Below are 58,379 nucleotides of genomic sequence, written 5' to 3' on the forward strand. Positions count from 1 at the left end.
TATGCTATATATCTCATATCAGCATTCTTTACACAAACATGTGACACATATTTTATTTAAGGCCAAAATTAATTAGGCCGGAGCCCATGCCGTAGGCATGGGATATGCATATTTGTTCTTGCTAGCATGTCAGCGTCAACATTGAGGCAATGGGCGAAGGCAGCAGGAAGCGCTCATGTTGACAAAGGCAGCGCAAAGCGCTCATGTCCCCAAACACACTCCTGGCATCGAGCCCTATCCAAGCACCCATGCCGCAGGCATGGGCCATATTTATTACTGCTAAAATGTATGGAAGTCAGAACACAGTATGAGAACACAGAATGCCAGGGGGGTTATCATAAAGAAAAGAAAGTTAGTTAGTTCCACTGTGACATTTTACAAGACATGCAGCTTTCAAATGTTAAGTTAGCTTGTTTAAGCTTTTGGAAATAGTGGAGATGTAAGATTCTAAATGATTAATTAAAACAGGAAAAAACAAGAATGTATAAGAAAATGTACTTTTATGGATATAAATATACTTTATATACTTTTATGGATTTGCCAAATATAATAATTAAATTAATTGCTACTTTTTTATTTGAGTCTAAGTTCTTATCATGTACACCAAAAATGATATGTTCAATCCATCCATCCATCCATCCATTTTCTTCCGCTTATCCGGAGCCGGGTCGCGGGGGCAGCAGTCTAAGCAGGGACTCCCAGACTTCCCTCACCCCGGACACGTCCTCCAGCTCCTCCGGTGGGACCCCAAGGCGTTCCCAGGCCAGCCGAGAGACATAGTCCCTGTCCTGGGTCTTCCCCAGGGCCTCCTCCCGGTGGGACATGCCCAGAACACCTCCCTAGGGAGGCGTCCAGGAGGCATCCTGAGCAGATGCCCGAGCCACCTCAACTGGTTCCTCTCAACGTGTAGGAGCAGCGGCTCTACTCCGAGCTCCTCCCGTGTGACCGAGCTCCTCACCCTACCCCTAAGGGTGCGCCCGGCCACTCTGCGGAGGAAACCCTTTTCAGCCGCTTGTATCCGCGACCTTGTCCTTTCGGTCATTACCTAGAGCTCATGACCATAGGTAAGGGTAGGAACGTAGATTGACTGGTAAATCAAGAGCTTCGCCTTTGGGCTCAGCTCCTTCTTCACCACAACGGACCGATACAGCCACCGCATCACTGCAGACGCTGCACCGATCCGCCTGTCAATCTCCCGCTCCATCCTTCCCTCACTCGTGAACAAGACCCCGAGATACCTGAACTCCTCCACTTGGGGCAGAGACTCACCACCCACCCGGAGAGAGCAAACCACCTTTTTCCGGTCGAGAACCATGGCCTCGGATTTGGAGGCGCTGATTCTCATCCCAGCTGCTTCACACTCGGCTGCAAACCGCCCCAGTGCCTGTTGCAGGTCCTGGCTCGAAGAAGCCATCAGGACAACATCATCTGCAAACAGCAGAGATGAAATCCTGTGGTTCCCAAACCAGACCCCCTCCGGCCCCTGGCTGCGCCTAGAAATTCTGTCCATAAATATAATGAACAGAACCGGTTACAAAGGGCAGCCCTGGCGGAGTCCAACATGCACCGGGAACAGGTCTGACTTACTGCCCGCAATGCGAACACAGCTCCTGCTCCGGTCATACAGGGACCGGACAGCCCTTAGCAAAGAGCCCCGGACCCCATACTCCCAGAGCACCCCCCAAAGGACACCACAAGGGACACGGTCGAATGCCTTCTCCAGATCCACAAAACACATGTGGACTGGTTGGGCATACTCCCATGAGCCCTCAAGGACCCGATGAAGAGTATAGAGCTGGTCCAGTGTTCCACGACCAGGACGAAAACCACACTGCTCCTCCTGAATTCGAGGTTCGACTATCGGTCGGATTCTCCTCTCCAGTACCCTGGAATAGACCTTACCGGGAAGGCTGAGGAGTGTGATTCCCCTGTAATTGGAACACACCCTCCGGTCCCCCTTCTTATACAGAGGGACCACCACCCCGGTCTGCCATTCCCAAGGAGTTACAGCAAAGTTGTATTTCAAATTGAATTCGTTGTACCTCAGCAAGTGTCCATGTCCGTCAAATAACTGATCCACCAGTAGGATGTCTTTGTTAAACCAGTGAGGATAAAATAATGATTTGTTTTTGTATAGGATTTATTTATTATTCCAAATAAAAAAAGAAGAGAGAAATTATGTTTGTATGCAAGTGCCCATGCTAAGAGAGTCTGCTTGTGAAAGAGAGTTTAATTGGAATTTTGTCCACATTATAATTGCAAAGAAGTAGAAAATTAAGGCCACCCAAGTTTGAAAAGATGTAGTGAGGAAATATATTCCAGATGGAGGTTGGGCTTTTAAGATATGATTTAATCCAATTTAGTTTAAAAGTATTATTTAGGGTTGTGAAATCAAGGAAGTTCAACCCCCATTTTCATAGGAGTTCATTAAGACTGATTTTCTTAAGTATCGTATGTGATTTTTCCAAATAAAATGATGTAGAATTTGGTCAATTGGTTTAAGTGTCTGATTGTCCACATACAGAGATAGTGCGGAGTGAGTCGAGAAATTCCCTCTGCTTTAGATAGTAATACTCTGCCTTTTAAACTTAAGTCTCTTTGGAGCCGTTGTACTAATGTGATGTATTTGTTGTACTCGTTACCTGCCTAGGGACTGCGGATGTAAATTAGCTCTGTAGCTATAATCCGGCATATTTACATTTGTTCACAACAGATGTTCATTAATGTGCATTGTCCCTATCAAATAAATAAATAAATAAATAAATAAATAAATAAATAAATAAATAAATAAATAAATAAATAAATAAATAAATAAATAAATAAATAAATAAATAAATAAATAAATAAATAAATAAATAAATAAATAAATAAATAAATAAATAAATAAATAAAACATTAAACTGCCTTTTAGTCTTATCAATTAATGGATTGAAGTTTAATAAAGTTCTGTCCATTTCATTTTTAGAAATAGTAATACCCAAGTATGTTACACTGTCTTTAACTGGAATTTCACAAATAGATCCTAAAGTACAGTTTTTGACTGGGAGGAGCTCACATTTTTTAACGTTAAGATGAAGTCCTAAAGCTTTAGAGAATGTTTGTATTAGGCTTAGTGCACAAGAAATTTGGCTACTGTTTTTCAAGAAAAGGATCGCGTTATGATCAGTGAGTGGAGTAGGGAAAATATCAATGTTAACATCTTCTGTATATAGACAATCAGACACCAGCCAGTAGTCGATTTGTGACTGCCTGGAACCACTATTGTTACTCCATGTAAACTGTAAATCTGTCTGGAATTTTTCTCTCCAAAAGTCTTTTAGACTGAAACGGTGCATAAATGTAAGTGATTTATTATCAGTACTATTGGTCTGTGGTGGCCATCTATCTAATTGATTATTCAGTACCATATTAAAATCTCCTCCTATTATTATTATTGCATTAGGGTACTGGTTTAATAAGTCAATTAAATCATTTTCTATGGTGGATAGAAGTTCGGAATTTTTATGTTTTGAGTTGTAACCATAAATGTTAATAATAATGAAAGTCTTATTATAATAGTCCAACACCATGACTACAAAATGTCCCTCATTGTCACATTTATGTGAAAGGATTTCACCTTCAAATTTGTGCTTTACCGTGAGAGTGCCAGCCGAATGTTGACTTCCATGTGAAGGAAATATGTTATCACCCCACTGAGTCCTCCAAAAGTTAGTATCATCACATGTAGAGTGGGATTCTTGGAAAAAGAAAAAGTCTGTATTTAAGTTTTTAGCAAACAGAAATAATGCTTTACGGGTTTTTTTTGGGGGGGGGGGGGTTGGCATTTTTTAACCCCCTGGCATTCAAAGAACCTAAAGATAAAGACACATAAACAAGAGCAAGAACCTGAGTACAGAAGTGCGCGCGCTGTTACTTCAATCCAGTGCCATTATTGACAAATAGAGTGGAAAAAAGAAACATGTGAAGAGAGTTAACGCTACCTCAGATTGCAAGTAGTGAAATATGCTAAGATAAAAGATGTGCATAACGACCTTTTAACTGCCAGTAAAATTTGGTATAAGCTCAACGCCATAATATTGAACAAAAAGTTTGCGTCTAGGACTACAAAACAAATATTGGAACAAGTGGTCAGTCTTCTTCAAGTTGTAAACAGTTTGAAAACAAACGTGAGCTTAGTGATTGTAGTGAGTGTAGATCAGACCCACACAAAGTCAGGTTCCTGGAAGGCTGACTTCTTTGCCGTTGATGTATGCGCGAGGACCAACGTAGTAAGCGATCTTTCCCTCTCATCGGGCCGCCTGAACCACTGGCCATAGCGCTGCTCTTCTCTTGTGATCCGCTGGGCAAAGATCCTCCGTGAAGTAAAGATGGCGCTCTTTTAGGAAAGAATTATTTTTTGCGGCTTTCCACACAGCATCTCGCTAGGTTCTGGACGAGAATTGCAGAATGATCCCTCTCAGTCTGCTCTCGTTCTCCTTCAGTTTCCCTAAGCGGGGAGGAAAACACTCTGGCAGATTCGAATGGGTTTTTTTTAACATCTTCTTTGTTCACAGTCTATGGTACCCCGTAAAGTTTCAGATTCCCACGTCTAGAGTAGCGTTCAGATTCAACAAGTTGTTCCTTTAACTGGAGGATAGTGCTACTTTCGATCACATCAACTCTTTGTTTAACGTCTTTAATCTGATCAAAGGCGAAGTCGACTGATTTTTTAAGACCCTCAGTTCTCATTGTGTTCGCACTGATCAGTTTTTCTAAGCCGTCAAAACGGGTGTTAATCAGATTTGACAGAACTCCAATAACATCTTGGTCACAGCCACATTCTTTCTTCCCTTCTCCTCCAGGCATCGCAAACAGTGCTTTTTTGTGTGCTGGTTCTTTAGAAGGGGTTCCTTCGATTGAGAGAGGCAAGGAAGGGAATTCTTCTTCTCCCATCATCATATCTTTGTTGTCAGGTATTTTGATGTAGTCGTGTTCCGCGCTAGCTGTAGTCTTGCTGTTGCTAGCCTTAGCCATGGCCGTGGAAGTAGCTAGATTCTCTTTAGAGGATTTTTTCCTGTCCCTGTCCCGTGGGGCAAGGTGCGACTTCACGCCTTGCCCCACGAGCAGCAGCGCGTCTTCTGCTTCTGCAGCGCCTCTGCTGTGCCTCCCCGCGGTGTCGCTCTTCTCGTGTCTCACAGAGTGTGTCTCGCGTGTCCTCGTGTCTTTGTAGTGAGTGCGTAGAGTACACTGGCCATGTCCCAATTTGCCAAATGCACCTTTTGAAGGTGCTCTTCAAAGTACTCCTCAAAGTCTAGTTTGAAGGTTCCAGACAAGAATGTGCCCTCCTCAGTGTAGTCTTGCTGAAGTGGGACAGGCCCACACCACCGACTGCACTTCCACCGCTGTCTTTGAGCGTACGATACGTACATTACGTACGTTATTTTTGATTATTTATTATTTAATAGAAGAAAAGTCAAGATGTCGTCGTCACAGCCATTTCTTTCTGTTTAGATTGAATATCAATAGGCAAATATAAGTTTCAAGGTGATTTTTTTCTCAATTGTAGCTACTTCATAACTTTAACAATATATACCTTGTGAAAATGTAATAACAGAGACAGAGGTAACAATATAATTTTGACATTCATAGTCTATAAACCAGAGAACGCTGATTAGTTGTACATAAAGTGGGATATTGCAGTTTAACGATTCGATATTTTGGCCAGTGGCTACACCACTTTAATAACAGTAGAGGGCACTGTTTCCCTTCTATGCCATGCCAGTTCTTTTCATCTTATTATTCTAAGGTATTTTCTAGCGGTGCAGAGCTACATCAAGCTAGTATCTTGATTTACTAACATGAAGGTAAATGACACGTGCCCACGAGGGGCGCAGACCTATGGAATGTACTGGAACACATGAAGATTTTGTGCACGTCTCAGGACTCTCTTCTATCCTTTCTGGAGAGTCTGTTGCTTCATTGTTCACATTACCTGTGTGGAACTCATTAAACCCTTCTGACTTTATGTTTCAGTCTCTTGGTCTTTGACGCTTACAATAGAAACAAACATTCTTACATTATTCTTATTGCAGTGATAATTTCTAATGATAATAATGTCTTCTTATTGTGTAGCAATAACTACACATTCCTTTATTCCATATAACTCCCCTCCTTTTAATCATCAAACACACTGTACATATCTTTATTCAGATTTAACAGTTTCATGTCGCACTGTTGTAGATGAGGTAAACCAGTACGAACATTTTAATGTGTATTGTGCAGCGGACTCCATTTTCTTCTCTTTTTTGCGTAGTTGTGGCGCATGATGGAATATAGCAGTGTGTGAAATGTGCATTGATGCACACTTTGGTTACGTCCGATCTCCATGGAAAGGGTGGAAAGGGCAGGGCAGGTTTGTCGGGCGCATTCAGTAGGGTGCATTGAAATGGGACAGCCCTTGTCGCGCCGGAAATGACGTAACTGCCCTTCGACGCACACTTCGAATGGTGATTCTAAGGTCATTTTGGTGAATTGGGACACGGCCACTGTCACGTCAGACACCAACTCACTGGTCTAAAAAGCCACAAGACCGTATGTTGTGAGCGCGTTAACTGGGACGTGTGTCTTGGATAATGCGCTCTTAGTTTTCACTCTAAGCTCGTATGTTTCAGGTGGTTTGTGGTTGTATGTTTCAGGTGATCTGTGGTTGTTTGTTTCCGGTGATTTGTGGTTGCTCTGCCTGCAAGAGTGGAGCTGTGGCACTGATGTGGGCGCGACTGCTGTTAAGACTTTTGCTTTATCAACTATTTCCAAAGTTGCAGTCCCTGCATATAAGTTGTGGATCATGGATTGCTCGGGCAAGGGGGTGGGTCCAGCGTTTTTAAGAATGGAAAGAAGGAAATAATGAATGTACTGGTCTAATGTACTGTATTCTACCCAAATGGTATGAATTTAACTTAAACGTATGTTATGTCTTCACATTGTTAAATAAACCCAGTGCTATACAGTATTGCCTGCTCTGTTCTGTAATAAATGCCTTTAGGAGCCCTTTCTCCATGGCAGTTGTTAGAGTGGCGTTGTTGCTAAAAAATTAACATCTAATATCTGTAACCACTCGTAATGCCACACTAGCCTTATTAGCAGGAAAAAGTCGGGAAAAAATCCGTTAGCATAAGGCCTTAGCTGCTAACATGTCATTTTCTGAAAAAATTGTTAACATTTTTGTAGCCACACTGGTTTTTATCTACACAATTTAACTTGGTATACAATTTATTAACAAATCAATAATGCGCATCATAATATCACACAACCAGATTAGCCGTTGCCACAGCAACCCCAGTCCCCTCTAGCCCCGCCCCCTGCTGTCTTCAGCCGCTGCACTCACGAATCTTTTTGAGACAAATGATGAATGTCGTGAGCGTAATTTTCAGATTTGTACATGTAAAATTACACATTTGTAAGCATAAAACGCAATTTGCATATTATCATATTTTTTTCTTTAATTTGACAGTGTACAAATTAGCATTTATGCATTCAAACTTTTTGGAACAAACGTACTGATAGGTTCACAACCTATATTAGAGTTCAAAAGAGAAGAGAAGACAAGAGAGATTATTTTGTCTCAATATTGAGGAGAAAGAGCGGACAGGCAAAAAACCCCAGTTACAAACCACCACCCTCTCTGGGGCCCAGACCGTCTTTCACCTCTTTTATTAAAGTTAGGGAACCCTAGTTACATACACATCTGAAGGGGGGGGGCGTATACTTTGCAAGCAGTGTAAAAACATATGACGAAATACACAGAGAAATATATTCTGTTTTTGCATTTCCAGAAGGTCACTCTTTCCACAAAACATCCTCCCATGATGTTTAGGTTTTACAGTGACCTTCTTCCCGTGGGATCCTGCACTTTCAAAAGACATTTTCTGCAAGACTCAAGAACAAACATTAGTGCAGATTACATAGTTTACATAATTGAATATAATGACTAAATAAAGTAGTGAACTGACTATAACTAATAGTAATGACTAAATAAAGAGTGAACATTACATTACAGTACCTTTAAAATGAACAGTGAGATAACATAATATAACTTGAATATATATTTTGAATCCATCACGTACCTTCATAAAACTTGGCACAACGAATGTCTTATAACTCTTGAGAGTAATTTTCAGATTTGTATGTGTAAAATTACAAAGTTGTAAGCATAAAACAATATCTGTGAGTGTGAAAGGAAATCCGTAAGTATAAAGATAAAAAAAAAAAAAATGCCAGTGTACAAACCAACATTTACGCATTAAAACTTTTTGGAACAAATGTACCTTCATAAAACTGAGCACAACGAATGATTTAGAACTCTTGAGAGTGTACTTTTCAGATTTGTACGTTGTACTGACAGGAGGGACCAAAGAGACAGAACTCGGAGACAGTTTTAACAGTGTTTATTTACAGATTTTTTAAGTGCAATATGACGGTAGATCGATCGGTGAGTTGAGAGCAGCATGTTTGCCCTGGTCCAGGGATAGAATGTAAGTAGCAGAGTCTGAGACAAGATGAACGGTAATGGTAGAGAACAGCAGGGTCAGAAACTGAAGAGCTGAGCGGATTCAGAGAGCAGGGTCGGTGGAGGTGAGCAGTGTCGGAGACTGAAGAGCTGAGTGGGTCCAGGGAGTGGGATCTGGTGAGGAGCAAAAGTATCCAATTCAACAGGAGTCAAAAAGCATAAACTGAGCCAAGCAAAGTGTACCAGAAAGATACACAGATGATCTGGTGCTGAGTGTCAGGTCCTGGCTTCTCTTCCTCCCCAGGTGCAGCTGATTGCGGATTAGGTCCAGGTGTGAACAGGAGGAGCCCAAATCTCTGCCCAGCTCCAGGCTTAGACACAGAAGGGAGGGGAGAAGGTGCAAAAAAAAGGTCACTGGTATGGACGGGCTTGACTTGGGACATATGGAATGTAGGATGGAGGGAAGGAGGAAGCTGAAGCTGTATTGCGGATGGGTTAATGATTTTTATGATCTTGAAGGGGCCCAGGAAACAAGTAGAGAGTTTCCGGGAGTGAGTTTTAAGAGGGATATTTTTGGATGATGGCCAAACAGACTGACCTGACTGACCACTCCAGACCCTGTGGCAGCGTTGGAGGTGGTGTTGCGACAGGAAGAGTCCTCCCGTACCCACTCATTCTCTCATACCCTGTCATCATCCCAGAGTCACTCATCCTCCCGTACCCTATCATCCTCCCATACCCTCTCATCCTCCCAGAGCCACTCATCCTCCCAGAACCACTAATCCTCCCAGAGCCACTCATTCCCCCATACCCTCTTATCCTCCTGTAGTCTCTCATCCCCCCATACCCTCTCATCTTCCTGTACCCTCTTATACCCTCTCATCCCCCATACCCTCTTATCCTCCCGTACCTTCTCATTCTCCCAGAGCCACTCATCCTCCCAGAGCCACTCATCCCCCCGACCCTCTTATCCTCCCATATCCTTTCATCCTCCCGTACCCTCTTATCCTCCCATACCCTCTGATCCCCCCATACCCTCTCACCCCCCATACCCTCTTATCCCCCTCACCCTCTCATCCTCCTATACCCTCTCATCCTCCCTGAGCCACTCACCCCCCATACCCTCTCATCCTCCCGTATTCTCTCATCCTCCCGTACCCTCTTATCCTCCCATACCGTCTCATCCCCCCATACCCTCTCATCCCCCCGTACCCTCTCATCCTCCCAGAGCCACTCATCCTCCAGAGTCACTCATCCTCCCATATCCTCTCATCCTCCTGTACCCTCTTATCCTCCCGTACCTTCTCATCCTCCCAAAACCTCGGGAAAACCCCATTTTGCTCCTAGTTTGTTTGTGCAATGCAGCATTGTGTAGAATATTATGCACACTGCACATTTATGCTCACAATATAGATCCACGTTACAAAATATTAGATGAAGCAGTGAGCATAAAGTGTGCTGCTTTTTCCAATGTATTTTAGGCTACATTTTATGAAACTAAACCTGTTCGAACATGCAAAGAAATTTAATGAGCAATGACCTCTCATATATGGGTAAATTTACTCAAATCTATTTTGTTTTTTATGAGTAGCTTTTATAGTTGAATATTTTATAATAATAATTGTTCATCAGACAGCCCATTCTGTGCGTAAAACTGGTCAGATGACGTGGCAAACTCCCCTTTCCCTGTGAGTGGCTAACCAGCTTCATGACACTCATTATCTCTGAGTTGAGTTTCAGGCTTTAAGGCGCCAGCTCACTGTCCAGCCAGCTTCATAGTATGCACCTTACTCCAGAAGTTGCCATAGGTGCCACTATCGTCATACAGGTTGTCTTTATTTTGGATCCGGCTGCTGGGGCTGCAGTGAGTCCTACACGGACAGAGCCACTTTAAAGTCTCCCGGATAATCGTACAGTGTTGAACAACCTACTTTATATCATATTTTAGTGGCAAAATTTGTTTTGCAGTTTAGAAGCATTTAGAGGCAAAAGTGGGTGGGGCAGAATAAGGTCAATACAGCTCAGGTGATACACTAAAAACAGTTACACAGGGCACCTTTCTATTATACAGATAAAATTAAACCAAAAATGTAAGTTCTGTGTGATCAAGGGCATTCATAATTTTTGACAATAAAATTTAAATGAGTCACGATACTAAAATTCCAAACTCAGTTTTAATACTATGATATAGACTTGATACTTAATACTGATTCCAATACTACAATGATAATAAAAACATTCTTTCTTTATACAGTATTCAGGGATTTCCAACAATAAATGCTGTACTTTGTGTTCTATCCACATGTGTCTTATATCTGTGTAATCCCTCAGTGTGTGTATGTGTGTGTGTATATCATTATCATTAGTGAGCCTAGCTGCAAATGAGTATCTAGCTTCACTACTCATTTTAGATTCGATTAGTATCTGCTCTTCGATACTTTAGACACTCATGTGCACGTTTACCCTCATTCTTGTCCGGCTCCATGTTCCTGGGCTCGCTCTCCTCTCATGAACAACGTGACATAATGATAATTTTCCTCCAGTTTCACAGAATTCACCACAAAAACAAAAAACTAACTGATTTTAAACAGACTCCTGCCTCCTCCAAAACCTCTCGCTGTGCACATGCCTCCAGGACTCACTGCAAGAAACAACACGTTTACAATTTCAACATGAACAATTACAACACTGTTTTTTTCTGACATGGCAACTGAGAAGATTTGTGTCTAATCAAGATTTAGTTCACAGAGCTTGCTTGATAGACTGAAATGTGATTTAAACACTCCGGCAGAGAATTGACATCTGAGAGAAAACTGAAATCTGAACTTTAAACTAATCCAACAATCTCATGCATTTCAGAATATGTCTGTAGAGTCTAAACTACAGGGAGGGCATCTGACACACAGGACGTTTGTAGAGCCTAACAGGGTCACAAACAGGGTTCGCAGCTTTTACACAGAAGAAGACATGACATAGACATGAGTTTAGTTCATACAGGACATTAATAATAATCTTCAAATAAAATATAAACTAATTCCAGGAGGGTCGTTCAAAATAAAAGCGTAGGAATATAGCATTTTATTTTGGAGGTGTATACCGGATATAATTCTCTGATCACGTGTCTGTGCGCCGCAGAGCTTCACTCAAATGATCAGGTCAAACTGAGAAAGTGCGACTATCCACAGTAAAACGCAAAGAAGTCAAAATATTAGTGGTGAGTCCAGCAACACTGACGCGCCGGCGCATGTGTTGACCTTTTAGAGCGAAGCCCGTATCGATTCGCGTATCACTTTAAGAAAAAGTCACGTGACCGATACAGCTGCTGTTTCGCTCGTCTCTGACGCGCCAAACTGTGTTTAAAAGGTACCGCATCAGCATCTGTCAACGGGATGAATTACTGCGTGAAGAAGAAAATTACCTGTCAAAAGATTACAAACACTTTCTCTTCTACATCAAGAAAATGGAGCCGGAGAGAAAACGAAAACATTCCGCTGTGTGGGATCATTTTGATATTTTAACACCAACTAAGGTAGCAGTATTTCCTAGTTTCCACTTGATCTAAAACCCACACAGCAATGTGACTCTCAGTGTAAATTATTTATTTACCTTTATGCAGGTTAAATGCCGCATCTGCTCGACAGAGCTATCATATATCAATAAATGCACCTCCTCAATGCTCAGGCATTACAGGGCAAAACATGAAAATGAGGCGGTTCCAAATACACCCAGAATGAACTCAGGTATACAGACGTGGGCCGTGTCCCAATTCGCCAAACTGGCCTTAGGATCACCATTCGAAGTGTGAGTCGAAGGGCAGTTACGTAATTTCCGGCGCGACAGGGGCTGTCCCATTTCAACGCACCCTACTGAATGCGCCCGACAAACCTGCCCTTCCCTTTCCACCGTTTGCATGGAGATCGGACGTAACCTAAGGCCGTGTCCCAATTCGCCAAATGCACCCTTTGAAGGGTCCCTTCGAAGTACTCAAAGTGTAGTTTGAAGGTTCCGGTCAAGAATCTGCCCTCCTCAGTGCAGCCGCCATCTTGCTGAAGTGGGACAGGCCCACACCACGGACCGCACTTCCACCGCTGTCTTTGGGCATACGATACGCACATTACGTACATTATTTTTAATGATTTATTATTTAATAGAAGAAAAGTCAACATGTCATCGTCACAGCCATTTCTTTTTTTTTTTAGATTGAATATCAATAGGCAATTATAACATTCAAGGTGATTTTTTTCTCATTTGTAGCTACTTCATAACTTTAAAGGGTTAACAAAATATACCTTGTGAAAATGTAATAACAGAGACAGAGGTAACTATCATTTTCACATTCATAGTCTATAAACCAGAGAACACTTATTAGTTACATAAAGTGGGATATTGCAGTTTAACAATTCGGTATTTTGGCCAGTGGTTGCACCACTTTATTAACAGTAGAGGGCACTGTTTCCCTTCTATGCCGTGCCAGTTCTTTCCATCTTATTATTGTGAGGGATTTTCTAGCAGTGCAGTGCTACATCAAGCTAATATCTTGATTTACTAACACGAAGGTAAATGACATGTGCCACCAGATGGGATATAGAAGTGCGTGAAGTGTGCACAGATGCAAGCTTTGGTTACGTCCGATCTCCATGGAAAACGGTGAAAAGGGAAGGGCAGGTTTTTTGGGCGCATTCAGTAGGGTGCGTTGAAATGGGACAGCCCTTGTCGCACCGGAAATTACGTAACTGCTCTTCGATGCACACTTGGGACACGGCCGAAGCGAACCGTGCACACTTCACGCACTTCTATATCCCATCATGCACCACGACTACGCAAGAAACAGAAGAAAATGGAGTCTGCTGCGCAATATATGTTCAAATGTTCGTACTGGTTTACCTCATCTACAACAGTGTGACATGAAACTGTTAAATCTGAATAAAGATCTGTACAGTGTGTTTGATGAATAAAAGGAAGGGGAGTTATATGGAATAAAGGAATGTGTAGTTATTGCTACACAATAAGAAGATATTATTACCATTAGAAATTATTACTGCAATAAGAATAATGTAAGAATGTTTGTTTCTATTGTAAGCATCAAAGACCAAGGGAAACATAAAGTCAGAAGAGTTTAATGATCCACACAGGTAATGTGAACAATGAAGCAACGGACTCTCAGGAAAGGATAGAAGACAGTCCTGAGACGTGCACAAAATCTTCATGTGTTTCGGTACATTCTATAGGTCTACACCCCTCATGGGCACATGTCATTTACCTTCGTGTTAGTAAATCAAGATATTAGCTTGAAGTAGCGCTGCACTGCTAGAAAATCCCTCACAATAATAAGATGGAAAGAACTGGCACGGCATAGAAGGGAAACAGTGCCCTCTACTGTTAATAAAGTGGTGTAGCCACTGGCCAAAATACCGAATTGTTAAACTGCAATATCCCACTTTATGTACAACTAATCAGTGTTCTCTGGTTTATAGACTGTGAATGTGAAAATGATATTGTTACCTCTGTCTCTGTTATTACGTTTTCACAAGGTATATTTTGTTAACCCTTTAAAGTTATGAAGTAGCTACAAATGAGAAAAAAATCACCTTGAACGTTATAATTGCCTATTGATGTTTAATCTGAAAAAAAGAAACGGCTGTGACAACAACATCTTGACTTTTCTTCTATTAAATAATAAATCATTAAAAATAACGTAGGTAATGTACGTATCGTACGCTCAAAGACAGCAGTGGAAGTGCGGTCCGTGGTGTAGGCCTGTCCCATTTCACCACTGAGGAGGACACACTCTTGACCGGAACCTTCAAACTACACTTTGAGGAGTACTTCGAAGGGAACCTTCAAAAGGTGCATTTGGCGAATTGGGACACGGCCATAGAACAGCGTCCTCATGGTTGCTATATTAATATATGTTTTATTATTTTTGAACATCAAGCATCTAGGAAGACTGCTTTAGACCAGGCAGCCCTGAATTTTACTATAAAGGACTGCCAACCCCTCAGCATTGTGGAAAGTGAGGAGTTCAGGGAGCTGATTCACCTTCTTGATCCATCATACGTTTTGCCAACCAGAAAGGTTTGTCTAGAAAATGTAGTTGATGTTACTCATCATGTTATATTTGATTGAAGTACAGTACTTAGCAAATTTATTAGACCATCACCTGATTCAAGGTTTATGCCACAGCAACCATAGGTAAACAGCACTTGTGATCACATAAATAGTTTTTATGTTACTGAAATGGTTAACCCATTAGTATGTGCATATTACTGAACTTTTTTTTTTTTTTTATAGAAAAGTACAATTATTAACTTCCTAAATAGAAAAAAAAAAGTTTCAATTTTCAAATATCATGCCTGAATAATTTCTGTCCAGTGTGTCAGCTCACATTGGTTATAAAAACTGTGAATTTCAAAATGGTAAAATGCAGAGAACTTCATAATGCTGGATGTTTTCTTGCTCTAATGGCAGGTGGTCTGAAAATGAAACCAAATCAAATCAATATACAGGGCTTAACAAATTTACTAGACTGTCAAAGAAATGGTGAGCAAAAAACATGCAGAGGAACTCGAACGAGTGAAAATGGAAGTACAGCAAGCTGTGGCGGTGAGTATAACAGCTGACATGTGGACCTCTTTGAACATGGAGGCTTACTTGGCTCTTACCTGTCACTACATTAATGCCAATATGCAGTTGTGTACATCTGTGTTGGGAGTGAAACATTTTCCACAAAGTCACACTGCTGGCAGTTTGGCCCAATTCAATGGATGACTGGGCCCTAACAAATAATGTAAGGCATCTTGTGACGGACGCAGCAACAAGAACTCTCCAAATTCGGCATTCAGTTTGCATTGCACACAAACTAAATTTAATAGTTAAGAAATCCTGTGATCAAATCCCTGAACTTCCATCCATCAGACACAAATCTAGACAAATATCATTTTTCAGATCCAGTACTACAGCCAAAGAAAAGCTTGCTGCAACAGATGGGACGGCCTGCCCTGAAACTTATCAACGAGGTACCAACATGTTGGAACAGCACATATCAGATGCTGTCACGGCTACATGATGAGAAAGAACCAGTGTGGGTATCTCTTGCCTCTCTTCAAACAGACTTAACTCCACTTACGGCTGATGAGTTTAACATCTTAAGGGAAGCACTTCTTGTGCTGGCCCCTTTCCATCAGGCCACAGTGGAGTTGTCTGAGGAGAGTTTCAGGATCAAAGGTCATCCCCATGATGAAAATGCTGTGTTGTGCACTTGAGCGCAACTCTTCACATTTACACATACAAGCAGCCACACATCTCAATGACTAATTTAGGCGTCGTGTCACAGACACTGCTTCTAATCTGGAGACATAAAGTGTGTTGGGTCAACAGATTTAAAACACTCGGCTTTCGTAGTTCCTCCAAGTGTAGTGAAGCAGTTAACAGACTGAAAATGGAGTGTGCTGCAATAATTGCCCACAGAACTTCTGAGCCACAGCTTGGACCCTAATCAGAGCAGTCACCCACTTCAGGCATGTTGTTCAGTGTTATCAGCTTATTTGTGCATTTATTTTGTTGCTAATATGTACTAATTTGGAGTAGATGACAAAAACAAAAATTCCAATGTATTTTTATTATTTCAGATAACCTGTGGCAGCAGTTAGATGATGAAGTTGGCAGACAATCTACCAACACAACTGCTGACTCCATCATTGAGATCCAGCGCTACTTAGGAGAGGGAAACCTTGCTAGATCAGAGGATCCATTAAAATATTGGGGAAACCAAAGACAAACATATCCACACCTTTTCAAACTATCATTGAAATTTTTATGTACCCCAGCTTCATCAGTGCCTTGTGAGCGTATCTTTTCAAAGGCTGGGGAAATAACCTAAAAAAAACGCAATAGACTGAAAGCAAAAACACTGGAACAACTTATTTTTTTGAATAAAAATCTTTAATTTTTTAATTTTTTATTTTTTTTAACTCCCGGAGCGAATGACATTTAAATTGGTAAATTACATTCACAACATTTTCACATAAGATATAAAATAATACAGTAAAGAAATACAATAACTTACATAATATTCTGTATACAAGTATGAGTAGGTCATTGAATCAGCGTGTCTTACGAGTCTCAACTAAGTTGTCTGCAATGATGTACACCTTAAGATCCAACAGGTGTCAGTATAGAGCAATACCGCAACACTGTACCAGCACAGTATCAATACAGTTTGGGGAATGTGCCGAAACGCTTCACGAGGCCTCATCTACCCATCACTACAAAATATAAATAAAATAAAGTTGAATCGCGAACCTGAACTCCAGATGCCCTCCCGGAAGCAGGTATTTCCCATGGCCCGTGGAGTTTTTTCGTTTTCCAAATAAAACGCAAGTAAAATGCAGCAGCAGTCAGTGAGCAGAACTCCCACTCCCACACCGGTCCCAGTCACCGAGGCCTCAGAGCACATGGGGCAAAGGTCTAGAAAGAAATGTGCAAAAACCATGTAAAAGTATACGCCAGAGACTGCAGAGGCGCACCGAGCTGCAGGACTCAGGCGCAAGTCCAGTGAAAAGAGGAAAAACCTACAAAATAAAACTTAACATTAAAACGTTATAATGACGTTTATCACGTGCACACGAAGAAAATGCTCTCATTAACGAGGTAAAATCATAAAATCGAAGTAGAGAACTGTGTCCTCCACATTTGACCCATCCTCAGGTGGCTCTGGGTTAAACCTGCATGTGACCCATCCTTCAGTGTCTCTGGATTAAACCTGCATTTGACCCATTCTTCAGCGTCTCTGGGTTAAACCTGCATTTGACCCATCCTCCAGTGTTTCTGGAGGATGGGTCAACGTGATGTGATCTCTCCTGTTGTAATTCCAACTAAATAATTTCTTTCTGGTCAGATTGTGTTAAAATAAAGCTCAAATTAAAGTCTAACAAGGCCTGAGACAGAGCAGTGCCTCTAGTTATCATCAGATGACATCAGCTATGAAGTATTAATCTGAGGGGAGCTATTACCTAAAGCAGTACATATGTATTATGTACTTAATCCTAGATGGAGACATATTTTGAGCACATCTTCCAGTCTTAACTGGATTTATTTAACAGCATAAATACAAGTATTATTATTATTTTTTTAATTTTTTATAAATGGCTCCTGTAAAAATTAATCCCACATGACAAAAACACATGTATTTATTTCAGCCAGAGAGAGTTTGCCACAGTCGCGTCCATAATCTGAGCAGCAGCCTAACATTCCTAACACTGCTTTGTGTTTTTCCTTGTTCATTCATATTGTTGTTTTCGTTTTAATCCAGCTCCAGAGGTGTTTTTGTTCCCACATATGGATTATGGCTCTGATCGTTCAAACGCATGCTACTGGACCAGATTGAACCTGAAACTAACACCAGAGGTCATAGGGCAACAGGAGTGACCCTAATCCCAGATAACCAGGACTAAACCAGGACTGAACCCGGACTAAACCAGGACTAACCCAGAACTAAACCAGGACTGAACCAGGACTAAACCAGGACTGAACCAGGACTAATCCAGGACTAATCCAGAACTGAACCAGGACTAAACCAGAACTGAACCATGACTAAACCAGGACTGAACCAGAACTGAACCAGGACTAAACCATGACTGAACCATGACTGAACCAGGACTAAACCAAGACTAAACCAGGACTGAATCAGGACTGAACCATGACTAAACCAGGACTGAACCAGAACTGAACCAGGACTTGACTCAGTCTAATCTCTGTGTTTATGTGGCATGTATCTCATAAACATATTATGATCCAGGAAAAAGCCTCTTCCCAAATCCAAACCAAACAATAGGATTTACACTCACACCTTCACATCTCAAACTAATCTGTGATTAGACAGATACTAAAGCTGATGTCATCAACATTCAGGACAACTCCTGCAAATCCTAAGGGTAACATAATAAGAATACAAAAAAAATTACATTCCAACGCCAGTGCATGCTGTGAACGAGACACAATGGTCCAACTGAAAAAATGAAAATGAAACCTCGAAAAAAGGAAGCACAGCACAATATGGTCACTAATAAAACTCTCAAACAAGCATGAGAAACTAAAACTAGACACATTTAAAGAATTTATTTGCAGAAAATAAATATTTGGTCAATTCATCTCAATACTTTGTTATATAACCTTTGTTGGCAATGGTAGAGGTCAAACGTTTTCTATAAATATCCAGCAACAGTGCGTGAGGACATAAAGGTTTTCACACACTGTGGCTGGTAGTTCGGCCCATTCCTCCATGCAGATCTCCTCTAGAGCAGTGATGTTTTGAGGCTGTCGCTGGGCAACACAGACTTCCAACTCCCTCCAAAGATTTTCTATGGGGTTGAGATCTGGAGACTGGCAAAGCCACTCCTTTGTTGCCCGGACAGTGTGTTTGGGATCATTGTCATGCTGAAAGATCCAACCACGTTTCATCTTCAATGCCCTTGCTGATGGAAGGAGGTTTTCACTCAAAATCTTACAATACGTGGCCTCATTCATTCTTTACTTTACGTGGATTAGTCGTCCTGGTCCTTTTGCAGAAAAACAGCCCCAAAGCATGATGTTTCCACCCCCATGCTTCACAGTAAGTATGGTATTCTTTGGATGCAACTCAGCATTCTTTCTCCTCCAACACAACAAGTTGAGTTTTTACCAAAAAGTTCTATTTTGGTTTAATTTGACTATATGACATTCTCCCAGTCCTCTTCTATATCATCCAAATGCTCTCTAGCAAACTTCAGACGGTCCTGTACATGTATTGGCTTAAGCAGGGAGACATGTCTGGCACTGCAGGATTTGAGTCCCTGGCGGCGTAGTGTGTTACTGATGGTAGCCTTTGTTACTTTGGTCCCAGCTCTCTGCAGGTCATTCACTAGGTCCCCCCGTGTGGTTCTGAGATTTTTACTCATGGTTTTTGTGATAATTTTGACCCCACAGGGTGAGATCTTGCGCGGAGCCCCAGATCGAGGGAGATTATTAGTGGTATGTATGCATTTTCTAACAATTGCTCCCACAGTTGATTTCTTCACACCAAGCTGCTTACCTTTTACAGATTCAGTCTATAATTTTGTTTCTGGTGTCCTATGACAACTCTTTTGGCCATAGTGGAGTTTGGAGTCTGACTGTTTGAGGTTGTGGACGGGTGTCTTTTATACTGATAACAAGTTCAAACAGGTGCCATTAATACAGATAACGAGTGGAGGACCGAGGAGCTTCTTAAAGAAGAAGTTACAGGTCTGTGAGAGCCAGAAATCTTGCTTGTTTGTAGGTGACCAAATACTAGGAATGGGGATACTAGGAATATGAGGAATTTACCAGTTAATTCAGTCAATATCCTACAATGTGATTTCCTGGATTCTGGATGTCTCTCATTGTTGAAATGTACCTATGATGAAAATTACAGGCCTTTCTCATCTTTTTAAGTGGGAGAACTTGCACAATTGGTGGCTGACTAAATACTTTTTTGCCCCACTGTATTTGGCTTTTTCAAATAACATTCTACAGTGACTGCTCTATGTTACCTTGTTGAAAACATCAAGTTCAGTATTGATGCTGGTGGTGTTGTTTGCATAGTGTTCATTGACTTAACAAACACCGTGAACCTCACACACTACTACAAAAGCTCACTCGTTTCAGTCTATCAAAAATAACTTTAAACTGGCTTCTTACCTGGCTTTGAGAAAGCAGTGTCTGTGTGCATAATGTAAAATCTCCAACCAATCTTGGTGTGCCTAAAGGCTCGCTACTGCTCTTCAGCATGTACATTAATGACATATCCCAAATTTGTCTATCTAATGTAGTCTGTCAGATGTACTTGTCAGTCAAGTGTACTCACCTGTCAGGCTTTTTCATCTGTCAGATGCACTCTGACGATGATGTTTTGTATGTTCACTCAAAACAGCAAGCTGCACAGGACAGGTCAGTTTTGTGTGTTAAACATGAATGTGAATGAAACAAAACACAGCTCCAGATCTGTTTGTGACGAGAAAACATCCTTAGAACAGAATAAAGTCATATGGGCCCTTTAAACAGTGTAATATGGGTCCTTTAAACAGAACAGTGTATTATGGGCCCTTTAAACAGTGTAAAATTGGCACTTTAAACAGTGTAGCATTATGGGCCCTTTAAACAGAACACTGCCTTATGGGCCCTTTAAACAGAACACTGCATTATGGGCCCTTTAAGGCAGTCGCAGTGTCAGAAAAATTGCGGTTGGGTATATTTCCCAAATTGTTCAGTTATAGCATGGGGGTCTTGTATCCGTTCAGCAGTTCAAACTTGAGTCATGTGTCAGATGTGAAAGCTCCTGGACAGGTTTAAAATGCACTCTGAACTGGATAAAATCACATCTCACTAGTCTAATAAAATACAGTTCTTAAATTTGTCTGAAAATGACCTTAGATTTTCTGACAGTCACTGAGCTCTAGAGCCTGATCTGTGCTGTTGGGGGCTCAGTGTCAGACACAGATGGAGTATGATAATAATAATAATAATAATAATTACCAGGCTAATCTGCTGAACATGTGTTTGTTTGGTGTTTACATATTTGAGCCGTGTGTCCTTAAAATGATCATGGTAAACAATGTTGCATGCAAACATGTTTACCTTTATAATTATCAGTATCATGTGCAGAAGGCAATATTAATTTAAAGGAAAAAAGTCTACAGTTTGATGGGTTTAATTTGCATAAGTAGATGAAGGAGGGGGAAGCAGGGGGCACTGAGGGCACATCGACAGGATGGCTCGGCATCGAAAGGGAGGCTCATGGGACATTTCTCGTGTGTGTTTGCTTTTACTGCAATGGGAGACGCAATTAAATTATTTTTTTTGTTCAGACATTTGATTATTTTGCTGTATAAATCCTGACCCTGGACAATGCCTCAGGCGCCGCTGACATGGTTTAAGTTCGTTTAAATTCGTTTTCAAAACAAATCTCCACTAGACTAAACCCAAACAACTATTTCTGAAAAAAATACTGGGCTAAAATTCTGTTCCTGAATTTAATAAGGCACAAGAATATGATGCTTTTTAAGAGAATTAAACATAAATAGGTATGTTAGTGTTATGGTTGCACATGGTTCTGTTTACATCGCCTATTACGCCTATTACGCAGTTCCCTTTACATAAGTGAACAAATACGCCAAACCTCCAGATGGGGGCAGCACTGCTCCGTCTCATGTCATTCCTCAAGCCCTCTGACGCACTTGTGTTGGTCTTTCCCATGTTATGAGATGTTATTTCATTCAGTTGTGCGAATTTGGTGCAGAATTCTACGCTTTTACGCAAGACCTCACATGTATCTGCATTCAGAATACTTACTTAATACTTACTCATTTCTCCACAAATGTTCAAAATAATCCAGGAATTCCCTCTACAATCAATATATGTCTGCATTGTCACATTTGCCATCTTATGCTGGTGTAAACGCTGATGGCACGTGTCCAGAGCGCGCGCAGAAACCCTCTGTACACTGCAGTAACAGTGGAATACCCGAGGAGTAAAAATAGGGCACAACAGCTCTTGCATAACAACTGGGACGTCGTGGTTGTTTACATCGCTGGAGCATGCGGGCGTTATGGCTGTGAACTGTTCGAAGCTACATTTGTAGATATGGATCAGCGAAATGCATCGATTAGATTTGGTATGGAAAAAGATTAAAAATAGAACATGATTTATTTGGTGATAGAGGGTCAAATTGGTGCACTCTTTGGAAACAATGCGCTGAAATCTCCACATTAATCTTTAATTGGTGAGTATCACCAGTGTAATGCTGAACAGTTAATTGTTGTTTTTCAAAAAGGACATGGCCAATTCCTCTTTGACATGACAGGGCTGTTTGGGAACACTGGGCGGGGCTGGAGCGCGTGCGCGTTCAAACATGAGCCAATCAGAGGCGACGGAGGGGCTCGAGTGACAGGCACGGCCCCTCAGAACATCCCGCCTCCCAATGACTCCGTGTTTTATTCTGTTTTTAGAGCAGCAGCATCACATGTTGTTTTCCTCCAGAGAAGATCCAAGGCGCAGCGCGTGGACCAGGCAACCCCAGCGCGCGCGGCCAGCATGGATTAAAGAACATTTCAGACACGTTTTGGAGGTATTTTAAATCAGATTTTTGCAGCAAAACACGACAGATTGTTGGCGAGAAGCGTGAGAAATGGCGAGTCCCCCTCCTACACCGACTGCGACGGGGGGACACCTGTTATCTAACGGCGGTGTAAAGAAGTGCGGATACCTCAGGAAGCAGAAACACGGACACCGGCGCTTCTTCGTGCTCCAAGAGGCTACGGATAGGGTCCCCGCACGCCTCGAGTACTATGAGAGCGAGAAGAAATGGAGGAACAAATCCGCGGCCAAGCGCTGCATAACTTTGGACTCGTGTCTGTGCGTAAACAAGCGCGCGGACGCCAAACACAAGCACCTCGTCGCGCTCTACACCAAGGACGAGTATTTCGCTGTCGCTGCGGATAACGAGCAGGAGCAGGACAGCTGGTATCGGGTCCTTAGCGAGCTCATAGCCGAGGGAAAAGTCTCCCACAGCCCAGCGTCCACCTCGTCTCTGGTCGGGTTTGAAGAGTCCAGCTACGGCCCCGCGGCTCCTGTGAGCGCCCCCTACAGAGAGGTCTGGCAGGTCAACCTCAAAGCCAAGGGTTTGGGCCAAGTCAAGAACCTGGTCGGGGTTTACAGGCTGTGCTTGTCCAGCCGCACCATCAGCTTTGTCAAACTGAACTCGGAGGCGCCCGCGGTGAGTCTGCAGCTCATGAACATCCGGAGGTGCGGACATTCAGATCACTTCTTCTTCATTGAAGTGGGGCGCTCCGCTGTGACGGGCTCGGGGGAGTTCTGGATGCAGGCGGAGGACTCGGTGGTGGCGCAGAACATCCACGAGACGATCCTGGAGGCGATGAAAGCCATGAGGGAGCTGTCCGAGTTCCGCCCGCGGAGCAAGAGCCAGTCTGCCAGCACCAACCCCATTTCTGTCCCGACTCGACGCAACCTCAATAACCTCCCGCCGAGCCAAACTGGTCTTGTGCGCCGCTCGCGCACGGACAGTACAGCCGCAATGTCACCGGGCAGAAAGTTCACCTCGTGCCGCGTGCGCACATCGAGCGAAGGCGACGGGAGTGTGACGCGGCCCATTTCCATGTCTATCCCGATCAGCGGAAGCCCCACGAGCCTTGGGAATCATGTGATCCATGCTCACATGCTGAGCAGCGGTCGCACGTGCAGGATGCTGGAGTCGAACCACAGCCGCTCCATGTCCGGCTCCAGCTCTCCTCCGGCTGTGTCCAGTCCCCTCAGCGCCTCTCCACGCGCCCCCACAGCAGTCTCCAGCGCGCTCTCCACTCCAGACAAAACGCGACGACCGTTCAGCTGCAGCGGCTCCATCTGCGGCTCCCTGAGCGATAACACCTTCATCCTCTGCGACGACCTGAGCTCCAGCCCGAGCGAGGCACGCTTTATGCCGCTGATGAGAAGCGATACGCCTGAGTCTGTGTGCAGCACACCGCCCTCTAGAGACGCGAGCGAGCCGTGCGCCTACATGATCATGGAAGGCTCCAAATCAGCTGGAAGCAGTGACAAAGCTTACCGTAAGAGGACGCACTCCCTCACAACGCCGCGGCAGCAGAGAGTGGTCGCTCCTTTGTCCTCAGCCTCCTTGGATGAGTACACTTTAATGCGGATGGGTGAGAATTCACAATCTGCTTCTCCGAAAGTCTCCTATCCCGAAGATTACTGCGACATCGAAATTGGATCATTGCATAGTTCTAACGGCAACTTGGTCGATGATGGTTACATGCCGATGACTCCAGGTGTCGCACAGCAATCTCAAACTCCGAAAGTTGACAGTTATGTTCTGATGAGCCCGATGTGTGTGTCTGCTCCAAAGCAGATTGTGAATCCAAGAGTGCATCCCCAAGTGGCAAGCGGTGGCAACTACAAAACTAACTCTCCCTGCGGCAGTTCTCTTGAAGACAGCGGATATATGCGGATGTACTGCGGCTCTAAGTCGAGCATGGACAGTCCAGATCGCCACGGGGAGTATATGAACATGTCTCCAGGAAACCCACCTCCGCTCCAAACTCCTCCCGACTATTTCATGAACGAAAACATGCGACCAATGCCGTACCAGACAAATTCACTAACTCTGCCCGCGAGACTTCCCACATCCACGAACGAAGACAATCAGTACGTTCTGATGAGCCCGCAGAATTACCGGCAAAGAAGCAGTGATTCTGACTACTACTCGGTGATGCAGCCGAGCCAGAACTCCTCGCTGACCTTCTCGCCTATACGAAATGCCCGCCCCGATAGCACCCCCTACAGAGGACGTGTCGGAAGGCCAAACAGGCTGTCTTTGGATGCGGTGAGGACGCTTCCGAGTATGAACGAACACCCAAACAATGAACCTCGGAGTCCAGGAGAATATATTAACATTGAATTCAACCCAGCACATTTTTCACCACCTTCTACAGTATCAACAGAGAGTCAAGCATCCTCTTTAGGGTCCAACAGTGGCGGTCCAAGTGATTATATGAACCTAGATCTGAGCGCAAAAGAAGAGGCAGAGGAGCGCGAAGAGTTTGAAAATCTGACTCAAGAACGGGGACATGAACCAAAAAGTGATTATCAAGAGATGAGCTTTGGGATGACCAGTTCACCTCCACAGATGGTGCCACAAAACTCTGCAAGGTAAGAAAATGACATGAAATACTGTTTAAACAACAGAGGCACTGGGCTGTAGATTTTTACTGAACTAAATACATTGTACGGCTGGGTGATAATTTAACAAAAACTGTCTCAATATATTTCACAAAAAAAAAATCATGATTTCTCAAAAAAATGTGTTCCTCCAAAATCTTCTGCCTGCTCCAAACCACATAGTCACTGACAGTGGACCATTAGACATGAGGGAATCTCCATTCAAGCGTGATTCATTGCACATCCCTACTAAACTGGGTCTAAAATTGGAGTAAATCCATAAACTAATCAAAAATATTATCCAAAAAAACAAACAAATAAATAACCTTGTAAGGATCATGTTACCCAAAATTTGAAAAAGCCATAAGTCACTAATGTGTTTTAATGACAAGGACTGCAATGATTTCCCATTAAAAAAAACAAAAAACAACTAAACTAAGAGCTTAACCAATAAATAAACCAAACAAACATTTTGGATGGCACTTTATGGGAACTAGTTCAGGGGTAAATGCTCTAAAGTCTAAATTTCCTAGTTCAGACCTAGTTTGGACCTGTTTTTTCCTGGTTTAGGTTCAGCTCTTTAGTCCTTATTAACCTTTTAATCAAAAATAACACTGCAAACGATTTTCAGAGCATAAATTAATGACTTAATCTGAATGAGCATTAGTTTGAGCAACACAGGTCATCTTGGTACTGTAACAGCCCTTCTGAGGTCAAACCAGGAGGTTATCTGATCCCAACTTACTCAACATGTTTTGGTACACGTTTCATTTTATTGTTGCTTAATTCTCTGGGGTCTTCCTTGGAGTTGACTCATAAATGCTCTGAAGGGATCTGCCCCCATGAGAACACAGCAGCTATGCCTGATTAATTACATATATATATGCTTTGGCTTTCATTACATTTCCAACTATGTCAAACTCAAAGACTAAATCAGGATGAAGCAGGTTCTAGGACTCATTGGGAGATTGTGACTGAAAACACATTTTAAAATATTTATATCAATTCAACGACATGTTATTTTAGGTTCTATAAGTAAAAAAAAAAAAAATTGGTATTACTTTTCAATAAAGCAACAGGATACCAGAAAATTATTGATTTAAAAAAATCACAAAATGCTGAAGGAAAAATTTAAATGTATTTTGTTTCTTTAGATGTCTACCTGGGCTATTAATGCATGAAACACAGATGTTTAAAATGCAACAGATACAGTGTGCACATGCATGTGTGACGTGTACACCACATTTCTGTTTATTACAACAGCTCTGAGCTGAGGGGGAACAGGCAAACGATGGTCACATGCCTGATCTCATGAAAACAGAAAGTTAAAAACATACTAGAGATAGATATGGATTATGACAGAATGTGGAAAATTGTATTCAATGGAACAACAAACAAGCAGGCCAAATAAGACAAAGTTTTATAGAGATTTAAGGCCACTAGAGTAAGGATGCAAGGAAGCAAGGAGGACGCAAGTCTCTCAGTGCTATTAATACAATCCATAGGAAATTTCTTTTTTTAATTTTAGTTATGTATTTAGTTGTATTTTTTGGCTAAAAGTTAACATACTGTAGCTTTAAATAAATATTTGTTCATTAACAGTTTACATTTCGCTGTTTCGTCTGCAGTGGTCGCCTACCCCTCTCTCCTTTACTCTCAGCCCCACACAAGGAACACCAAGTCAGGGTCTTCCACCTGGACCCCTCTCCTGACCTGGACCGCTCTGCTAAAGTGATCCGGGCCAATCCAACAGGTCGGAGACGCCACAGCTCCGAGACCTTCTCCTCTACTGCCACCATCACTCCCGTGTTCCCCTCCTTTGCCCAGAAAACACCCCAAAAACGGCACAGCTCTGTGGAAAACCTGTCCTCCAGATCCAGCGATGGGTCAGACGAAGAGGCCAGCTCGGGCAGCCCGACGGGCCAGAGCGGAGCAGCGAGGGCGGGAAGGGCGGAGTACGCAGCCAGCCTGAACTACCTGGCTCTTCTGGAGGGGAAGCAGGAGGAGATGGTCGGATTTAAGGCGGCACAGAGCTGTAAAGGAGTCGTGAACGGACTGCATGCTTCGCCCTACGTCTGTCTGGGCTTCAAGGAGGCTGCCACCACTGCAAAAGGTCAGATACCAAGCATTTTATTAAAGGGTTTTCTGATCTATGTCCTAATGTTCTGTCCTCATCACAAATAGACCTGGAGTTTCACTCACATGTTTAACACACAAAGTCTGCAGATTTAACCTGAATTCTTTTCTCAAACTGAAAACACTGTTCCACCTTGTGATGTCATGTGGTAATACAGGAAGTGCTCCACTGTGGTTTTTAAACTCCATACGCCTTCACTAGAATAATTTGGATCATTTCAGCCCTGGATTTGCCAATCTCTACTAAACTAAAGGTAACAGGTAGCAGTCTTATACCACTTCATGACATCACAAGGTGGAACAGAGCGTTTTGAGCTTTGGAGATGTAGACAGACTTACTCATGTGTGAATGAAACAAAACACAACTCCAGCTATGTTTTTGAGGGAACATTGCTTCAAGCTCACAAGAGACAATTTTGTGCTATATAGGTTCTGTAGGACATATGTAAAAGAGTGTTTTGTTCTTTTCTAGACCAGTGCTTTGTAGGTCCTGGTCAGAGGCAGTAGAGAAGCCAAAACTACTCACGTTATATCAGTTATAGTAAAGTAATAGTGTAAAGATGTATTCTGAGTAGGAGCAGGAAATATGTGCTACTAAGTAAGAGTAACAATCTGGAGGTATCTGATTTATACTTTGAAATCCTGGTGTCATCCTGTTTTTGTGCTGGTCTATATCTGGTTTATAGTCATGGATTAGTGCTTTTTGATTTGTGGTGAAGTCTAGGTTAAGACCTGGCTTAGGTCAGGTTTAGTCCTTTTTCAGTCTGGGTTTAGTCCTGGTTTAGTACTGGTTTGGTCCTGGGTCAGTACTGGTTTAGTCCTGGTTTAGTCCTGGTTTAGTATTGGTCTGGTCCTGGTTTAGTGCTTTTCCGGTCCTCATTTGGTCTTGGTTTGGTCCTGGATTGGTCCTGGTTTGATCCTGGTCTAGTCTGGTCTAGTCCGGGGCTTGTCCTGGTCTAGTCCTGGTTTGGTCCTGGTTTAGTCCTGGTCTGGTCCTGGTCTAGTCCTGGTTTATTCCTGGTTTAGTCCTGAGTTTGGCCTGGGTTAGTCCTGGTTTAGTTGTTTAGTCCTACTTTAAAGCTGCCTTAGTCTATTTAAAAAATGTTTTTTTACATCTGATTTCTTACTTATTTCCATCCTGGTTTCATCTTAAACTGTATTGACAGTACAATGGCTATTTTTCTGATCTGGGAAGTCTAGTACTTATGTTTCAGGACTTATATGGGAGTAGCGTTTTTTCCCAGAAGCAGTGAAGGAGGCGGAGGTTGCTTTGAAACGTGACTGAGGCAGAACTCAAGTAAACAAGTGTGTGTGCACCAGACATGCACCACCCACGCTAATGCTAAAGCTAACCTTGCTAACCACACATGAATGAGCTGCTGCAGCGATTTACAAGGACAGAATGCGACACAGGGAGAGAGATGCCCATTCAAAAAACACAGCAAAGCATCTATGAATGCATCAGGTCTAAACCAGGTCGAAACCGGGACTAAAGCGGGACTAAAGCGGGACTAAAGCGGGACTAAAGCGGGACTAAAGCGGGACTAAAGCGGGACTAAAGCGGGACTAAAGCGGGACTAAAGCGGGACTAAAGTGGGACTAAAGCGGGACTAAAGCGGGACTAAAACGGGACTAAAGCAGGACTAAAGCAGGACTAAAGCAGGACTAAAGCAGGACTAAAGCAGGACTAAAGCAGGACTAAAGCAGGACTAAAGCAGGACTAAAGCAGGACTAAAGCAGGACTAAAGCAGGACTAAACCAGGGCTAAAATGGGACTAAAGTGGGACTAAACCAGGACTGAACTAGGACCAAAGCAGGACTAAAACAAGGAATACTGGGCTAAACTAGAGATGGAAGCACTGCTTTTGACCTGGTCAACTCTGTATTTAAATTGTTAATAAGTTAACACAGGCGCTGAGTCACTTCAAAATGAGCCCAAATCTTAACTTAGAATATAAATATAATATTAATGTACAACTTCCATCTTCAGTGTTTCTTTGTACAAAGAGCATTTTTATTTTCAAATGGTGTAAAGTGCAGAATCATGACTCTCGTCCTGTGCTACGTGCTAACCCCACAGCGCTCTGTATCTCCGTGCTGTAAACATGTTGTTCCGAGATGTTGCTAACGCGGCAGGAATGTGTTTTCCACTGCAAGCCGTGGGCATTTCCGCTTTTCCTTTTTTTCCCTTTTTTTTTTTACTGTTGTTTTTTCAGAGTTTGCATCTGGTTGTGTGGCACGTCAGTGTCACTGAGTAAACTGGGATTATTGGATTATTCCCATAGAATACACACAAACATACACAAATACACACAAATAGACACGCACTGATGAAAGCAGACACAGGGCTCAGTTTAAACTTTAGGTGTAGTTTTTCTATTGATTATTTTAGGCACGATGTTTTTATTTCGACTACTGAAAAAAATATTAGAGAATTCAAACTGTTGTAAAATACTGGACAATTTAAATAGATTTGTGAGTAGTTATTGTAATACTTGATGATTGAAAATAAATATATATGATAATTACTATGAGCTCAGGTTTACTATTACTATTACTACTACTGTTCACTATAATAATTGCATGTTCTAGTTTTAAAAAATCTAAATCCTCCACATTTAGTCCTGGCCTTAGTCCTGGCCTTAGTTCTGGCCTCAGTCCTGGTTTACTCCTGCTTTACTCCTGCTTTACTCCTGGTTCAGTCCTGGTTTAATCCTGGGTTAGTCCTGGTTCAGTCCTGGTTCAGTCCTGGTTCAGTCCTGGTTTAGTCCTGGTTTAGTCCTGGTTTAGTCCTGGTTTAGTCCTGGTTTAGTCCTGGTTTAGTCCTGGTTCAGTCTTGGTTCAGTCCTGGTTCAGTCTTGGTTTTTCGGAGAGAAAGAGAGAGGGAGAAGGAGGAGGAACAGAGGGAGAGAAAGAGGGAGGAGGAGAAGAGCAGGAGGAGAAGGAGAGAAGGGCACCTCTCAACATTGGTTGTTAGCGTTAGCAGCAGACAGTGGAACATGCTTTTATTGTGGAGGGCTAAAGCTAATGCGAAAGGAGGAGCTGTTGTTGTGGAGGGCTAAAGCTAACGCTAAAGGAGGAGCAGAGGGAGGGACTCACGCTTGGACATGGAGGAAATACAAGACTGCAGTGAGGAAATTAAGATCTTAAGAAGACAAGCTTAAAAGAGGTTCTGTGGAAGTAGGAAGTCAATAAAAGTGTCAAATGAAAACATTCAGACCCTTTTCAGAAATATTCAGACCCTTTTCAGAACTGGTTTAATTGGCCCTCACTGCTCACACAGTGATGTGAATGTGCACGAAAAAGTCCCCAAACCTGGTATAGGATTGACCGGTCCGGTGAAAAATTTCAGAAAATCGGCATCACGACAATGTCTCCTGCACACTGGCTTGACGGCACGCCCTAGAAAATTTGAAATTTTCGAATTACTTTCACCGCAATTCGACCAAATTTGCACCAGTGATACAGTTTATGGAGACAAGCAAAAAAATCCAATCGTAGCACTGTCCTATGGTGGACAGGAAGTCAGCCATATTGGATAAAAAATTTGCCACTTTTTTCGATGCGTGTTCTAAAAACATATCTAGTCTCAGGTTTTTGGTCCAAAAGAGCTCAAATTTCATATGTCACATCCAGACACATGGGATTTCATACCACATCCATGTTGTTCGCCTGTACCATGCCACCGAAAAACGCCTTTGTTTCCTGTTTTTTGTGGTCCTCTCACGACCACGGGCATTAGCCTACAAATTCACATCACATAAGCGTGATTCAGGCAACACTAACACTATAGTGCCCCCTAGCAAAGACGTGAAACGTAAACATTATCGGATTCTGAAGAATTTTGGGAAATAAATTGGATGCAAGAGAAGGAGCAAAAGAATATATTACAAGCATGGGTAATTTCTCACGATTGCCCAGCAGGGGTGTAAAGACTTAAAAAAAAAAAAAACACTGAAAAATATCTTACACTCACGGGCATTGGTGTACACTGCTCACATTCAAATCACAGATACGTGATCCCACTATGAATGGAATGCACTATTAATTCAAATCATAATGAACATTATAGCGCCCCCTACCATATATGTGAAACATCAACATTATTTGATTCCTACAAAATTCGGGTAATAAATTGGTCACACCAGAACAATCAAAAAATTTAATTATGGACATGGGTCATTTTTCAGTTGGCCACCAGGGGTGCAAAGACACACAAAAAAAAAAAAAAAACATTAAAAAATGTTTGACCCACCCAGACATTGGTCAGCGAAATGTCTTCACTCTTACGATTTATCCAGTTGATAAATATAAACTTTGTCTTTTGCTATACACAGCTCAAATTCACATCATACATGTGTCATTTAGTCATGAATGTAATGCACAATAAAGTTTAATTAAACTCAACACTATAGCGCCCCCTAATGTAGACTTGAAACGTCAACATTATCGTATTCCTATGAAATTTGGAGAATAAATTGAATATATGACAGGAAGCAAAAAATATATTATGGCCATGGGTCATTTCTCATGGTTGGCCAACAGGGGTGCAATGACTCAAAAAAAAAAAACCTTTCAAAAATCTTCCACACATGCCTGCTTTGCCGAGAGAGCTCGTTTGTAGCCATGGCCACGCTTCAAGTTAACATTGTCCTTCGTTTCTTCTAAAAACAAATAATTGCATTTTTGGCCCACTGAACATCGATGAAAAGTCTCACACCCAGATGTAGAAATGATCGGCCCGACAGGCGGAAAGCTTTGATACTATGCCAATCTCATTCATGCCCGACCTAACGTGACTCAACGGCGCTCCCTACAAATGAACCCCTATGGGAGTGGGGATGAGCAAATTTTGGAGTAGGCTGACGAAATTCAAAACAGTGATAGAGCTTCATGAGACAAGCCAAAAATTGTACTGTCCTATGACAAACAGGAAGTCGGCCATATTGGATTGAATTTCCCATGCCACTTTGACATACATGTATATGAAACCTATCTTGTCATAGGTTTTTCTTCAAAATGAGCACAAATTTTGGAGTAGGCTAACGATATTCAGAACAGTCATAGAGGTCTGTGAGACAAGCTAAAAAGTGAAGAGTCCTATGATGCACAGGTTTAGTCCTGGTTTTGGACCCTGATTTAATCCTGGTTTAGTCCTGGTTTTGGACCCTGATTTATTCCTGGTTTAGTCCTGGTTTTGGACCCTGGCTTAGTCCTTGTTTAGTCCTGGTTTTGGACCCTAGTTTAAGTTTGGTTTAGTCCTGGTTTATTCCTGGTTTAGTCCTAGTTTTGGACCCTGGTTTAAGTCTGGTTTGGTCCTGATTTAATACTGGTTTTGGACCCTGCTTTAGTAATGGTTTAATCCTGGTTTAGTTCTAGTTTGGACCCTGGTTTTGGACCCTGGTTTTGGACCCTGGTTTTAGACTCTGGTTTAGTCCTGATTTAGTCCTGGTTTTGGACCCTGGTTTAGGCCCTGTTCAGTCCTGGTTTTAGACCCTGGTTTAGAGCTGCTCGCTTTGTAGTTTAGATCTGCACAAACATGTTCTGAAATGTAATTGTTGTATTGGTTTGTCAGTTCAGAATGTGAACTTGAAAAACTGAAAAAAAACAAAAACAATTACTATATATATATATATATATATATATAATCTTTTTTTCCAAATGGTCCTATTTTAAACCCAAATGTTTTGTTGCTTATTCAGAGCAGAGTTTTCCTATTTTGTCTGACATGATTCCTTGTGTTTCGAGCTGCACCTGAAGCGGTTTGTTCGGCTTTGACCCAGTTCTTTGTCTGAGCGACGGATGTTCTGTTCCAAACCAGGATTAGACCTGACCTGTCTGCAGCCGCTGTAACACCCACTCCACCTGATCAATGTGACGCATTTATTACACAATTCAACATATACATGCTTTAATGTAGTCATTACAGTCAGTACTGTAGCTACTGTCCTTTATGACGAAATGTCCCTAAATGTGCCAGATGTCCTACTCGCGTGTCAGATGTCTCTGTTCAGACATTTTAAACGCATCCAGAAGAACTGATAAAAAGACATTTATTAGACATTTATTATTTTATACATGAAAATAATTTAAAAAAAATATCACATCAGAACATGTTTGTACACATCTAAACTATAGGGACACTGACACATCTGACACAAAGGAAGGGCATCTGACATACACATTTGACACACAGGGAGGGCATCTGACAGGTCAGACTCAGTGAGAGCATCTGGCACACATCTGGCACACATCTGACACAACAAAAAGGATATTTTGTTTGTGGAGGAATTTTTGGTACTTCAGCAATACAGCCTGTGTGCATTCAAATCTAATTGAGTCTTTGTACATGTATGTGTACTTGTGTGTTTACATGTGGTGCTGGTTTATAGTTTACAGTCGTAGTTGTTTGTGTTCCAAGATCCTTTGCTCATAACTGACTCTAGTGTCACAGTTTCTAGTGAAGTGGATAAAGTAGGACAAACTCAGTCCTCTCTCCCCCCTCTCCCCTTCTTCCTTTTCTCCGTTCTCCCTTGTTGTTGTAGTAGTAGTAGTAGTAGTAGTAGTAGTAGTAGTAGTAGTAGTAGTAGTAGTAGTAGTAGTAGTAGTAGTAGTAGTAGTAGTAGTAGTAGTAGTAGTAGTAGTAGTAGTAGTAGTAGTAGTAGTAGTAGTAGTAGTAGTAGTAGTCCTGTGTTGTTGTATGGTGCATTTACTCATTGTGATAGAACCTCACTTGCTCCATAGACTGAATCCATAATGCTCTGTTTATTATTGTATATTAAATATATTTTATTGTATTTAAATGTTTACATATTCGACTGCAGCTGCAGAGTCTTTCCTGGAAATGTCTCTTAATCCATAAATCCACTCTCACTGGACCTCCATCGCCCCTCCTCCACTTCTTACTACTACTACTACTACTACTACTACTACTACTACTACTACTACTACTACTACTACTACTACTACTGTACATACTTTATCCGGAGTAGGATGATGAACATTACAAATGGTGTGATACATACTTTTCTTTGTAATTTAGTATTTCATTAAGTACAGATGTGTAGTACTCTTTAAATATCTTGCTTTTACTACTACTACTACATGAATTACAATCTACATGTTTTTTTATCATATGATTACTACTAAAACCACTACCACTTCATCTATTGTTTGTCAGAAATGTACTACTATTACGACTTCTAGTTGGTCATATTTAGTAATAAGATAGGACTACTGTTACTTCTACTGCCTGTAATACTGCTACTACTACTTCATTCATGTCCAAATGTAAACACGGTGTCCATCTTTCCTTCTTTATGCTCAGATCTCTAGGGGAGGGGTGTGTGTTTTAATTACATAATCTGTGTAACGAGGGGGGGTTGGGACTGCCTTCTGTTGCTAAGCACAACATCGTGTGCAGGGATAAATGTGACATCATTTCAAAGGCAGGAACAGGATGACTATATATGTATGATTACAATTTATAACAGAAGAGCCAGGAAGAGAGGGATGAGGAGGAGGAGCAGTAGCAGTAGTAATAGTAGTAGTACCAAAATTTCAGATTATACTGCATTTGCTGTTGTTTTCTCATTAGCTTCTTAAAAATAAGATGATAATAATGATAATGATGATGATAATAATAATACTGAGATTTTTAACTCACATTTTCTTGTCCTTTTTGCCTTTCAGATTGAAATTGTCATAACTCTTGGATCTTTTTGGATCGATTAAACTACTGCTCACATGTGTTCAGATCCTGGACTCTGTATTTTTGGCTCTGGTTTGAACCGTGCGGGGCCCTTAAAGACTGCTGGACAGAGCCTATGCACCTCCTGGTTCACTTCTCCATATGGTACCTTTTTATTTATGGACTTTAGATCACAATACACTGAAAATAAATATGACAGTTATTTATTTTTTGAGAACTGAATGTTAGATATTCCAGTTGCCTTAATGTCAATAATGTGTTTTCTATGTTCTCTGTGGAAATCTGGATATTCATTTGAGGCTGCTGCAGTATTGAGTCATTTTATAACTAATTTATTTTTGCTCACAGAAGTCTATTTTAAAGTCTATTTTAAATGCATGTGTTGTACCAGATGCACTGCAATCCTCAACACTCCCAGTTTTACACTTAAAGTCACACATTTTAAAGGGCCCATATTATGAGATTCTCTGATCTCTGTTCTAATGTTTCCTCATCACAAACACCTGGAGTTTTGTTTTATTCACATAAGTTTGGCAGTTTGATTTTACACAAAAATGTGAGAGTGACTCAGAAAAACTGTTGGCTAATGCTAATGCTAGCTAGCTTGTGACTGATGTTATTTGAGAGGGACTTGTTTAACAGCGCGGATCATCTGTCCTGTTGTAATTCCAGCTAAATCAGTTCTTTCTTTCTTTCTGGGCAGATTGTGTTAAAATAAAACTCAGATTAAAGTCTATTAGAGCTTCTAACAGAGTAGTGCCTTCTGTTAGCATCACACCCCCAGGGAATGTTGATGACATCACCTGCAAACTGTCAGTAGTGCTCCACTGTGTTTTTAAACTCCATACACTGTCACCCTGGGATTTCCAATCTGAACTAAAGATAAAAGCAGCTGTTCCACTTTATGATATCACAAGGTGGAACAGAGCATTTTGAGCTTTGGAGATGTAGACAGACTAATAATAAAGTGTTAAACATGTGTAAATGAAACAAAACACCACTCCAGTGTGTTTTTGAGGAGGGATTTTTCTATATTATTTTGTGTGATATAGATTTTAAATTGAATTTTGGCTCGGTTTTGTGATAAGAAAATGGTGAATCTTAGTTTGGAGACAAGGGGGTGAAGCCAGAAATTATGAATATGAAATTTTGGCAAAAATGTGGAGGAGTTTGAGAATATTTCTGTGTAATATTTGAATAAAATGTAAGGTACAATATAAGCGTACAAAGTCCTGCAGAAACTCAGCGATGGAATACACAAGATTTAAAAGCAGCTACGAAACACAAAATGTGCTCTACCCACATTTGATTTCAATGATTACATTTGATCAAAATGTTGATGTATTTTTAATCTAATCCAAGACATTTATCCCTTGAATTATAATTGTATTAATTAATTTTTAATTGGGATTTCTTACATAAAACCTTTAGGGATCTTTATTAAGATGAAACTGTAAAATGACTTGTAAAGTTCCGATTTGGAATTGTGTTTGTGTCCATTTATTTTCTATGAAATAATAAATCCAGTTAGCAGTTATACCAGTCATAATATTTAAATCAAAGAACTGCCTTTTGTAAGTACTTAAAGGTTGTAAAGGTTAATATTTGTAATGATAACAAAATGGCTAAATGTTTTTGTTTTTTTGTTTTTTTACAATCTCCAATTTTATCTAAAAAATTAGAAATTGATTTTGAAACCAACAAAATGCCCACCAAAATGTACCATAATATATATTTTTATAGTAATATAATGTTAATAATTTTGCTTAACAAAAGTGTTATTCTCAAAAACCATTAGTCCTTATAATTATCCCCGCCTCCGTCTGACCCCTCCCTCTTTATGTTAATCACACAATGGAACGTTTTTCACTCATCTGAATGTATTTAAGTCGACAGAGATATTACACATATTTGATGCTGTCTATTTATTTGTGATGTATATTTTGTACATAAGGAAAGAATTTAAGAATTATCAAAAAATCTATTAGATTTTGGCTACGATTTTTAAAAAATATTTTGCTTTGGGAATTAATATATTGCATTGCTTTTTCCTTTATGTGAAATGTAAACGTTTAAATGTCTATTTTTATGAAGCTAGCGATCTCTGCCTTTACCTGACAGCTTATGCAATAGAGCAAATCTAGAGTTTACAAACAGGAAACCAAATTATAACCATATATTGTGGTAAACATGCTTTTTGGATGTTTTATTTTTGGAGAAATGTTTTAGTTTGATCCAGTTTGGTGGGTTCAGCGGCAACTTGAATGTGCGGTCTTCCACTGTACATAGAAATATATATAAAATTATGTCAGAGATGGCTAAAGCTAGTCCAGTATTTGAAATTATCATGATAGAGGTCTAAATAAATGAATTTATTTAAACAAGTACAAAACTGTTGTGGCTCTTTTTTACATTAAGACTTTATCAGTATTATATGGAATTAAATGTATCAATCTTCCTGAAGACAAGCAGGTAAAGTCACCAGGTGGTACAGGTCAGATCTGTGGAGATGAGAACAGATGCATCAGGCCAATACTTGCATGTTTTAGCATATAACCTATTGCCCTTTAATCTCCAGCACAGGCCCATATGTTGTTCTGATTGACCACTGACTAAAGGAAAGATCTTGAATGTAAAGAGGGCACTACTTAAAGAATTACAGCGCTCTCTGATGGTGCATGGGTACGTTTGGTGATGGTGCCACAGTGACATAAGGTCATGGATACGTTTGGTGATGGGTCCACGGTGAAATAAGGTCATGGGTATTCGTCGGTCACGCACCCGACGAATATGGCCGCAAATGTGCCCTGCGCGAACGAAGTGTGCATCCAAGCAGACTTTAAGCACTGTTATATCCCGTCATGCACCGCGCCTATGCAAAAACGAGGAGAAAATGGAGTCTGCTACACCAGTGATCCCCAACCACCGGGCCGTGGACCGGTACCGGTCCGTGGATCAATTGGTACCGGGCCACCGGCCGTCCAAGAAATAATTAATTATTTCCGTTGTATTTATTATCGGCGTCTGAACAATCGTTTATTTTGAAAAATCTTTTATTTTGAAAAATGACCGGATTCTCTCGTTTACATTTCCGTCACTTGAGCACCGACAACTTAACCACGCTCCGACGGCCCGCCCGAGACTGGATATAAAGATCCGCGCGTAAAATTACGCGCGCGTATTGCGCGCGTAATTTTACGCAGCAGTTTTGCGTTTTAAACATGACGAAACGGACAAAACAAGTACGCGACCGAGGACACTGTGGATGTTTGTACAAGTTAAACTAGAGGCATCTCAGACCTGGAGCGGTTCGTGAAGATCTCATGGTGGACTCAGGAGCAGAGGGACCTTATGTTTTGATGGACTGAATGTTCCTGATCGGTAAGCGTGGTTTATTCTGCTATTAACTTAATTGTGGGTCAAATGTGTATCATGTGTAATAATTAGCATTAGCTAATGCCAATCTGCGCCCCCGACCACCACCAATCATCACGCACACACCACTTGGGTGAAGTGTCTTGCCTAAGGACACAATGACAGAAATTGGTCCGAGTGGGACTCGAAAGCTCTAACCACTGAGCCACTGTTGCAGAATGACTCTCACTGTACTATCATGTACAGTGTGTTCTTAGTTTCCGTTGTGTGTTTGTTTACATTTTGTAGTGTGTGTGTGTTTGTGGATTGTTTGCAGTGTGTGGTTTGTAAATATATATTTATTTTGACCCATAGCACTTGTTTTGACTGTATTTTATATACAAATATACATTTTATATTGTGTTTTGATATGATATATAAATGTACAGTAATAGAGCAGCTGGGTGTGCAGATACAGATTCATCTCAGTGTGAGTTTTCAGTAGAGCCCTCACTGATGTCTGTGGGTTGAAAAATTCAAAAGTTATTGCACTTTTTCCAAACGTTCTCCAAATGTCTTCATTCGGATAGGTTTGGAGAGGCCTGGACTTACTCATGATAAAATGATTGTAAAACTCTCATTTTTATAGGTATTGACCTCAAATTTGAAATGTAAATGGTCAACAATCTTGTCAGTTGAGATATAGTGTATTTTTGGCCCCAGCTCCCTACTGCAGCTTTCTACACAAAACTTTTTTGGTGAGGATGAGAATTTTTTTTTTAATGTGTGTTCCAAAGTGTATAAATGCTCAGCAGACAAACTTACAGTGATTCTGACACCTGTGGGTAAAATTATAGGGTGTTACCTTTACAAAGACCCCAAACTAGTGCAGTTACTGCTGAGGGTTCAATAATAGTGATTATTAGTGAATAGAAGGGTTTTTTACTGGTGACTGGTTTAAATCACCTACAACAGTGCTACATGAAATTGTTAAAATGTGAGTTACGATCTGTATGAGGCGACTCAACCTTAGTGAAATCCTGTTAAATGTGAGTGAAGATATGTATGAGGCAACTCAACCTTACTGAACTCTTGTTAAATGTAAGTAAAGATCTGTATGAGGCGACCACTGTTCCCTCTAAACTGCGCGCCTGCGCAATTGCGCACTGCTGACACGGTCTCCGCGCACAGAAAATCTGTGCTGCGCACAAAAAAAGCGAACCGGAGTTGAAAATAAAATAAACACAGCAAGTCATTCTGCGCTATTTTTCAATGTGAGTCAGTGAGTGTGACCGGGACGAGCTGCTCCATACAATTATGTGACTCACATACGTATTTGCGCAGCTTATCAACGTCATTGACAGGCTCCTCATGCGCCGCTACCAGAGTTTTAGCCGACGTGGCCGACGAGGAGTGAAAACTCGCTAATGATTCTAAGTGTTTAACTCCTGAACGTTCCGACGGCCCGCCCTCGGGCAAAGATCCGCGCGTAAAATTACGCACTAGTAATTGCGTAATTTTACGCACTGTTTTGCAGCAGTTTTGCGTTTTAAACATGACGAAACGGACAAAACAAAGGGAGTACGCGACCGAGGACACTGTGGATGTTTGTACAAGTTAAACTAGAGGCATCTCGGACCCGGACGGTTCGTGGAACCGAGTGAAGATCTCATGGTGGACTCAGGAGCAGAGGACCTTATGATTTGATGGACTGGATGCTGTTCCTGATCGGTAAGCATGGTTTATTCTGCTATTGACTTAATTGTGGGTCAAATGTGTATTATGTGTAATCATTAGCATTAGCTAATGCCAATCTGCGCCCCCCTGCGACCACCACCAATCATCACGCACACACCACTTGGGTGTCTTGCCTAAGGACACAATGACAGAAGTTGGTCCGAGCAGGACTCGATCCTTCAACCCCTGTCACAGAATGAGTGTCACACTGTCACATGTACAGTGTATTTTTAGTTTCCAGTGTGTGTTTGTTTACATTTTGAAGTGTGTGTGTTTGTTCACTGTTTGCAGTGTGTGGTTTGTAAATATATATTTATTTTGACCCATGCCACTTGTTTTGAATATATTTTATGTACAAATACACATTACATATTGTGTTTTGATATGTTATGCAAATATACAGTAATAGAGCAGCTGGGTGTGCAGATACAGATTCTTCTGTGTGTATTGGTCATTGAATACTGTCACTAGTTTATGAGTTGTAAAAATCAAATGATCGTGTCATATACTGAAAAAGAGTTACCGAACTGTCTCCCAGACCACAGTAGGACAATCTCACTCAGTGCACAGCAAAAGCTTCACACAATGGCTTATACTCATAATACAAGTCAGAGCTTTATGATAAAAATGTTACGTGTGTTTTCAACATTGGAGTTTACAGTTGGCTTGGTTTGGTTGGAAGCTCATGTTTTAGTTAAAATTAAATATTTATACTTCCAATAGCATTAACATACTACACAGGTCATGAGCAAGATTTTGTCATTTTCATTGTATAAGTGGCTAAAGCACTTAATTAAAAGTCTTATAACAGAAATGTAAATGCGGTAATTTGACTCTTTTAATAAACCATTTAACTTGGATGGATGCGATGCAGCATGACCACAGTGTGCACGTCTGATGTTGCTCACAGTGGTCCATGGGACCACTCAGGGAGTTTGTGTGTTTGCTCAGACTCGTGAAAAATTAGAGGGAACATTGGAGGCGACTCAACCTCAGTGAAGGCCTGTTAATTTGGGTTTACAGTAATCGCTGTGTAACTGACGAAACGGTAAGCGGAATTATCTCTTACACTTGTATATTAGTGTAGCTATCGTAATGTTTAATATTCGTCCTTATTTAAGAATATTTCTTTGTCTTTAAGGAGTGACAAGGAGACGGCCGAATTTATCCGCCTGAGGGGGGAGAATGGGCACCTATTCACTGGAGCCAAATTCTCTGCAAGTGCACAGACAACGGTTGAAGTATGCTCCGTGGCGTAGGCCTGTCCCATTTCAGCACGAAGGCAGCTACACGGAGGAGTATCCTTCACTGGCCATGTATTTTGAAGGGTACTCCAAAGGGTACTTCGAAGGGTGCGTTTGTCGAATTGGGCCATTGTGGTTTAATTAAAAGGTGCAGTATGCCACTTTCTGGAGGTGGCACGTCACTTGCATGATTACATGTAAATGAAAAGTTAAAACCATACTTCGGAATATTCTCCATGGACATGGATATAGATGAGTTTTATGCCATACTGTGTAATATTGTAGCCAAAGGAATTTCCATTTCCATGGATACAAGCAGATATATACTCTGCTTCAGGTCAGTCAGATTTGTGGAGAAGATGCATGTTTTTCAGTGCAATAAAACCATCAAAAATGAAAAAAAAAAAGCTTTTATTTTTGTCTGTTTTTTGTCTAAAAGTGGCTGTGGTTAATGATTAATCTATAAGAGTAAAGTATATATATATATATATATATATATATATATATATATATATATATATATATATATATATATATATATATATTTTTTTTTTTTTAACATACATACATTTTGCTGTTCAGTTCAGTTTTGGTTTGTTTTTGAATATTTTTGCTCTCATTGGAGCACTGCTTTTTGAACTACAGCTTCACGTCACCTCTTTTGTCCAAACGAGGTTTTGTCAAAAGTCTGAGAAAGATCTGATACTATTCGATAGTATTAATTGAACACACACATATATACACACACACTGGGGATTACACAGATATAAGACACATGGGACTAGAACACAAAGTACAGTATTTACAGTGGAACATCACATTCTATTGTCTAAATAAGGAGTGTTTTATTATCATCTTGGTATCAGAATCGGTACTAAGGATCAAGTCCATTCCTTCATATCGAAAATGAGTTTGAAATGTCAGCATTGTGACACTGGGGGCCCCAACCCGAAGGTTGGAGGATCGAGTCCCGCTCGGACCAAGTTCTGTCGTTGTGTCCTTAGGCAAGACACTTCTCCCACATTGCCTAGTATGAAAGTGGTGTGTGCTCGAATGATAGGTGGTGGTCGGAGGGGCCGATGGCGCAGATTGGCAGCCTCGCTTCTGTCAGTCTGCCCCAGGGCAGCTGTGGCTACAATAGTAGCTTACCATCACCAAGTGTGGAAATGAATGAATAATGACTATAGTGTTGCGCTTTGAGAGGCTTTGACAAGCCTGTAAAGCGCATTACAAGTGTAAGCCATTATTATTATTATTATTATTACTAAATGGCACAGTAACAGTCCCAGCGTTGGGCATGAGTATGTGACCATTTCTCTGCTTGTTCCTTTTGCCTCTAAACCTTGCTGCTTGTTTTGTATCAGGTATAGTTCTCCTGTGTGTATTTTAGACAGTGAAACGTAAGAACGTGTTTACTGGGGTGTGAACTGTGTGACCCTCTGCTGACGTGCGCCAAAGCAGGAAGTCTCTGACCGATCAGCTGCTTCCTATGCGACACCCTTTCAAAATAAAAGCCAGGCACTCGGATTTCCTACAGCGCTCTCATATCCACAACGGAAACTATTAAGACAAGACCGGGTCAAAATATACAACAAAAGAAAAGTGAAAAACAGAATGAGTTCAACTGAAACAATGCTCCAAAGACATTCCGCACCTTATGCATTCAGAACATCCTTATAAGCACTTTTCACAACTTTCAGAGACCAGAGCACAGTTTTGCAATCACAGTAAAGCTAATGAGTAGCATGTTTATGCGCAGTTCCAGATTCTCGGACAATAGAGCATTTTATACTTAGATGCAGACAGTTCACAGTGGACTTACTTAATACTTATTTATATAGCATATTTAAAATACAACTTAAGCTGCCCAAAGTGCATCACACAAAAGTCAACAAAAAACAGAAAACACCACACGCACACACACACACACACCCCTATCTTGTATTAAATGCCAGGGAGAAGATGTGGACCCATAGAGTGCAGACTGGCCCATACAGTCCAGACTGACCCATAAAATGCAAACTGGACCGATAGAGTGGACTGGACACATAGAGAGCAGACTGATCCACAGAGTGCAGGCTGAACCCATAGAGTGTAGACTTTCATTTAATTTATTTATTTAATAGGACAATGTAGAATTACATTAAGCGCAAGGGCAGAGATGCTTGTACTAGATTCCAGCTTAATAGCTAATTTCCATCTGTAGTCCTCAGGGGGAGGGGTCAACATTAAAATTTACATATACACACATACATACACACACATACCCAATACAATTTAAAATGCACACCTGTACAACATTAAAATTTACATATCCACAATTCGATTTAAAATGCAAACCTGTCCATGTAGTAACTTAATCCAATTAACATCCATACCCATATCATTTTATTCACACTCACACTCACCCTTCTGTGTCTAGTAGTTGGCAGAGCACAGCTAGTTCATTCATATGTATACTTGCATTCACATCTTACAATCAGCGATTCATTCTTTTAGCTAAATGTGCACACATGTTTGGTTTGTTAATAATCATGCTTTCACCTTTGTGGTGAAGGCTGTGAGGCTGTTTAAGCTAAGTATCTCTGATGGGAGCTTATTCCATTGTTTAACAGCCCTATATGAGAAGGAGGATTGGGCAAAGGTGGATATTACACTGTCCTCTTGTGGTACCTCGGGTTGATCTTAAAGCCGTATCTGTCGACCACTGGATGAATTCTTTAAGTGATGGAGGAGCCAGGTTGTGAAGAATCTTAAACGTCAATTGGACATAAGCAAGTGAAACAAAATTATCAAAGTTTAGCATATAGTATTTAACAAGTATGTTATAGTGATGATATTGTTGTGTTTAGACTGGACCCACAGAGTGCAGACTCGACCCACAGAGTGCAGACTCGACCCACAGAGTGCAGACTAGCCCATAGAGTGCAGACTAGCCCATAGAGTGCAGACTAGCCCATAGAGTGCAGACTGGACCCATAGAGTGCAGACTGGACCCATAGAGTGCAGACTGGACCCATAGAGTGCAGACTCGACCCATAGAGTGGAGACTCGACAAATAGAGTGCAGACACTTAAACAAGAACATTATGAAACGGAAGCCAGAGCTGCTGCACACACAGGCCTGACATATCTCGTCTCTTAGTTTTTGTCACAGTCGAGTTGCAGTGTTCTGGACATTTTGTGTTCTGGACATTCTGTGTTATGGACATTCTGTGAGCACTGCAGGGAGCCCTGGTCCAGCCCCACAGACAAACTATTACAATAATCCAGAAGCGTGTGTGGATTGCCTGTTCGTGCCTGTGGACGGTCGAGCTTTACTTTAGCAACAAGCCTCAACTGAAAAAACTAGACTTGCACATTTTCCTCAAATACATGGGAAAAATCTGATTTTCAATTTCAAAATCCAATTATTTTTTTTGTGGAGCCTATGGAGTAGCTAATGAAAACTTGAAAATGCAACAAAAACACATTGCTAAGTTTGGTGTTCATACAATTTCTCATTTAAAGGTGCAGTATGTAACAGTGGTAAAATGTTACACAGTATGGCTTTAAACTTTTCCATGGAGACAAGCAATAAGCAACAAGGCGACACCACTAAACCAAGTGACATATGTTGTATGTTTTACTAAATCTGACTTGGTTTAGTGGGATAGAGCCTGTGCTAAATATTTATCAGAGTTTCACACCATTAAGTGGCCGTTAGTTGGAAAAAAAAGTTGAAACAAAAACTACAGGAAGTATCTCTGAGTTCTAAAACAGAATCCCTCCACATCGGAAGCATTTTTCTTTTTAAATCAAAATAAAAGTGTTGTAATTTATTTTTATTACTGTGTTCATAACTATTGTGTAAGTTTTGGCCCTTGTTTACATAAATGGTAACATTTACGGAAAGGTATGTCACATCTGCTGCCCATTTTCCCAATAGAAAAAAAAAGGCCAGATATGTAGTAAAACCTTAAATATAATATTGTTCACTTTGTGCGACCTGTCATGTGGACTTTAAAGTAGCACTATACTGCAGCCTGTGAGTCCACACTGGAGTATATTTAGAGCTGATAACTGCAGGAATGTAAAGATCATGGAAAAGTCATGGGAATCTACTCCAGACCAAACATCGGGAACATTGGAAAACAGTGAGGAAAATCTCCATAAAGATACATACTATAAATAACACGTTAGAATGTATTTAGTGCACATCGAGGAGTATTCACACCTGAGACAGACTGAAATCTGAACTTTTATTCCTTGTAATAAATAAAATACTCTTCCTTGTTTCTTTTTTACTCCAAAAGTTCAAAGTTGGTGTGGTTTGTTTTGCTGACTGTGGCGTGTTTCAAGTGAAAAACACACTAAAAACATATGAACGCATTTGCGTGTTGTTTTTGAGCCAAGAAATGAGCCAGAGGCAGGACGTGTGGCTACAGAGAGCTGCTATATGCAAATCCTCCACTTAAATACTTTAAACAGAAAAAACAGCTAGGAGCCAAGGGCAAAGGTCATGACCCCAAGTGTGAGACATTTAAAGGAATCTTTCAGAAAAGTTCATGTGATTTTAAAGGTGCTGTACCTGATTTTTACCATCTTACAAGCATGAGATTATAAAAACTTTTCACAGCTTTTTGGAGACCAGAGTGGAGTGTTGCTACGGTAACAGGTAACATTAACTAGCAAATTGTGCATTTCCTGATTATCAGACATTAAAACACTTTCTAATTACATGCAGGCAGTTCACAGTGGACTTATTTTGACCTCAAGAGCTGCTAGTGCAACATATCTGTATCTGTACTGGGGCGAGACAGTGTAAAGAAGTGAACTACAGCTGAAACCAGAAGTTTACACACACTATATAAAAAGACATGCTTTCTTTTCTCACTGTTTGACATGAAATCAGACAAACTTTTCCTGTTTTAGGTCAATTAGGATTAACAAAATAATTGCTAAATGCCAGAATAATGAGAGAAGGACCTCGGGGAAAGAAGGTGCCTGATTTGTCTGTTATTAATGTTCATATCTTGATTTACAGACACAACAGTGAAATAAAAACCTCAGGATCATTTAAGATCAAAATGATGAGCCTAAAGGCAGCATTTAGGGGGAGGGGGGCGATAGCTTTTCAATAGAAAGTGAATTGAAGCTGGAAGTACGCCCATGCTCACCTCCTGTTTGGGACACAGTGGCTAGCAGGTTAGCTCTGTCCATTTAGCTATACAGTCTATGCTAGCTGGTTAACTATGTCCATTTATATATACAATCTATGGTCAAGACACATTTTGCTCAAATACATGGACACAAATTGGGTACAGGGCCTAAATTTAGAAATAATTGTTTTTTTCAAAACTCTTGATTGTAGCATACAGGTTTTCAAGGCAAACAAGAATACAGGAGGATGGGAGGGCATCTGACACAGGGATATAAGAGGATGGGTGGGCATCTGACACACAGGGATATAGGAGGATGGGAGGGCATCTGACACACAGGGATATAGGAGGATGGGAGGGATTTTTTCCATTGTTGAAGTGTTTTTTTCCCATCTGCTGTTAAACTCTCGGCTCATTGGGTGTGACACAGTTTGAGCCGAACAACCTTTGAACTCAGACAAAAACATGGAAAAACACACCAGCAAACAACACACCTACGTCATGGTTAGACCAAGTTTAGTCCTGGTTTAAATCTCGGCTGGTCCTGGTTTAGATCTGTGTTAGTCCTGGTTAAGTTCTGGGTTAGTCTTGTTTAAGTCCTGGTTTGCATCTGTGTTAGTCCTTGTTAAGTCCTGGTTTACATCTGGGTTAGTCCTGGTTAAGTCCTGATTTAGTCCTGGGTTAGTCCTGGTTAACTCCTTGTTTAGTCCTAGTTTAGATCTGGATTAGTCCTGGTTAAGTCTTCGGTTAGTCCTGGTTTAGATCTGGGTTATTCCTGGTTTAGGTCTGGGTTAGTTCTGGTTTAGATCTAGGTTATTCCAGGGTAAGTCCTGGTTAAGTCCTAGTTTTGTAAGGGACCTGATTGGTCTGTTATTAATGTTCATTTCTTGAGTGGGGTAATACAGCAGTGGTTACAGAGAGAGGGGCCATGGTTTTTCACTGTAAAGTGAGTCGATGGAGCCGGAATCATGCCATGCTCACTTCCTGTTTGGAACGCAGCGGTTAGCAGGTTAGCTATGTCCACGCTTCAGACCAGAGTGCACTTGTTTAAAGATGAAGTATTCTGTAGAATCGACTTTTTGAAGCTTTCCATCATGGTATAATGCTGTTCCCTCATAAAAAAAACCATGGGTAATCTAGAGATCTCTTCAACTGAACACAATTCAAATCCTTCTTACGGTTGGTAGTACGATCCAATGCTCTGCCCACGACATTTTTCCATAAGTATAAAAAAAGCAGGACACAGAATAACACACAGCAACTTGATAAATCTGATGTGATGTGCAGTAGTTTCATTAGTGAGATGCACGCCATTGTGTTGTGATAGTGCTCTGAAGGGTGAGGGAATTAGCACTGAGTGCAAAAACAAAACTGAAACTTATAAAAAATGTTAATAGATTGTTTTCATCTACTACAGCATTTGCAAAACAACAAAAGGAAACATGGTGATCTAAATATGTTAGCACTTAATAGACCATAGAAGTAAAATACCACTTCTTTAATGCCCCATAGAAGTAAAATACCCCCTCTTTAATACCCCATAGAAGTAAAATACCCCCTCTTTAATGCCCCATAGAGGTAATAACCCCTCTTTAATACCACATAGAAATAAATATACCCTCTTTAATACCCGATAGAAGTCAAATACCCCCTCTTTAATACTCCATAGAAATAAAATACCCCCTCTTTAATAACCCATATAGGTAATACCCCCTCTTTAAACCAGGGGCGCTTGTTTAAAGCAGACGTTGAGCTCCTCTTCTTTTTCTGAGTTTGTGTGACCCTGTTTGAGCCTGATCACAGCTGAACTTTTCATCCTTCACTCTGATGCAGTGTCCTGATCCTATGAGCTCCTCGGGTGAGTTCCTCGGGCGAGCTCCTCGGGTGAGTTCCTTGGGTTAGCTTGTCGGGTTAGCTCGTCGGGTTAGCTCTCAGCCTCCAGTTCAAACACAGGCCATGTTTACACCAAAATGAACCAAACACACTGTACACCGCCATTTTGGAGATTAAAGCACGTGTAAACAACAAGCGAAAGAGGCTGTCCCAAAGCTGATGCAGAGAGCCGAAAGGTATTCGAAAATTCATTTGGAAGAAATCTTCTAACTTCTGATGTAACGTCTTACAGTGCTTTCAACAGTCAACAAGCATGTCTTTGGGGTTGAATAATGGCATGAGATAATGAACTTTTACACTTGAGGACAGGACAAGACAACAAAGGCTTTCCTGTGGGATGGAGACAGAGCCTACACACAAGTTCATGTCTGGTTTGGGTCTGACAGACACAGACCAAATAATTTTAAAGACAGTCCTAGTTCACACCTGGTTTAGTCCTGATTTAGTCCTGGTTTAGTCTTGGTTTAGTCCTGGTTTAGTTCCCAGTCTTGACTTTGTCCCTTATATAAGCCTGTCAGATATGGTTGTAAGTTGGAGATAATGTTACATAATGTTTGTTGATATGAGCTGTGTTTTTACTGATACAGATCTGCATAAACACAAAGTGAACCAGGACAAAACAAATATAACCAAACAAGTCACTGAAACTATCATAGATCAGTATATTACATCAGATCTGAACAGAACCAGAACTAAACCAGGACTGAACCAGGACAAAAACCAGGACTAAACCAGGATTAATCCAGGAATAAACCTGGACTTAACCAGGGCTAAACCAGGACTAAACCAGGACTAAGCCAGGTCTAAACCAGGACTTAACCAGGACTAAAACAGGACTAAAGCAGGACTGAACCAGGACTAAACCCCCCCACACACACTCCAGATTTTGTCCAGGTTTAGTACTGGTTTAGTGCAGATTTAGCCTTGGTTTAATCCTGGTTTAGTTCAAAGCAGATGGAGTCTGAGTCACCATCAGGCTGTTTGGATCTACCTCAGACACAGAGTGGAAACATGAATTATCCTTCAGTCAAACTCTATCAATGAAGTGGATTAGTCCTGGTTTAATACTGGGTTAGTCCTGGTTTAGTCCTGGTTTAATACTGGGTTAGTCCTGGTTTAATACTGGGTTAGTCTTGGTTTAATACAGGGTTAGTCCTGGTTTAGTCCTGGTTGTGTCCTGGTTTAGTCCTGGCTAAGTCCTCTTTTCTGTAAAATAGAATGTCTCTCCTCTCTGTTGCTCTCGCACATTGTGAGAGCAGGAGATAAAGAGAAAAGTTAGAGGTAATTTGTGTTCAAGATCTAAAACAGGTATATTACTATTACTTTTACTATTACTATTGCTACTACGATTGCTACTACTACTACTATTATTATTATTATTATAGCAAAAGAAAAATATAAAATCTATCAACTGAACAAATCATTGTAGGAGTGAAGACGTTTGGCTGCTCATCCAAGCCGCTTCTTCAGTTCTGGTCAGATTACTGTTGGACACTGCCTTATATCTGTCTGAAGGAGGAGCTAACTACACTGAAACTGTAATAGCTTTTGTTTACAGTTTCTGTTTGTTGGCCAGGTCTATCGAGCTACACTAAGTGTGCAGTGTGCCTGAGACATACTTGACTACTACAACAACTACTACTATTACTATAGTATATATACAGTTTATATACACTCACCTAAAGGATTATTAGGAACACCTGTTCAATTTCTCCTTAATGCAATTATCTAATCAGCCAATCACATTTAGGGGTGTGTCCTGGTCCAGACAATCTCCTGAACTCCAAACTGAATGTCAGAATGGGAAAGAAAGGTGATATAAGCAATTATGAGTGTGGCATGGTTGTTGGTGCTAGACGGGCCGGTCTGAGTATTTCACAATCTGATTTTCATGCACAACCATTTCTAGGGTTTAGAAAGAATGGTGTGAAAAGGGGAAAACATCCAGTATGCGGCAGTCCTGTGGGCGAAAATGCCTTGTTGATGCTAGAGGTCAGAGGAGAATGGGCTGAGTGATTCAAGCTGATAGAAGAGCAACGTTGACTAAAATAACCACTCGTTACAACCGAGGAATGCAGCAAAGCATTTGTGAAGCCACAGCACGCACAACCTTGAGGTGGATGGGCTACAAAAGCAGAAGACCCCACCGGGTACCACTCATCTCGACTACAAATAGGAAAAAGAAGCTACAATTTGCACAAGCTCACCAAAATTGGACAGTTGAAGACTGGAAAAATGTTGCCTGGTCTGATTAGTCTCGATTTCTGTTGAGATATTCAAATGGTAGAGTCAGAATTTGGCGTAAACAGAATGAGAACATGGATCCATCATGCCTTGTTACCACTGTGCAGGCTGGTGGTGGTGGTGTAATGGTGTGTGGGATGTTTTCTTGGCACCCTTAGTGCCAATTGGGCATTGTTTAAGTGCCACGGGCTACCTGAACATTGTTTCTGACCATGTCCATCCCTTCATGACCACCATGTACCCATCCTCTGATGGCTACTTCCAGCAGGATAATGCACAATGTCATAAAGCTTGAATCATTTCAAATTGGTTTCTTGAACATGACAATGAGTTCACTGTACTACAATGGCCCCCACAGTCACCAGATCTCAACCCGATAGAGCATCTTTGGGATGTGGTGGAACAGGAGCTACGTGCCCTGGATGTGCATCCCACAAATCTCCATCAACTGCAAGATGCTATCCTATCAATATGGGCCAACATTTCTAAAGAATGCTTTCAGCACCTTGTTGAATCAATGCCACGTAGAATTAAGGCAGTTCAAGTTTAAGGCGAAAGGGGCTCAAACACCGTATTAGTATGGTGTTCCTAATAATCCTTCAGGTGAGTGTATGCTGCCAGTGCTCCTAGTGCTACTGTTTCTAGTAGCCACACAAAACAGGAGTATAACATCTTACAGTGGAGTCGATCAGAGCTGGGAGATATGGAAATACAAACACAATCTAACATTTCTGTTTTCTTGATTTTGTCATCTCATGATTCACTGCTTTTCTGTTTCATTGGACTTTTTGCCACCCTCTCCTCCGACTACTGGTCAGGCTCTAGAAAGCTGTGATCAATTTGATATATTTGTGCTTATAAGTTTGTTAGGAATTTTTTTCACATATTTTGTTGCTTTTACTTAAAGTGACTACAAAAGTTTGAACTTCTCATTTTACCAAAGCATCGTTACCGTCTATCAGAAAAGTTACATAATCTGGCTTTAAGTTTATGTGCTGTCTTTTACATTTTACTGGTTTTATTAGACAAATCTACTTTTTATTTCATGTATTTTTTCTTTAGTGTCTTTGGAAATAAACCAACATTGATCTGAATTTCTTAGTTTTTAGAGTTTTAAGTACTACAATCACAGCTGAACCTGTGTCCAGAGCCTGAACAATCACAGCTGAACCTGTGTCCAGAGCCTGAACAATCACAACTGAACCTGTGTTCTGAGATTAACAATCACAACTGAACCTTTGTGTCCAAATCCTGAACAATCACAACTGAACCTGTGTGTCCAAAGCAAGAACAATCACAACAGAACCTGTGTCCAGAGCATGAACAATCACAACTGAACCTCCAGAACCTCCAGATTTACTCCCTGAGCTGCAGAGGTTGCCTTGGCACTGAGTCCTGGTTGGCTGTAGGTGCTCAGTTTAGGTAGTGACCATTCAGATCAGAGAGAGGGATTTTAAGTTTCAACCAACTGGATTTCAGCATTAAAGTCATTAAAGAGAGTCATGTGACACTCATTCTGCTTCCTGAGTGGATAGTCATCTTGAACCAAAACACCAAATTATAACAGAAACAACTGGGCCATCATATCCATTTTTTTGTGATTAACATTTCTAAATCAGATGTGTTCTCATCTGTAACAGATGTATTTGATGTGAGCATATTTATCTTGTACCTGGGCTCACTTTGGATCATGCTTATAAATGTAAAAACCCTTAAATGTCCATACTTTACCCCTTTGTGTTTCTTCAGTGTTTTGATCCGAACTGTTTGTAAAGTCTTTAAATGTGCATAATTTACCCCTGTGTGTCTCTTCAGTGTTTTTAGCTGAAGTGTTTGTAAAATCTTTAAATGTCCATACTTTACCTCTGAGTGTTTCCTCAGTGTTTTTAGCCTAACTGTTTGTAAAATCTTCAAATGTCCATACTTTACCCCTGTGTGTTTCTTCAGTGTTTTTGGCTGAACTGTTTGAATGGAGCTCTCGTTCCTCTGTCTCGGATTTCCCAGCATCCTTCACTGCAGCAGGGACAGAAGTAAACAACCCGTGGCTTCTATGACCTCTGCTCCATCTGCTACTGCGCGGTCAGAGAGCGCCACCTGCAGGAACAAACGCGCCATACTCTGGATATGATGTGCAGTCAGGTGGAGGAGGTTTGTTTGGGTTTTGGATCATTTTTATATTTTTTTCAGTTAATCTCAAATGCCACTGCAACGATTAATCAACTCTAAATATAATCATAGCCACATTCGTTACCCACACAGACAAAAATACATTTTAGAAACGGTGACATTATCAAATCAAAATGGACACAAAGAATGCACCTTTGAGATTTTAATAAGTGTTACACTTTGTTCGAGTCACCATATTTCAATGTTTACTTGGTTGATAATGTGTTTTAAAAGTATCAGTGCACAACAGAAATAATCGTTTGAGTATCTGAAAGATTAATCGCTATAAATCATCTCAACTGCAGCTCTGATCAAATCAAACTCAAACTGTAATCTGAACATCTGAAATGAGCACAGTATGAAACCTGCAATTACAACATTTAAAACCCCTCCTCCCGGATTCAGAGCAGCGACCACCAGGGAGCACCAGGGACCGCCATGGACCACCATTGAGTACAAGGGAGCACCAGGGATCACCGGTGACCACCAAGAAACACCAGGGAGCACCAAGGAGCCCCAGGGAGCACCAGGGACCCCCAGAGACCACCAGGGACCATCATTGAGCACCAGGGACCACAAGGGAGCGACCACCGGAGACCATCAGAGACCACCAGGGAACACCAGGGAGGGAGGACCAGTGACCACTTAACATTTTCGTTCTTTCATTCTTCCTATTATTCAAGGACATTTTTATTTTTAATTACATGTGTATACATGTGTAATCTAATTTTAATGGTTTATATTAGAATTATATATATTTTTACAATGTCAGTTGTTTAATAAATACAACTTGCTTTGCAAGTAAAAAAGGAGTCAGCTTTTTCATGATAGTCCTCGATTTTACCATTTTACAATTTTTCAAAATCTCGATTATTAAAAACACGAATTAATCAAATTACTTCAATTAATCGCCAAGACTTTCGATAATTTAAACTTAAGCTTCTGTCTCCCTCTGGTGGTTGAATAACAACTACCACATTTAGACATGGATTTAAAAAAACACGAAACAGCTTTGTTTTATCTGTATAGAGACGACATAAACACATGTATACTGAAAATACATTACACTGAAAATACTGAAACTACATGACACTGGAAATACTGAAAATACATGACACTGAAAAACATCTCCATTGTGTGTATTGTCCCTAATATTAGTACAATTGTTTACCTGTCATTTGTGATTAAAAACGCTGTTGTTTGTCGTTTTTTTGTTTTTTGTTTTTTTTTTTTTTTGGCGGGATGAAAACAGCGCGGAACATAAATACAGAGTTTGTTGTGTCCGGGGGAAGCATTTGACTGCGGCACATCACAACTCTGCTGTTTGAAACATGAACGAGTCTAATTTCAGCTTTTAAAGACGATTTTTAAAAAGGTAAGGCTTTAAACTGACTATTTAAGATATATTTAGTATGTTCACTCTGATATCAACACATAAATGTACATCTGGAGTCAAATTAGCGCCATTTTAGACCAATTTTACAGATCCCACTTCCTGTAATGATAAAAAGTACATCACCAATGTTTTTCTTTTACTCAAATAAAAATACATTATTATTATTATTATTATTATCATCAACCCAAAATCACTGATTTCGCCCATGCATTCATCGTTGCGGAAGCAATAGTCCCTACGCCTTGTATGGGCTCGGGCCTAATTAAAGCCGCAAGCGGCATCGATACCTTACATTCAGGAATGGCAGGACTGACTAAGCCTACATTTTCCCCAGTAGCCTATAATCAAAAAAAAAAAAAATTAAAAGTGGAAATGCTTTTTAGTCTTTGAAATAATGTCCCTAAAAAGAAAATAGAAGAAAAACACATTTATTTACTGTGTCAAAAACAAGAATATATTTGTTCTCAGTGCATCAGATGTATCTTTTTAAACAGACCAGTGAGTTGGAAAATAGAAAAGTGGAAATGGGATAGCAATTATCATCATCATCATCATCATCATCATCATCATCATCATCAACATCTCAGATAAACGGTTTGTCATACTTTTCACTTTTTTGTAAAATTAAGTGTTAACATTACTCCCTTCATTTAATGAATTTAATTACAGTTAGCTGTTCACTTGCTGTAGATTTAAATTCATGAAAACTGGGGACTTGTTTTAACAGCAGGACAAACTAATTCTTATGTATTCCTAAATACTAGTCTAGTGTAAAAGATTAAAGGGCCTGTACCAGATTTTCCCAATTATTTTAGCAAAATGTGTTTTGTCCCAGACTTATCATTCAATATATGAAAGTTGGAACAATGTTTTTTAGGGTTAATATTTGTTGGGTGCCCATTTCCTTTGCACTATTGGAGAATTTTATTTTATTTTTTTAGCTATATGATACGATTTAAGCCATACGAGTTATTTAAGAATTTAATAATTAATAACTTCCATGACTCATTACAGATACAAACTAAGTATTAACTTTATTTATTGCAGCTCTTTTTCTTTCTTTCTTTTTTTTAAATTTTTTTTTTTAACAACATTGTAGGTTTCGATTAAATCAGTGGTTTAAGCCACTGGCATGAATAGTTTCAATGCTTCAATATCAAACTTCAAAATATGCTATCGTGACAAGTCTACCCATTATATTATACAAGTAGCTCTTAAGCTCAAAATAAGTCCACTGTGTACTGTCTGAATCTCATTATGAGACAGTGCTTATAAACTCATTGTGGTGAATAATTAGGATGTTTTGAATGCACAAGGTAAGTGACGAATAGCTTTGGACCACTGCGAATATTTAAAATGAACTAGTTCCTTAAATTCAGGTACAGCGCCTTACTGCATTACTGTGCTTTTTTGTTGTTGCAGGTGTTTAAAATGGAGGGCCCATCCAACAGCGTTGCTTCCTCTTCCTCTTCGGCCCAGCCCTCTGTGGCTGCTCAGGTCCCGTTTCTTCACCTCTGCAACACTTTAGAGAGGATCCAAAAAGCAAAAACACGCTTGGAAAAGTCTAAAATCCTGGGAGACTTCATCAAAACATGGCGAACGTTTCATGCGGTTTTACACAAAGATAATCCCAAAACCACAGACTCTTTTTACCCAGCGATGCGTTTGATTGTTCCCACATTCGAAAGGGAGCGGATGGCATACGGGATCAAAGAAAACATGCTTGCTAAGCTATACATTGACGTTTTGGGACTACCTAAAAACGGGCCTGAAGCAAATAAACTTTTAAACTACCGTGCACCAACCACTACGCAAGGAGAGGCTGGAGATTTTGCTGGAATGGCCTTCTTTGTTTTGAAAAAGCGCTGCACCGCACATGGCAAGCTTACCATTAAAGAAGTCAATGATTTTCTAGATTCGGTGGCAATCAACAATGCAAATAAGAAGAAGGACTTGGTTAGGCAAAGTTTACTGCATTTAATTACACAAAGTTCTGCGCTCGAGCAAAAGTGGTTGATTCGAATGATTTTGAAAGACATGAAAATTAGTATTAGTAAAGAAACTGTGCTACAAGTGTTCCACCCAGATGCAGCAGAGCTTTATAACGTCAACACAGATTTAAATAAAGTTTGTCAACAGCTCCACAACCCTGTGGTGTCACTAAGTGAAGTTTCAATCGGACTATTTTCTGCATTTAAGCCAATGTTAGCCGCTGTTGCTAACCTTTGTAACATAGAAAAGCAAATGAGCAACAGTCCGTTTTACATTGAGACTAAACTCGATGGAGAGCGCATCCAGCTGCACAAAGACGGCGACGTGTACAAGTATTTCAGCCGCAATGCTTTTGAATACACACAGCAGTTTGGAGGTTCGCCACTAGAGGGCTCCCTCACTCCTTACATTCACAACGTTTTCAAGAGCAACGTCGTGAACTGCATTTTAGACGGCGAAATGATGGCTTACAACCCGACTACAGAAACATTTATGCAAAAAGGAAGCAAGTTTGATATCAAGAAGCTCATGGGCGACTCCGAGCTGCAGACGTGTTTCTGTGTCTTTGATGTTTTGTTGGTGAATAATCAGAAGCTCGGGAAGGAGCCATTAAAAAAGCGATATGAGATTTTGCAGACAGTTTTCACGCCGGTCAAAGGATGGATTCACATTGTGCATAAAGCAGAAGTGAAAAGCACCAAAGAGGTTATAAATGCTTTGAATGATGCAATAGACGGGAGAGAAGAGGGAATCATGGTCAAAGATCCAATGTCCATTTACAAACCGGACAAACGAGGAGAGGGCTGGCTTAAAATTAAGCCCGAGTATGTTGATGGTTTGATGGATGAGCTGGACTTGCTCATAGTCGGAGGTTATTGGGGTAAAGGCAGACGAGCAGGTATGATGTCACACTTTTTGTGCGCTGTAGCAGAGGCCCCAAAACCAGGAGAAACCAAACCTTCTGTTTTCCATACGCTTTGCCGAATTGGATCTGGCTACACCATGCAAGAGCTGTATGATTTGGGTCTGAAATTAGCCAAATATTGGAAAGTTTACCGGAAAAACGACCCACCGGCATCCATTCTATGTGCAACCGAAAAGCCGGAAGTCTATATTGAACCGTGCAACTCCGTGATCATCCAAGTCAAAGCTGCAGAGATTGTGAGCAGCGACATGTATATGACAAATTGTACTCTACGTTTTCCAAGAATTGAGAAAATTCGAGATGACAAAGAGTGGCACCAGTGCACAACTTTGGCGGAGCTGGATCAGTTCCGGACCAAAGCGTCCGGGAAGCTTGCATCGCGACATCTGAGCCTGGAAGACAGAGCACCACAGAAGAAGAAGAGGAAAGTCCCAGTGAAGCCCAAGAAATTGGTGGGAGTCATTGATCATTTCAAACCACAGGATCTGAGCGGAATCCAGAAGGAGACGGACATGTTTGAAGATGTGGAGTTCTGTGTCATAAATGGGATTGAGGAGCACTCCAAAGCTGAGCTGGAGAGGGGAGTGGCGAGGTACACAGTAAAAGCATTTCAAAATACCATTACCAATACCAATCTGTGCATCATTTGATGTTTTGTCCTTCAAATTCTAAATCAGATGTTATTTGCCAACAGTTACTCCTACTTGAGTAGTAGTTTCCCCTAAATACTTTTTCACTTTTTTTTTTCTTTTCTTTTCTTGGACCACTACTTTGTGCTTCTATTTGAGTAATATTTTTTTTTTTTAAATAATGGTACTTGAGTATATTAAGTCTCAGCTAAAGCTACAGTGTGTAACTTTGTGGAGATGGGACATCAGCTGCATGATTCCATGGAGAGAAAAAGTTAAAACCATACTCTGGAACATTCTCCAAGGAAAAAGTTTCATGCCATACTGTGGAATATTATAGCAAAAGGAACATTTCCTTGAAAACAAGCAGAAGTCCTTCTTCCAGAAGTAAAAGTCAGGTTAGGTTAAGTCAGTAAGGACACATGATTTCGAAGCATTTCAGTGCAATACACACAACTAAAATGGATATATATATATATATATATATATATATATATATATATATATATGCTTTTATTTGAGTCTTTTTTTGGTTAAAAGTTACATATTATGGGTTTAAATCTTGATTCTAACATTAACCTTTTCTTCTCATTCAGTTGTGG

The 58,379-nt window shown here is 40.8% G+C and overlaps 3 protein-coding genes across 4 annotated transcripts in view; 2 read left to right on the forward strand and 1 right to left on the reverse strand.

Moving 5' to 3' along the window:
- Positions 1-10,241: 10,241 nt before the first annotated feature.
- Positions 10,242-16,940, reverse strand: nudt15 (nudix (nucleoside diphosphate linked moiety X)-type motif 15). Its single transcript, XM_055228792.1, is given in 7 exon segments — positions 10,242-10,356; positions 10,924-10,983; positions 10,985-11,055; positions 11,058-11,122; positions 15,148-15,185; positions 16,787-16,872; positions 16,875-16,940. Coding segments are annotated over 7 exon segments (501 nt in total).
- Positions 16,941-22,459: 5,519 nt separating this feature from the next.
- LOC117382145 (insulin receptor substrate 2-like) lies at positions 22,460-37,445 on the forward strand. Its single transcript, XM_033979205.2, has 3 exons — positions 22,460-25,201; positions 26,839-27,323; positions 35,039-37,445. Exons 1-3 carry the CDS (start codon positions 22,665-22,667, stop codon positions 35,041-35,043), a joined length of 3,027 nt encoding a protein of 1,008 aa, XP_033835096.1. The 5' UTR covers positions 22,460-22,664; the 3' UTR covers positions 35,044-37,445.
- Positions 37,446-54,110: 16,665 nt separating this feature from the next.
- Positions 54,111-58,379, forward strand: part of lig4 (ligase IV, DNA, ATP-dependent) — a 6,618-nt gene continuing 2,349 nt past the window's right edge. Inside the window, exons 1-4 of one of the 2 annotated variants that reach the window (XM_055227812.1) lie at positions 54,114-54,210; positions 54,726-54,825; positions 55,654-57,740; positions 58,374-58,379. The exon at positions 58,374-58,379 is cut by the window's right edge and continues 1,618 nt beyond it. In XM_055227812.1, coding sequence (XP_055083787.1) covers positions 55,663-57,740; positions 58,374-58,379 — 2,084 coding nt within the window. In that variant the 5' untranslated portion in view covers positions 54,114-54,210; positions 54,726-54,825; positions 55,654-55,662. Of the gene's footprint in view, positions 54,211-54,725; positions 54,826-55,653; positions 57,741-58,373 lie in introns of both variants that reach the window. The other variant, XM_033981987.2, reaches the window with a different exon arrangement.

This window comes from Periophthalmus magnuspinnatus, chromosome 2 (assembly GCF_009829125.3).
Source record: "Periophthalmus magnuspinnatus isolate fPerMag1 chromosome 2, fPerMag1.2.pri, whole genome shotgun sequence".
Taxonomy (NCBI): domain Eukaryota; kingdom Metazoa; phylum Chordata; class Actinopteri; order Gobiiformes; family Gobiidae; genus Periophthalmus; species Periophthalmus magnuspinnatus.

Bases quoted from the DNA above. Each gene is read 5' to 3' on its own strand.
- LOC117382145 (XM_033979205.2), top strand. From the start codon at position 22,665: ATGGCGAGTCCCCCTCCTACACCGACTGCGACGGGGGGACACCTGTTA. The intron at 25,202-26,838 runs GTAAGAAAATGA...TTTCGTCTGCAG, and splicing joins GTGCCACAAAACTCTGCAAG to TGGTCGCCTACCCCTCTCTC.